The sequence below is a fragment of the Primulina tabacum genome, chromosome 12 (genome assembly GCF_025594145.1).
Source record: "Primulina tabacum isolate GXHZ01 chromosome 12, ASM2559414v2, whole genome shotgun sequence".
Taxonomy (NCBI): Eukaryota; Viridiplantae; Streptophyta; class Magnoliopsida; order Lamiales; family Gesneriaceae; genus Primulina; species Primulina tabacum.
The window spans coordinates 8,042,547-8,114,635 of NC_134561.1; the positions used below are offsets into that span (position 1 = coordinate 8,042,547).

Sequence of the window (72,089 nt, forward strand, 5' to 3'; positions counted from 1 at the left end):
AAACTCCAGTCAAATCTAACTTCGAGTTGTGCAATCCCGCATCAACATCAATTTATACCTTTCGTTTCGTTCTGTCGATCTGACTCTGTCGAAGTCTCGAACTCCCTGCCTATCAAATCAATCTGTCAATAACAATATCGAATACACTGTATCAATGTATAACTCAATTCAAGACCTGTTCTGATCAATACTCAAATCAAACATAATCTTATCCATATCAATGATATCATGATACAATCTCAATCAATACTGAATCTGATCAAAATCAATCTACTGATGTTTCGACGGCATAACAATACAGTCTCGGTAACCCCGCCAATCTCAACATCACAGATATAATACCACAACTCATAATCGATATTAATATGAATCATAATCTTCAATAATCGCAGATAACAATCGCAAATCTGTATAATCTTGATCATATCAACTCTAAAAATCATAACAATTATATAATCAGTCTGTTCTTCGATCTGACTTCAATTATATACTGATCAGTATACCCAGAACACAATATATCAGTCAAATCATAATTCCCCCAATATCCTAATTCCAAACGATATCAGAATTCAATAAAACTTACGTCTTGTTGTAGGTGTCGTCGCTAGGAACTCGGTACTGTACTCGGATTCAAATTCAGACGATCGGATTTCTCACAAGTCGAATTAAACTCTTCGAAGGAATTTGGAAATTCCCTGGCCCTCCGTTTCTTTTCCTCTGGTATATAAGCTTAAGGAAGGGAAGTATATATATATATATATATATATATACACACACACACGTTGCATGTAGGGGCAAGTGGCTTGCTTTTCGTTTTGCATGCCGCGCGCATATGCGCGCCTAAGCCGCGTATATGCGCCGGAAGTTCTATCCGGAACTTAGCTACTGGACTACTCGCGCATATGCGCGCACACAAGCCGCGCATATGCGCGAGACCTTCTGGTCACGCACCATTCTTTCCACCCAACTCGCGCATATGCGCGCCCACTCTTCGCGCATACGGGCGAGGTGTTCTGCCCATCTCGCGCATATGCGCGCATCTGTGTCGCGCATATGCGCGAGGTGTACTATCCTCGCACATTTGTCGTGTCTTTTCTCGTCTTTCCTGGTCCGATCCTTTCCGTCTAAAATCACATCAATTTATCTCCAAATCATTTTAGATTACGATAATCACATTCTCGGGCCTTACACTATACGTACTAGCATGCACTTTGATCCGTTTACCGACTCCATTGAGGGTCATCAGGTGGCGAGGTTGGGTTTAGTTTCGAAATACGTAGGAGCAAATGCATTGTAGTCGGGGATTCACCATTCGCCTACGGGTGAAGATATCCTATGTGATCTGATGAGTTAATAGTGCAAGGAGTCTCTGGCCAGAGCAAGAAATGTGCTTTAGGGAAAGGTGTTTTCCTAGTTGCACATGCCATGCCACTATTAGTACTCAAAGATAAATCACATCGTTATCGAATTCATATGCAACTCTCGATATACCAATGATTGTAAATTCGATCGGGATATATGTGTTGAAGGGACCGTACTGTACGCTAACCATTACTAAAGGTTCTTGCAGGCACTATAAGTGATACCTAGGGGATCATGGGGCGATGCTACTAGAAGCTCTTACCATGATCCGATGGGTGCAATCAGAAATGAGTTCTGACATTCTTGATCAAGGAGTTGATGAAAAGAATGGGGTTAACTAGGGTAAACCCGAATAAGAATAAATGTTATTCTGAATCACATGGAGATGTGAACCCACGGCTAGCTGTATCCCTGAACCATTGAGGGTCACACAAGTATCGGATTCTGTGTTCCCGTTGAGATAGTCAAATTTCAAGGAGTTGGAATTTGGCGACTATAGTTTGATGGAGATCAAACAGGAAGCTTATAAAAGAGTTTATGAGCTGATTTCATAGGATGGAAGAAGTTGAAGTTAGCATGATTGCTAAATAAGGAAGGAGAGTGGAACTGTCTGTTTTGTGAAGGAGTTCACTAAAACTGGCAGCTGCCGAATATGGTAACTGCCATATATAGTAAGTTCTAAATTTGGTAAATGAAAATTTTGATCTTCGAAATTTTCGATTTTCATTATATGAACAAGATTTGTATCCTTGGTACATCGGCGTCCTCGGATCGTCGTTCGGGGTTATAATGAGTTCAGAATCATTTTTTTTAGTGAATTTGAAATTTACTAATTAAATGATTGTGCTAGTAGTGGTGACTACTAACTTGCACAAATTCTCATATATGTTCTAGAGGAGTCTAGAATTAAATTAATCAAGGATTTAATTTATTAATTAAATAATGGTTATTTAATTTAATTAATATACATGTATATATTTTATATGGAGATATAAAATATGTGTTATGATATTATTATATCATGTATTATTAAAGGTTAATAAATACATTATATATTAATAATATGAGAGTTTAAATATAATGAAATTATTAGAGTCCTTGTGGGAGATGGACTCCTAATTAGATTATGAGTCTTACTCTATAAATACACTATTAGGGCTCATTGTTTGCTGATGAAAAATTGCACACAAAAACCACTCCAAACCTCTCCTCCCTTGGTTTCAAACCCACGGCTACCACTTGAGTTTTTGGGAGAAAATTTTGACCAAAAGCAAATTAGATTTGCTTAATTATGGATTGAGAATCTATAATTTTGGTTAATTATTAATTAAGAGTTAATTAGCATAAAAACCATGATTTTGAATCATGGATCTCTCGGCCAATATACCAAGGGTTGGGGAAATTTTAGGTCATGCGATTTTCTTCCACCGCCGTGCCACTTCGTCTCCGGATTTTGGAAATTCGGAGGATACAGTCTCAACACACAAATTGTTTGGTATTACTAGTGCAATCCAAACAAGGAATTCAGTTTCTGATCGTGGACCCAATTAGACGATCCAAGGAGAAGAGCCGTTCGTAGGGATTTACAAGAAGTGTTATATCCACTTAAACATCGGAATAGTTTGGAGTCCAGCGTTAAGAACGCAAAGGTATAATTCTAAACACCCTATGGATGTTTTGAACACACGACGCCCAAGAACAAAATTTTTAAACTTCCGCTGCGTCTTGGGTGCGAAAATTCGATGTCCCAACAAGAGTCGATTGAATCAATTCAGTAAAGTGTCTTATTAAACACCCTATGAATGATTATTTCATTTAAACCATACGAGTGTCCAAAGAAAAATTTGAACGTCAAAATAAAATTTTTTAAACTTCCGTTGCGTTTTGGACACGATAAAACCCTTATCACAACATGTGACGCAAAGAAGCGGGAAAAAATGCCATAAAAGTGCAATTAAACTAGTAATAACAAACATTTGGACAAAGGTTTACTATTCAATAATTCATCAATAAAATAAAAAACAAATTATTTGTGACCGTTTCTACCAATACCCAAATTCTTGTAGCCACATGAGAATTTTTCCACTTGTTAACCACATGATTTCAACACCTCAATGTGAAAAGCACATGAATGTCTAGATATATATATATATGTACATAAATTTTGAATATTTTATCGGTAATGATTGAAAAATTTCATGAAACGTACCTTCTAAAGTTGACCGATTTCCTTGTATGTATAACGCCGTCTTTTGAGAGAGGAAAAACGTCTCCCTGTTAGAGGAGAAAATGAAATATCTAAAGGTGAGTAGAATACATTTTTTTATTTTTCAAAGTTGTACCTGATATTTTAAGGTTTGTACATGAAAATTTTTATAACAATAATTGAAAATCTATAGAAAGTTTAGACATATGAGTGTTTTAAAAAATTAAGTTTGAATATCACATTGTTTTTCATATATTTGCAAATATGTAATAAAAATATCATTAGATTTATATAAAGTTTATAAAAATTTAGAATTAATATCTTTACACTTTCAGAATCCACAAAAATAATTAAATTTCCTAGATTGAATTAATTTACACCAAATAATTGTACATGATATGTTTTTTGGCTAAATATTTTATCTTATAATAACACTTCATACAACATAATCAAATGCATTTAATTAAAAAATAAAAAACCGTCTCACAGATGCAACACAATGTTCATTTACTTGAATTGAAAAAATTAAATTGATCGACTAAATATGTTTTGCTTTTAACTTGCTATGATTTGTGTTCAATTTAAAATGAAAAGATCCCATTTCATCCAACCGAGGAGGAAATCCTACAAAGTAATTCGGAAATAGAATGCATCACCAAGGTATTTCTTGGCCATCCCAGGCGAAGAACTTGCCATTGTCGGAAAGCTTTGCGTCATCGATGATGCTTAATAGCTTCTGCACTGAAAATTCTTTAGTGAAGAGTTTATATTTTGGGACATTTCCCTGAAAAGGTCTAGATAAATCTGTATCTACTGTGCCTGGATGCAACAATATGCATACAATTGGATCTTTCTTACGGGCAAACTCCACGGACACTGTTTTCGTCACTGCATGACATAAGAGACAAAGGTTTAATGAAGTGAAAGACAATCAAAGACAATTTAAAACTAGAGCTCAAGAAAAAACAGATCCATACACTGATTAAGTGCAGCCTTAGAAGATCGATATGAGTGCCAACCACCTAAGCGATTATCTCCAATGGATCCTACCCTGGCACTAATATTGGCAACGATCGCAAAATCTCTATCAGTTCCAGTTCCTCCGCCAGCCTTGAGCAGAGGCCACATTTGCTGTTAGTATAAATCAGACATCAATAAACGAAACATTTGCTTACCAAGGAACACCATGCTCGAACAAGACTATAAAGTGTAAGCCGATGAATCATACCTTAGTAACCAATAGAGGACCAATGGCATTAACCTCGTAGGCAAGAAGTAGTGCTTCTCTCTTAACTTTACTCAATGTTGTTTCTGCATTGAACAAAGAAATTAATGGTTCATTCACTTTACTTAGAATATAACATTAACCAGTTTAGCTTCTACAACCAAAAAACTGATACCTGGTCGCAAAATGTCAGGCATCGAGAGTATTCCAGATGCATTCACGAGAAGGTTTAGATAACCATGTTTGTCTTCTACAGACTTGGCCACTTCCTGAGAATCAAGTGTAGTTTAAATTACCACATAACAATACAGGAACGTGTATCAAATAAAGTCTAACAGTAAGTACTGACAGTGCAATCACTCACCGACCCAGTTTTGAACAAGTTTAAAACAGGGTAAACAACAGTTTGAAAGGCTTTAATACCTCCATCGTGCTATCAACAGTGAGGTCCAACCGATGAATATCAAGACGTTCAGCAAACTTATTCTTCAATTCAAGTAGTCCAGTGGCCTCAATAGGATTGCGGCATGTTGCAACGACATTCCCTTTGTTGCTTTTCTCTAACAATTGTTTGACCTATATTATACAAACTGTTGACATTTAACACGTTTGCAAGAACAACACTTAAGACACCAGTTTCAAAATTACCAACTTTGAATGGAAGATACAGTATGACCGAACTTCACAGCAAAACTCAGAGAAATTAGGTATGAAATGTAAAAGAAAATATATTTCAGTGATCTTGTCTACACTCTGAATATAACCAACATTAACCCGCACATCGAAAGGGAATAAAAAAAATTCCGCTCTGATATGATATACCTCAATGCTGTATACTTATGCATGGCAGATACTTAATATTTCTTAATTTAATTTCCACAAAAGCGAAAAATTTCTTCCTTTTAATCAAGGGTAAAGAAAATGGACTCACAAACTCAAGGCCGATTCCCCTTGAAGCACCTTGAACCATAGAAACGCCACCTTCCCGGAATTTGACTGAGGCAGAAGAAAATATTCGGGTTCTGGCAAACGACAGTAGAATTGGTGTTGCAAAAATCCGTTGACTCGTATTCATCACCGTGGAGCCCTCGACTCCTAATCGTGATGAAGATGCAATTTAGTTAGATTTAATTTCTACATCGATGAACAGGTTAAAACTTCAATTCAACATGAATCCCAAAAAAACGTGATAGTTACAACCATAATATGAATATATCCACGGTTACGATTGAAATAAATATATTACAGATGAATATTGTTGAACATATCCAGAAATACATATGATATACTAGGACAATTACACGAGACTACTAGCTTATCATCCTACTTAGAATATGCAACCTCACATGTGACTTCCTACATACACACTCTATCTTACAAATAATATCTTACAGACGTGGGATGTAAGGAGCCGAATCTTTATTTGAATTCTGGGGTCCTTAACTCTTAATCGTTATTACAATACAATTTGATTAAGTTAATTAATTACAGCGGAAAACGAGTAAATATTTTCTTTACAATAAACCCAAATTGTGTCAACTATAATTATAATTCTATAAATAATATATAATAAAGTCTCGTCTAAACATATCACATCATAAAATAAGCCACACATAACTGACATCAACTACATACAAACAACTCGTATCCCCGGATCATGCCCCGGTATATAGATACATATATATACTGGGATAGACCACTCAACCTCGACTCAGATGTGACTCCCAACAGAAGTACCCTCTCCGGTCTCCTGATAACTTGGAGTACCTGCCATTATCCACACACAAAGACATCAACAGCCCCCTTGGGTGAGCAAACGCTCCGTATGGACAACCATAATATATACAACATGTATCTACACAATGATATGTGATATACAATGCATGCATGTCGCAGAGATATCAGGTCAAATGCCCATCCACTGAGCAAGTATAAGAACCAATCGAATCGCAATCAAATCAATGCTCGAGCTGGCACACCGGCTTCAGTCAAGTATAAGGGAATATCCGTATCATATCGCCGGCAAAGCACCATCAAATCCCAAATCTCAACCAAACCATTATAGGGGCCATGAATGACGTTTTTAAGGGCATGGTGCTCAAAACCCCAGAATCAAAATCCAATGATATAAAAGTACAAGGATCATAGCTCGACGTGCATGTCATGTTTTGATGTTGGCTTTCCAATGAATTTGGTTTCATCTCATTTGAAATAATACTCATATAATTACGGAAACCGTAATGTGTCACTCCTCTATTGCGGTTCAGCACACCTTTCAAACACAATTCAATTACTAATACAATCTTCCATTATCACAACATATTTTCTCACTTTCATTGTCAATTATATGCCTCACAAACTTAATAATATGACAATTTGATGAATTATCGAGAATCAAAAAATTATTTACGATAATAGATACGAGGTCCTTACATGAATAAAGTATAAAACAAGACATTAATTAAATAGTTGTTAATTAAGCATAATTAAGGAATTGATTAATTGAAGATCTGCATTTTAAGATCCACCGGATTTAAAATGGACCACCCAATCAATTCAGATTACATTATCTCGAGAAATCCAACTACACGAATGAGATTATGGCATGTGGCAGATAAAATTGAGTTCAGATCTTCATAAATAATCCGGATGCAGCCTATAAATAGAAGCTGATTTCATTTGTTTCCTACACCACCTTCCCTCGACTTATCTCTCTCGAGTTCTAGCTATATATATTAGGTTTTTAGCCAGTTTCTAGTCGAGTTTAGTGTCGGGAAGTTTCGTAGCTAGTGTCGACTCGAGGAGGAGTCGGTGAACCGGGACACGCAGGTCGAGACGTCATCAGCGGGCTTACGACGGACGCAGGTATAATCCTACAGCCTTGAATAATGATTTAAGGATCACTAGGAAGAACATTGAAGCATGTTTAGTGATTCTGGATCAGGCATGATAGTGATTTTAATATGTTTGTATTGTTCAGGTTCAAATGAGTAGACTTTCTGTTAGATTGTTTTAGTGAGACGTGATGTACTGAATGAAATATCCAAGCGCAAATACACACTTATACGTTGCATATTTATCTGTGGCATGATACATGTTTTACTGCTTTGATATATTATGCATGATATATCACGTAAGGTCTGATATCTTTTGAGATATACATAGTTCATTTGGGCCGCTCAGCCATGTTCTATTTTGTTAACGGTTAAATATCAAGAACTACAGTGTCCGACAGGACCCGGGCTATGATGACCCTGGATATTGTAGGTCCACGTCTTGATGATGAGTATTGTTATGATCCTCCCGAACGCAACTAGGAATAAGATATTTGGATTTCCAACAAATAAAAGAACATTGAGATAACAACCCAGAGTTTTCACTCTGTTACAATCATTGTCCCACATTAGCAGATTGCCAGTGACTCACTCAACAGAAAGTATAACTGAATACCTCTCTCTACCCAACCTCCCTCTCATTTTATATTTCTCTCTCATGTGTTTTCCCCCTCCCTCTCCAAACATACACGTTTACAATCTTGTGCTGGGGGCTGTCCATCTCTTCATCTATTGGGCCTGATAATTTTGGAGTAACTGGGCTCAATAAGTCTGGGGCCATAACATGCCGAGCCTCATCGGGAATCGCTTTGTCCTCAAGGCAAAAATCGTGAAACCATGCTGTGAAATCTTCTTTTTTTTCTCACGTCGCATCCTCATTCGTCTTTCCCTTCCCCCGCACCAGTAATTGTTTGCATGGCTTCTTTTTTACTCGTTTCGTTCTTTTAGCCAAAATCCCTTCAGGTTCAAAGGTGAGAAACAAATCGGTGTCCACTTCACAATGAACTTTAATTTCATATGGGTCTCGACCTATTGCCCTTTTTAGACATGACACGTGAAACACTGGACGTATCTTGGACCCCTCGGTAGCTTCAGACAATACGCCACCGGCCCCATTCTTCAAAACCTGATAGGAGCTTCTGAAACACCCTTGTACAAACTGAATTCTGGCGGTGTGGGCATAGTTTCAAATACACCACATCATCTTCTTGAAAATGGACCTCACTACGGTTTTTGTTAGTGCACTTGGCCATTCGCTGTTGAGCCCGCTCAAGATTATACTTGAGCTGCCTCAGAAGTTCATCCCTGTCCATCAATGCTTGTGAGACTGTGGATACCTTAGTTTCCCCAGGTAGAAACTTAATTAAAGTAGGAGGTCTCCGTCCGTACACAACTTCAAATGAGGTCATTTCAGCTGCGGTTTGATAGGAAGTGTTGTACCAACACTCGGCCCAATGCAACCACTGTGACCAACTCTTGTGTTGTTCGGAGCAGAAACAAAGCAAATACGTCTCCACACATTTGTTCAAGGCTTCACATTGTTCATCCATCTCAGGATGGTAGGCCGTGCTCATTTTAAGATGAGTCCCATGTAGCCTAAACAGTTCGGACCAGAATAAACTCGTGAACACCACATCTCTATCACTGACAATCATCTTTGGGAACCCATGTAATTTGACTGCATTGCGTGGGAAAATTTCAACCATAGAGCTGGCAAAGTACGGGTGTTTAAGTAGTAGAAAGTGTCCATACATAGATAACGTGTCAATCACTACTAAGATCATTTCAAAACCCTTCGATTTCTGCAGCCCAAAATCAATAGCCAAGTCTTCTCAGACTGCTTCTGGAATGGCCAAGGGTTGCAGCATCCCTCCAGGTGTAGCATTTTCGTATTTCTGTCTTTGACACATTCCACACTCGTACAAAAACTTATAGACATCTTTCTTAATCCCTGGCCAAAATAAATTATTTGCGATTCTTTTGTACATCCGAAGGGCTCCCGAATAGAAGCAGCGTGGAATTCAAAAAACCCACAGTGATGTCCAAGGAACTACTAATCTTCGTTTAAATAGCAAGCACCCATTAACCAGAGAGTAATGTTTGCTACTGTCTTGAGCCATTCCCACTTTTTCTACGATCTGTTTAAGTCTTGGGTCATTGTTCACAGCCTCTTGAATCTCTTCTACTCCCATCCATTCTGCTTTTGTTAAAGCATTCAATCCTCCCATTTCCTCTATTCGAGACAACGCATCCGCTGCCCCATTATCTGCCCCAACCCTATGCTTTATTTCAAACTCAAAGCCCAATAATTTGGCCAGCCAGTATTGCTAGACCGGCGTGGTTTGTAATAAGTTCCTTGGGGGCTTGTGGTCAGTTACCACTAGAAACCTTTGTCCCAGCAGATGGTGACGCCAGTGTTGGACTGCCAACACTAATGCCATTAACTCCCTCTCATATGTAGACTTGGTTAATGCTCGATCTGCCAATGCCTTACTATAAAAAGCAATAGGCTTGCCCTCGTGAGCCTGCGCTGTCCCTACTCCCACCCCTGCATTCTACCACAAATTCTTTAGAAAAACCGGGAATTCTCAGCACTGGAGCAGTAATAAGAGCATGTTTTCATGCCACCAAAAATTATTCTTTTTTAATTGCTCAGTGAGTGGTTTATCAATCTACCGTAGTCCATGATGAATTTCCGGTAATATCCCGTCAACCCCAGAAACCCCCCATCCTTTTTGTGTTCTGTAGCTGCGGCCATTGTATCACACTATCACCCTTATTAGGATCCACTTCTACCCCCTTGGCTGTGATCATATGTCCCAGATACTCAACCTGCCTCAACCCGAACTGGCAGTTTTTTTTGTTCAAAACCAGCTTGTGTCGCTGTAATAATTCCAACACGACTTTCACATGTCGCACATGTTCCTCCCAACCCTTACTGTAAATCAAAACATTATCAAAGAAAACCAATACAAATTTTCGCAAATAAGGCGAAATACCTCATTCATGGTCGCTTGGAAAGTGGCCGGAGCATTTTTTAGCCCAAATGGCATGATCAAAAACTCGTAGTGGCCTTCATGCGTCCTGATCGTTGTTTTATGCACATTGGTAGTTTGAACTCGAATCTGGTGGTATCCAAATTTGAGGTCCACTTGGTGAAATGCGTCGCTCCATGCAGCTCATCAAATAACTCCTCAACCACTGGAAGTGGGTACTTATCAGCAATGGTAATGTCGTTCAACGCTCGGTAGTCGATGCAAAAACGCCAACTCCCATATTTTTTTTACTAGTATAACCGGATTCGAGTATGGACTATTGCTGACTTGTATCACTCCCAATTTCAGCATTTCTCCCACCATACCTTCAATTTCATCCTCCTGATGAATGGCCCACAACCATCGACTACTAGGGGGCAATTCACGAGGTTCCTGGAATATCCCCTCATATTTAACAAAAATGTTGTTCATTGCTTCATCACCTTCCCTCCTGTCTGCACCACCCCTCTTCTCTTCACATACATTCCACTTGATTAACACTGCTACACAAAATTCCACCTCACTAACTTTGGCAATTTCCTTGAAGGATATCATGGATCTACTAAGGGATGGATCTCCTATCAAGATCACTTCTTGATCACGCCAGCTATATCGCATCTCCATTTTAGTTCAATTCAGCGACACATCACCCAATGTATGGAGCCAGTCAACTCCAAAAATGATATCTGTAAGGTACAAAATTAAGACGACGTAATTCAACTGCATTCAAATCTAGGAAATATAAAAAATGAGTAATTAATTGAATTTAATTGCTAAATTGATTATGTGACATGTTTACTTGATGTTTTAGTAGTTTTCAACTTACATGCATTAAAATGAATTCTTAAGGGTTATTCAAGTTGCGATCGAGAAACGGAGACCGAGGGCTGAAAAACGTAAAATGTTTTTATTAAACAACTAATTTTAATTATTTAAAATATGAGTGATGCTTTTTCATATTTTTGAAAATAAGGAGTTTTGAGGTGATTTTATACGCCGGGGCATAATTTTTATCGATGTTGGTTTTTCAACAAAAATACGAATTTACGGGCAACCCGGCTAATAAATTCACAAACTTACTTATAAAAAAATATTTTTAATATTTTAATTAAGCACTAATGGGCCTAATTTGAATGCTTAATAGGCCTAAGCCTTGTTAGTAAAATAATTAAGTATATAATATGTTAAATCACCCCAAACCCTCCCATAAACACACGCCACATCCTTGTGCAATCCAAACTCCTACCACTCAAATTCACACGGCACACACATCATATTTTCAAGGAAAATTCGAGAGTTGCTAAGGATTTCAAGCCAAGGTCCCGTCGTCATCGTTCTTCGCAATCGTCAACGTTTATTCTTGCGTTAAATACGCAAAGGCACGAATATTTCTTTCCTTCAAAATATCATCACACCATAATATGTTTTTATGCATGAAAATTATGGAAAAACAAGTATCACTTGAATTATTTTCGGTTTTTGGTATATGTGAAACTTTTGGCTTGTGTTTTCCTTCAAAAAACCATGTTTTTGCATTGTTTAAGGGCTGCCATGATTTAGGAATTGATCAAGCTTGTTTTCACATGAGTTTAGAGTCATAAGAAAGCATCAGAACCGCTGCACCAAACCGAACACGAGTTGGAACCACTTTCTGCACTAGGAGAACATGGTAGCTCGGTTTTGATCATGTTGGCTTGGTTTGGTCTTGGCTTGGGGACAAGGCTAGCCAGGGCCGTGGGGGAGTCCAGGGTAGGGTCCTAGCCATGCTAGGACTCGAGTTAAGTGAGCTGAGAGGAGTCCTAGCCAACAAGGACTCCTACCCGAGAGTCATCAAGCGCACGCAAGGCTGTGCAGGCTTGCAGGAGATATGTGGCTCGGCCTGGGGGCTTAGGGCTAGGCTAGGGTGACGCCTTGGGGTTCTAGGTGGGTGCTTGAGAGGCTGGTTGTAATGCTCGAGAATTAATTTTTGTTAATCTGAAATGATTTGGTACTAATGGATATGATTATATTGACATGATTATTGAAGGCATGAAAGAGACCGGGAAAATCATTGCATGAGATTTGGTTTGGGATTGCATGAACTTGAAATTGTTGGCGTGGTGTGAGACCAGAAGGTCTCGCGCATATGCGCGAAGAGTAGGCGCGCATATGCGCTAGCTATGTGAAAACCAAGATGCGCGGACCGAACATGGCGCGCATATGCGCGACTTGACGGCGCGCATATGCGCGAGGTGGCCAGTAACCCAAGTGCGAAGACGGAGAGTTGGGCGCACATGCGCGACGATGCGCGCGCACATGTGCGAAGGGTCCAGTAGCTAAACTTCGGAAATGAACTTGCGAGCACATGCGTGAAGGAGGAGCAGGGGCCAAAGTTCAGAACAGAACTTTTGGCGCATATGCGCCAAGTGGTGTCGCGCATATGCGCCAGCAGTTACAAAGCAGAGCGCCGAGACCAGTAGGCCTCTCGCATATGCGCCGAAGGAAGTCGCGCATATGCGCGAGACGTGTATTACAAAGAACAAGCCACGTTGGTCAAGACATGCATGGATATATATATATGTATATGTACAACGTGCAATCAGTAGAAAATCGAGAGAATCTGAGGAAGGAAGCTTCAAACTTTCTGTGTCGTGGAAATTTGGATTTACGAGAAATTCGTCTGTCTGATTTTGAATCCGACTTCAGTACTGTGTTCCTATTGACACAGGCTACAACTGGACGTAAGTTTTGTTACGTTTAAATACGATTTGAAATTATGATATTGTCAGAATTGAATATGAATCATATATGGTGTTTCTGATATAGTAGGCATCGTATATTTGAAGTCAGATTGAAGAACAGACTGTGTATGTAATTGTTATGATTTTCAGAACCGATATAATCGAGATTATACAGATTTGAGATTACTGTCTGTTATTGTTGAGATTATGACTTGTACCGATGTTGATTATGAATTCTGGTATTATATCTGTGATGTTGAGATTATGACTTGTACTGATGTTGATTATGAATTCTGGTATTATATCTGTGATGTTGAGACTGATGGGGTTATCATGCGTCCTGATAATTGTGAATGAGTAATCTTGTGACAGTAGTGCCGGATAGTGATGGAATCGTCACCGGCGCATTGCACATTGTCACAGGATAGGATATTGGTGAAAATGCCAAAGTCTATGACGGTTAGGTCAAGACACCGGACGTTTGGCTATATCGGAGTGGATAGAATTGGAGTTTCTTCTATTACTGATGTTCGATATGGAAAGAGCCAAAGTCCGTGAATAAGAACATATCACCACCCCGATCGGGAGTGTAGGTGGGTGTATGTTCTTATTCCGATCGGGATCCCTAGATTAGGACTGAGTCGAGTCTGAGTCTGAGAATCATGGAGAGTGATTCATTGCTTGATATGGAATTATGTTCCTGATGATGATATATGTTTAGAATATAATTTATTCTTGATATTGATTCATGTTTAGGATTATAATACATGTGATGAATATCTGATTCATGTTCTGATTTTGATACATGTTATGAATGTTTATTTCATGCTTTTATATTGTTTATATGAAAGGCATGTATACATGATTTATACTGGGAATATAATTCTCACCGGAGTTATCCGGCTGTTGTCTTGTTTGTATGTGTGCATGACAACAGGTGGGACAGGATCAGGGTCAAGACAAGAAGAGAGAGAGATCATGATTAGAGTGGAGACTACGGACTTGGATTAAAGATAGGGTTGAACACTTGATAATTAGTTGTTAAACCTTAGTTTTTATTGAATGTAGATTGTACAGGACTTGTACTTTAATTATACAAATCTGTATATTAGTTAGATTCCATTACGTTCCGCAAATTAAAGAAATTTTTTTTATGATCCAAATTACTTGAATTAATAAATTGATCTTAATGATGATTAAGAATTGAATTAGCGTCCGGGTCCCCACAACAGGTGGTATCAGAGCAGTAGGTTCCATAACTGTAGGTTACCTTAGACTAAGATAGAGGCTAGTGAGCGGGGTAGAATGAATTTTCTTTCTTTGCATGTGATTTATTATAATGTTGAATTACATTGTGTGTGCTAGCATGATATTATGTATTATTGTTTTTAAATAGATTTTACCGGAATATCTGAGTTGATTTGGTAATATGTCTGATTTGAAAATGAATCAGAACCAATTCTTAATCAGAGGTAAGCTGATCAGAAAGGGACTGAGATTGATAACTCTGGTGATTATCAGATATACCTCCTCGAAGAATTCCGGAAAAGGGTAGTACTTCGACTGATGAGATGGATGAGATAGAAACTCGGATGGAAACACAGTTGAAGAGATTTCAGTCGTTTCAAACGCCGATTCTGAAGGGTATTGAGACACCAGTGGATTGTGAGAATTGGCTAGAGGACATAGAAATGCTTTTTGAATTTCTTGGTTTTACAGATGATTGTAGAGTTAGATTAGTTGGGCATCAGTTACGAGAAGTTGCAAGGAGTTGGTGGCTGGTAACCAAAGAAGCCTTAGAACAGCGTAGTTCAGTGATTCTGTGGAAAATTTTTAAAGTTGAATTTTATCAAAGATTCTTCCCCTTATCATACAGACAGGATAAAAGTGCAGAGTTTGCAGATCTGAGACAGGGTCAGTTAAATATTGATGAGTATTTGGCCTAGTTCTTCACTTTGCTACGTTTTGCCCCTCACGTGGCTAGAAATGATACAACTATGTCTGATCAGTTCATCCAGGGATTGAATCCGGAGATCCGTACGTTGGTAAATGTGAAACAATCGAATAATTTTGCTGATACTCTGAACAGAGCCAAAAGAGCAGAAACAGTTCTGATGAGACAAAAGGAAGCTCCGTATGTTCTTCCAACACCGAGACCACAACAACTACCTCCCAGAATCGAGACTGGTAGTAGTAGTGGTGAAAAGAAAGACTATTTGAAAGCCCGAAAGGAACAGTTTAAGAAGTTAGGGAGCGGTTCATCTAGCTCCAGTGGTTCTAGCCCGAGTTACACCGGAGCGTATTGTAGAGCCTGTGGAGGAAGACATCCCACGGAGCAATGCCAGGGAGTGACTGTTAGATGCAATGTCTGTAAACAGCATGGACATTTTGCTAGAGTATGTCCACAGAGAGGTTCCCGAAGATTCCAGGCAGCAGAGGCGTCTGGTGGTAGTGACCGAGGAACAGATCCAGGATGCACGTGATGATGTAGTGACAGGTATCTGTTCTTTTATGATTTTGTTCCATATGTATTGGGGAGATTCTCGTACATCTTATACATGATTCTGTATGAATTGCATCGACATATGCTTTATTCTATTGGGTCTGTATATACTGTAGTATTGATTTCTTTATCTTTTGGGGGGAAAGATTGATACCAGTGAATTCTGTAAAAATCGTATACTGCAATGAAGTGAGAATGAGATTGAGTTATACTGTGTTGTACTTGTGTTGTCTGAGTTTGACTGCATTATTGATATGAATATATTGAACAAGTACAGAGCTATTGTAGATTCTTACCAGGAGATGATAAGATTCGGACTTGAAATGGCCGAAAAATGAATAATACACGGTAAGGATTTTCGATTTAAAATTCTTTTGATATCTGTATTATTTATGACTCGATGATTATCGAAAGGAATGGAGTAATTCCTTATGCATTCAGCTGATTACTGAAACTGAATATACCATGAGCTGATTTGTCAGTAGCAGGAGAAATGCTAAAGTCTTTCTAGATGAAATTCCGGATTTGCCTTAGATCAGGGAGAGTGATTTCCGCCTTGATTTGATACCAGGTACTGGTTTTATTTTAGAAGTCCGTACAGTTCTGATTATGGACTGATGAATCCGGTATTCAGAGATAGTCTGATGATTTTATGCCGTTTATCTATGATATTTTGTGATATACTCGTGGCATATGACTGACTAAATCGAATATCTTGTATTGAAGGATCTGAGAACTGAAATTATTGTATACAGAAATTGCTCAGATATGAATCTTGATTGAAACAGACTGTATTCCAAGTATGTGATATCCGAATATGGTATACCGATTGATATTAGCACAGCTGAGGCAGTGATCAGTGGCTGAGAATGATACCGATGTCAGAAACTTCTTTATTTTCTTGCCTGAGTTTAACAGATTATTGTATATGTGACTGTTATGAAATTGCTTGAGAATTGTTATTGTTCTAAAACAGTATTAAAGACAGATTATATTGTTTGTGGGACATTACATCCGAAAATGATATAGTAGTTGATTTAAACAACGTCGAGGATGTGATACAGATTATTGGGAACCGTTGAGAGTATATACAGTTCAAGCCGAATCGGAGCTAAACTCGCGAATTAAAGCAGTCCAGAAGTTTAGTCAGAATGTTCAGAACGCGCTTTCGATAATCAGAACAGGGTGTCGATCAGGATATCAGGTAGGTAATACTGTATTATATGTGAATAATCAACTTGTTTGTGCCGAATATTTCGAATCTGAAATGACAGATATAGTCAGAAGCGCACGATAGTCGATTCAGTATTTATTCTGGTGACAGAAAATGTATGATTATTCAAAAAGACAGTTTTGATATAAACAGAGGAGATCTGTTGTAGCAGAGTTTGTACTGAAATGTATGCATCGTCGACAGATGAAGACAGAAAAATAGAAACCAGGAGGTTGGTTATATAGATTATCGATTCTTGAATAGAAATGGGAGTACATTTCTATGGATTGTGTGACGACACTACTGAAATCTGGATAAGATTGTGCTATGATATAATTATGATTAACAGATTGCTTGAATCTGCTTATATGATGTTGTACAGGATGACGTACAGATACGACCAGATGACTGAGATTTATGTCAGAAAAAGGGGTCAGATGGTAATGAATGCCAAAGTTGATTTTATCAGAATGTGATTTTCGTTTGATTTTGTACTTTTGGCAGAGTATACAATAAACTCTTTCACTTATCGTCTATAGATCGACAGACAGTTGGAGCAACTATCCTGGAACTGGAGGATATCCAGGAACTGTAGTGCTAGATGCTAGCACTGGTTGACATGATTTATTGTCACTTGTAAATAATTATATAACGATAGTTATCGAATGAGTATGGAAATAGCATCATTCGAGGCATTGTACAGTGAAAACTGCAGATTGTCTTCGTAGGGGGATTAGATCTCGGTGATACCTGAGATTGAATTTAATAGGATCACAGATATGAAAAAGAAATTGAAACTGATTCAGAAGAGATTAAAGACAGCTCATAATAAATAGATTGAATATATCAACGTCGGATGATGACTGTTGATATTTGAAGCTGGAAGATTGAATATAACCTCGATTGGAATTATCAGAGTTGATAGGTGATGTTAATGTTGATTTATTATGAGCTGTTGATGGGTATATACAGATGATGTATAGCCAATATTGTGAGATTAATTCTGTTAGAGTTATTTCGAGTGGTATTATGAGATTATACTTCTTGAATGATTATTCCAGAGTGAAATCAGAGATTCGTGAAAGAAAGATATTTCAGGATGAATGGAAGTTTTGCATGCCGATGAGTTTGAACTGCAAGATACAATTATTAACAAGGAATTTGCAAAATATAGATATAAGACTGGGTTATTTGGGAAAGCATTGGCTGCAAAAGCATGTGAAAAAAATGATGATACATTTAATCCATGTACATGGTGGAGTACCTACGGTGCTCACACACCCAACTTGCTAAGAGTGGCATTGAGGATTCTTTCATTAACTACAAGTTCATCTGGGTGTGAAAGAAATTGGAGTGCATTTGAAGGAGTAAGTTTAAACTTTAATTAAAATAAATTATTGATTTTTAAATTGTATGTTCATAATCCTAACTATACTAATTACTTTCTCGGTTTTTTTAGATTCATACAAAGAAGAGAAATAGGTTGGATGTCCATTGGTTGAACAATCTAGTATTTGTCCAATTTAATGCTAGATTGTTTAACAAGCAAAAAGAGATAAAGAAAGGAACGTCGACGTCCTTCTTGAAAAAGATGCTTCAAATGCACAATGTTGGATTGTGGATGGTGGGAAGAAAATGAAGTTGAACCAGGTTCGGGGCTCATTTGGCAATTAGTTGATGAAGCAACTGGGGCAGATGAAAATCTACAACTCCGAAGAAGCTCTAGAGTTCGAGAACTTCATGAGGATGATTTTGAATCTGAAGAAGAAGATGATGATCAAAATGATGATATTGATTTTGTGTCCGATAAAGAACAAGTTGTAGAAAATTTCGGAGAAGAAGAAGTGGAGTAAATTTGTGATGACACATTAGACTATTTTTTATTGTGAATTTTGGAAGAAATCTGAATTCTTTCTTATTTTGTTGAGATGACACATTACACTATGTTGGGAATATTTTGAACGTATTTTAAGTTTGATGTTATTGTGTTAAAGTTCTAGTATATGATTTATTATGTCTTGATATCGTAGAATCTGATTAGCGGCACGCTAGGCGCTGTGCTGGCGCCCGACTAACGCCTAGCGAATTTTATAACCTTGATGTTTATATTAAAGATTTTTACGACATTTTATTTATGCTTTGAGAGATTTTTGAGAGGTTTTAGTATGAGCTAGACCTTATAAATTTATTGCTTTTTAGGTTTGTTAAAACGTTTGGCGATTTCATGTTTTGAGACATTTCTTTGGGTTTCAATTATTAGTTGGTTGATTTGTTTTTAAATAGTGTCAAATTATTTTACATAATTTGTTTAAGTGTTGGGCCGAATTATGAGAGGAAAAAAATTCTAGTACTTTTTAAGCAAAACGAATAAACAGACGTTTCAGTTGGTATCAGAGCAAAGGTCCTGTAAACGGTAGTGCCACCATCAGCGCCGGAAATATCAGTCATCAAGCCTCAAATTTGTAAGTTTTACATGCTTTATATGATTTGATATGATGTTACCTGCATGATTACATGAATAATATGTTTACGTTACATGTTTACTAGCTTTTTGAGTATATTTGCTTTGCATGCTTAAATTGCTAAAATGAATAAGGATATGTCACATGATTAGAAAACTTAGATTTAAATGCATACGTTAGAATTTAGAAAACATTCAGATAAAATGCCTCCTAGACGTGCCCCTGTTAATGAGAATCAAGCCGAGAACAGTGTGAACCAACAAGGGAATGCACCCCCACCACCTCCTACAGGGGATGCTGCTACACGTGCACTTGAGTGTATGACCCGTTTCTTCGAGCAGCAGTTACAGCAGGCACCTAGGCCACTTCATGACGTGTATGATCAGTTCCGGAGGCTAGGGCCTAAGGAATTTCCAGGCACCACCGATCTTTTTTCTGCTGAGGCTTGGATTCGTGGACTCGAGGTACACTTTCGTTATCTGAATATGGGGGATGCTGACCGTGTGAGGTGTGCCACTTACATGTTTAGGGATGATGCCTCTTTATGGTGGGAAGGAGCCGAGCACGGTATTGATATTACTACTCTTACTTGGGCTCGATTTAAAGAGATATTCTACGAGAAGTATTTTACTGCTGATGTTAGAGGGCGACTGAAAAGGGAGTTTATTAGCCTCCGTCAAGGAGACTCAACTGTTGTTGAGTTTGTAAAGAAATTTGATAGGGGTTGTCACTTTGTACCCCTTATTGAGAGGGATCCTGCGGAGAAGCTTAGACACTTCATGGATGGACTACGACCTACCATTCGAAATAATGTTATGATGATGCGTCCTTTCGATTATGCTACCGCTACCACTTATGCATTCCAGTCTGAGCAATCCTAGAAGGACATTGAGTTTGAGTTACAGTGCAAGAGGCAGCAACATCAGAATAATAATCAGCCAAATAAGAAGCCATATATGGGTCCTCGTAGACCTCAAGGGCCTCAAAAGCCCCAAGGTCAAGTCAAGAAGCAAAGACAGCAAAAACCACCACAACAAGGAGCACCAAAGCCTGTTGAGAGGCCCCTATGCAAGGAGTGCAATCGCCCACATCTTGGCAATGCATGTGGGGGACATACAAGTGTTTTATATGAAAAGAAGATGGGCATAAAGCTGCTGATTGCCCAAAGAAAAGAGCACCTACTGTTGGAAGAGCATATGTTATGAATGCTGAAGAAGCCGAGGAGGAGGCAGATACTGCACTTATTACCGGTAACCTAGTAATTTAACACTTTTATATTGCTTTTATTCGCATGAAATGTTAAATTGGTTATTAGAATCGAATTGGGATCAAGATTAACCTAGTGGAAATTAGATTGCATGTTCTACCTTAGTTGGAATTTAAGATATGATTTTAGAAACCATAGAAATTGGTATTGAATTTTGTGCCTTAATTTATGTGAAGGATGTAATATTTCAAATAAAAAGTTTTAGGGTCAAAATTAAAGGAAAATCATAATTAAGAGATTTATAAGAGTTTCGAAATTTTATGAGGGGTCAAATGTTCAATATTCGAAAATTTAAGGGACCAATAAGCAATTTCCGAATTCTTAAGGACCAAAATGAAAATTTCGAAAAATATAAGGGTTAAAATTGCAAATATTCGAAAATTTGGGGACTAAAATGCAAATTTCGAAAAATTGAAGGACTAAAACGCAATTTTTCAAGAAATGCTTGAGTTCAACGCGCAATCTTCACATAACTTTGGGAATTAAAGATAGATATTCCTTAAGCTTCAACACGAAAAGATTTAAAAGACATTTTCGCCACATGAAGGATTATCATTCAAAGGGTAGCACCTATGCATTGCTATATTCAGGAGCTAGACATTCATTCATATCTGAAACCTTCATCAAAAGACTGAATATTACTCCCCAAGATATAGGTTTGGGTTTCAAAGTTTCTATTCCTTCCGATGATCAAATGCTCACGTCTAAAATTGTCAAGAATCTGGAGCTTCGATTATTCAAAGATGTGGTTCGGGCAAATCTTATTGTGCTTCCTGTGCCTGAATTTGATATTATACTTGGGATGGAATGGCTATCAGCGAATGGAGCTTCGATTGATTTTCGTCAGAGATCAGTGTCTATTCGACCGCCTAGTGGTAAATCTTTTGTCTTTGAGGCGGCGAGAAACAAGCAAATGCCGCACATTATCTCTTGTCTATGTGCGAGGAAACTTATTAAGCATGGATGCCAAGCTTTTCTAGCATGTGTCACTACCGCACATGCTCCCTTGCAGTCAGAAATTGGAGGATGTTGATATTGTCAGAGATTTTCCTAGCGTCTTTCCTGAGGACGTTTCTGGTATTCTACCCGATCGTGAAGTAGAATTCTCTATTGATCTAATGTCGGGCACTGTTCCTATATCTAAAGCACCTTATCGTCTAGCAACCGCTCAAATGAAAGAATTAAAAGATCAAATCCAAGAATTGCTAGACAAGGGTTTTATTCGCCCTAGTTATTCTCCATGGGGCGCACAGGTATTATTCGTGAAGAAGAAAGATGGTAGTATTCGTATTTGCATTGATTATCGAGAGCTTAATAGGGTCACTATCAAGAATAAGTATTCACTGCCAAGAATTGAAGATTTATTTGATCAGTTGTAAGGAGCATCGATATTTTCTAAAATTGATCTGCGTTCTGGATACCATCAATTGAAAGTAAAGTTGTCTGATGTTCACAAGACAATATTTCGTACTAGATATGGGCATTACGAGTTTATGGTCATGCCATTTGGATTGACCAATGCGCCAGCGATCTTCATGGATCTCATGAATCGCGTTTTTCAGCCGTATTTAGATCAATTTATCATAGTCTTCATTGATGATATTTTGATCTATTCTAAGAGCACAGAAGAGCATAGTCGTCATTTGAGGACAGCAACTGCAAGTACTGCAAGATAGAAAGTTATATGCAAAGTTCAGCAAGTGTGAGTTTTGGCTTGATAGAGTGGCTTTCTTAGGCCACATCATTTCTAGTGATGGCGTTGAAGTTGATCCAAGCAAAGTTGAGGCAGTGAAAGAGTGGCCAGTACCGAAGAATGTTACCGAGATTCGCAGTTTCTCGGGACTAGCTGGCTATTTATCGCAAATTCATCAAGGGATTCTCATCTATTGCAGTACCTTTGACATCATTGACTAAGAAGAATGCAAAGTTTATTTGGGGATCCGAGTGTCAAGACAGTTTTGATAAGTTAAAGTAAGCCTTGATTTCAGCGCCAGTGTTATATATGCCATCGGGGCAAGGAAAGTATGTTTTGTATACCGACGCTTCTAAACTTGGTTTGGGAGCAGTTCTGATGCAAAATGACCGAGTTATAGCCTATGCGTCGAGATAGTTGAAAATTCACGAGAAAAACTACCCTACTCATGATCTTGAGCTTGCAGCAGTAGTTTTTGCATTGAAGATTTGGAGACACTACCTATATGGAGAGAAGTGCAAAATATTCACCGATCATAAAAATCTGAAATACTTCTTCACCCAAAAGGAATTGAATATGAGACAGTGAAGATGGCTTGAATTGGTAAAGGACTACGACTGTGAGATTAGCTATCATCCGGAGAAAGCTAATGTTGTGGCAGACGCATTGAGTAGGAAAGCAGCAGTTATCACTCAATTATCACGTCAAAGACCGTTGCAGTCCGAGATACAGCGATTTGAGCTTACAGTTTATGCTAGGGGCGAGGCCCCTAATCTTGTCACATTATCAGTACAGTCGACTTTGAGAGACAGAATTCGTGATGGGCAGTCTACTGATGAGCAATTACAAAAGTGGAGAGCAATAGATGAAGCCAAGGGCCGGAAGTTATATTCAGAGGTGGATGGTATAGTTCGTTATCGAGATCGTTTATGGGTTCCTACTGATGATTCTTTGAGAGATCTCATTATGAAGGAAGCTCATGACACACCATATTCCATTCATCCGGGAAGCACGAAAATGTACAAGGATTTACAGTCGTTATATTGGTGGCCGGGCATGAAGAGAGACATTCTAAGATTTGTATCCGAGTGTTTGACTTGTCAGCAAGTTAAAGCAGAGCATCAAAGACCAGCGGGAAAGCTTAAGCAACTTCCTATTCCCGAGTGGAAATGAGAAAATATCACTATGGATTTTGTTGTGGGATTGCCAAAGACTATAGGGGATTTTATGCCATATGGGTGATAGTGGATCAACTTACAAAATCAGCGCATTTTCTGCCTATTAAGACGACCTTCACCATGAATCGGTATGTCGAGTTGTATATTCGAGAAATAGTTCGTCTGCATGGGATTCCTGTATCTATTGTTTCTTATAGAGATCCGAGATTTACCTCATCTTTTTGGAAGAGTCTGCACGCAGCGATGGGGACCAAGTTATTATTTAGTACAGCATTCCATCCTCAAACCGATGGTCAGTCCGAAAGAGTTATTCAAATTTTGGAAAATCTACTGCGATGATGTGTTATTGATTTCCAAGGCAGTTGGGAACCAAAATTACCTCTAGTGAAGTTCACATATAATAATAGCTATCAATCATCAATCGGGATGGCTCTTTTTGAGGCACTTTATGGAAGAAAATGTAGATCTCCTATTCATTGGGACGAGGTTGGTAAAAGAAGAGAAATTGGTCCGGATGTGATTGAAGACACTGCCCAGCTAGTAGTCAAAATTCGTGAGAGAATGAAGACTGCACAAAGCCGACAAAAGAGTTGTGGGGACAAGAGACGAAGAGACTTAGAGTTTGTAGTGGGAGATCATGTATTTTTGAAAATAGCACCTATGAAAGGTGTTATGCGATTTGGTAAGAAGGGCAAGCTTAGTCCAAGATTTATTGGTTCGTTTGAGATTTTGGAGAGGATTGGGACACTAGCTTATAGAGTGACATTGCCACCAATGCTTTCTGGAGTTCACAATGTGTTCCATATTTCGATGCTGCGGAAGTACATGTCGAATCCATCACATGTGTAAATTATGAACCTCTACAATTGACTCCAAATATGACATATGAAGAAAGATGTAATGCCCGAGATGTGAGTTGGTAATCAGCAATTATTAATGCATGATTTGATGTATTTATCGAAGGCCGAAGAAGCGATGTTGCGATTCGATTCTAGTTGCAAAATATATTGTTGGGACAGCAGAGACAGTGCACCCGCAGTTTAAAAGACAGTGCACCCGCAGTTTAAAAGACAGTGCTCCCGCGGTGGTTCTTCTGAAATTTGGAAGAGATACAGTATGCTCACGCACCGCACCTGCGGTCGAGTCTTCCGAATTGGTGGAAGTGATCCAGTACGCTCAACGCACCCGCGTTAAAGAACGAGCGCACCCGCGGTGAGACGTGCTAAATGGAAAATACGACACTTGCCCTTAGCCATGCAATATATATACATGAATTGTCTTCATTCCTTCATTCAGCTGCAGGGAACCGAGAGCAAGTTCAGAAAGCTTCAAGTTTCTTCATAGCTTAGAAATTAGCTTGTACAAAATCCAACCGCCCGATTTTCGATCCGAGTTTAGATTCTTGCTTCTCTCATCACCGGCTACGAAAGGATGTAAGTTTTATTCCGTTTCAGCATGTTTTGAACTTGATGTATGGGAGGAAGTATGATTTGAACTCTAAAATATGTTCTTGAGATTACGAAATACGTATATTCGAAACCGGGTCGAAGAAATGTTACTGTATATGATTATTACGATTTTTCAGCATGTGTTGAATTGAGAATATGCAGATTTTGAGGTTTTGATGTATAGATTGTGAGGATTATGAGTTAGTGTTATTGATTTCTGATGTTTGAGATGATCGGTATCGCGAGATTACGCCGTTATGCCGTCGAAGTGTACCGAGATTGAATATTGATACGTATATGTATTGGTTTGAGTTGAATGTTGATCTTGTATCTATTCAACATGTCATTTCAGATTGATCTTGACAAGCTTCGACATCAAAACCTCGACATCGACAAAGACTGAACAACGAAAGGTATAATTCAATGTTTGATTGGGGAGATATAACTCGAATCAGATCCGGTTTGAGTTTCCCACAAATCACATACTAGATTTCTATACCTTGTTATGTTGTGCTTTATATTGATTATATACATGCATTGAGATAGGAGAGTCATTGGTAGATATGCCAAGTTTCTAGACGTTCGGTGGTATCGAGGCATAGGAGAAGATAGACTCCGATTGTAGATATTCGATACAGACAGGGCCGAAGTCTAGGAATAAGACGTACCGCCACCACGATTGGGGGAGTAGGTGGGAGACTTGTTACGTCTTATTCACACCGGGATCCCTATATTTAGATATGAGTCGAGTTAAAGAGTAAGAGTCGAATTGTTTTATCTGTATTCACTAATGTGTCATAATTACTGAATTATGTGTTATGATTTTGTATGAAATTGCATGACATGCATGTATACATGTTTTATACTGGGATTTATTCTCACCGGAGTTTCCGGCTGTTGTTGTGCCTGTATGTGTGCATGACAACAGGTGAGACAATATCAGGGTTGAGACAAAGATGAGAGATCGAGATAGCGTGGTGATTACGGGCGTAGAAGATGGACTAGTAGTTTTTACATTTGATATGTAATGTGCTTCAAATACTAGTTTGTTTAAGAATGAAATGGAACAAGACATGTATTTATGTTGGTTGAAATAAAATAGAGTTATCATGTGTGTATGATTTATATACACTGGTTTATGTTAAAAGAATTTTTTTTTATGACCCACATTTTCTAGCAAATATCTAATTAATCCCAAAGACAATTGAGTTAGAGCCCGGGTCCCCACAACAGGTGGTATCAGAGCAGTAGGTTCTGTAGACTGGAATAGAAGTGAATGAGCGGGGTAGATCGAGTCGTCTTCCTTGCTTTTATTGTGCTAGCATGATTTATTGCTTTCCCTATTACATGTTGTATTGTTATCTGAGTTGATTACAGCATGTATTTGCAAAGACTGAATCAGAACTGATTCTGGATCAGAGGTATATGATCAGAGGAGGACTGAGACAGGTTGTATAGATTGTGTACTAATCCGTTTGATAATCAGATATGCCTCCTCGACGAGTACCGCAACCAGTAGCAGGTCGGGCACCAAAACAGGGCAGTACATCCAATGATCCGATGGATGTGACCGCTACACCGATGGAGATTTTGCTAAAGAGGTTTCAGTCGTTTCGACCACCAACACTGAAGGGCACAGAAAATTCAGTTGAGTGTGAAAGTTGGCTCGATGACATCGAGATGCTATTTGAGTCTCTTGACTACACTGACGAGCGACGAGTTAAACTTATTGGGCATCAACTGCAAGAAGTTGCAAAGAACTGGTGGCTTACCACGAAGAAAGCATTGGAGCATCGTGGCACAGAGATCACTTGGAAAGTTTTTAAAGCAGAGTTTTATCAACGCTTCTTTCCCGTGTCCTACCGAAAGGATAAAGGTGCTGAGTTTGCCAATTCGAAACAGGGACAGTTAAACATCGAAGAATATGTGGCAAAGTTTTCGACATTGCTTCAATTTGCTCCTCACGTGGCAGAAAATGACGAGGCCATTGCAGATCAGTTTATCAATGGCTTGAATCCTGATATCTTTACCTTGGTGAATACCTGTAGACCCAATAACTTTGCAGATGCCTTGAACCGTGCCAAGGGGGCAGAAGCTGGATTGCTTAGGCAACGAAGCACTTCCTATGTCGCTCCGACTCCTAGACCGCCACAATCCTCAATTCAACCCCCTCCCAGATTTTAGAGCGGTGGTAGTAGCAGCGGGAAGAAAGACCAATTGAAAGTGAAAGGCAAACAGTTCAAGAGATCAGGGAGCAGTTCGTCAAGCTCCAGTGGATCCAGACAGAGAGGTCCTGGCCAGAGTACAGAATATACAGGTGTGTATTGCAGTTCTTGTGGAGGCAGACATGCCACCGAGCAGTGTCAGGGTGTGATGGGTCGCTGCAATATCTGTAGACAACAGGGACACTTCGCCAGAGTCTGTCCACAGAAAGGGGTACAACAAGCTCAGAGTGTAGGAGCATCTGATTCAGTAACCCAGCCTGAGAGGCAAGCTTCATCTGTTCATTCCTTTCAGCCAACCCCTACACAGATCCAGCCCAGAGCCAGAGGTAGCCAGACAGTGAGCCAACCTCCCAGACAGCAGGCTCGAGTATTTGCACTGACAGAAGAGCAAGCCCAAGATGCACCAGACGATGTAATCGCAGGTAACTGTTTTCTTTGCGGTTATCCTGCTTATGTATTGATAGATACAGGTGCATCTTATACATTCATTTCTGAGCGCTTTGCATTGATGCATGCTTTACCTGTCGAGTCATTATCTGCTGTAATATCGATTTCTTCTCCTTTGGGGAGTGGTTTGATATCAGTGACATCGGTTAGACATTGCATGCTACAGTTCGAGGGTCATGATATTGATCTAGATTGCATTGTGCTTGGGTTACTGATTTTGATTGTATTGTTGGCATCGATATGTTAACCAAGTACAGAGCCACTGTAGATTGTTTCCAGAAGATTGTCAGATTCAGACCAGAGATGGCTGATGAGTGGAAATTCTACAGTAAGGGTTCCAGAGCTTGGATTCCCTTAGTATCTGTGTTGTCTATGAGCCGATTGTTGCAGAAAGGAGCAGAGGGGTTCCTTGTATATTCAGTAGATCTACTGAAATCGAGCCCAGCATTGGCAGATCTGCCAGTGGTATGCGAGTTTGCGGATGTATTCCCAGATGAGATCCCAGGGTTACCTCCAGTCCGAGAGGTAGATTTCAGTATTGATCTCCTACCAGGTACCGTTCCTATATCTCGAGCTCCCTATAGAATGGCACCTATTAAATTGAAAGAATTGAAAGAACAGCTCGAAGATTTATTGGCCAAGGGTTACATTAGACCGAGTGTATCTCCTTGGGGTACTCCGGTACTTTTTGTCCGGAAGAAAGACGGTTCAATGAGATTGTGTATTGATTATCGACAATTGAATAAGGCGACAGTAAAGAACAAATATCCCTTGCCTCGTATCGACGATTTATTTGATCAGTTGCAGGGATCCTTTGTCTATTCCAAGATCGATCTGAGATCTGGATATCACCAGCTGAGAGTTCGAGATGTTGATATACCGAAGACAGCATTCCGAACCAGGTATGGACATTATGAGTTTATCGTCATGCCTTTCGGTTTAACGAATGCTCCAGCGGTGTTTATGGGACTGATGAATCGTGTTTTTCAGAAATATCTGGATGAGTTTGTGATTATTTTTATTGATGATATTATTGTTTATTCCAAGAATATGATTGAGCATGCCGGACATTTAAGAACTGTGTTGCAAACCTTGAGAAATGAGAAATTATATGCTAAACTGTCAAAGTGTGAGTTCTGGCTGAGACAGGTTGTCTTTTTGGGGCATATCATATCTGGGGACGGTATTTCTGTCGATCCAAGTAAAGTTGAAACTGTGATTAGTTGGCCTAGACCGACATCAGTACCAGAAATACGCAGTTTCATGGGTTTGGCAGGGTACTATCGACGATTTATTAAAGATTTTTCCAGTATTGCGAAGCCGATTACCCAGTTAACACAGAAAAATGCGCCATTTGTATGGTCTGAAGCCTGTGAGTCTAGCTTCTTGGAGTTAAAGAAACGATTGACCAGTGCTCCTGTATTGACTATCCCTTCAGGTACTAGTGATTTCGTTGTATATTGTGATGCATCTCACAGAGGGCTAGGATGTATTCTTATGCAGCGAGGACATGTGATTGCATATGCCTCGAGACAGTTGAAGCCACACGAGACTCGTTATCCAATTCATGATCTTGAATTGGCAGCCATTGTATTTGCACTGAAGATATGGCGACACTATCTCTACGGCGAAAAGTTTGAAATTTATTCTGATCACAAGAGCTTGAAATACCTGTTTTCACAGTCAGAGTTGAATATGAGACAGCGTAGATGGCTCGATTTGTTGAAGGATTTCGATTGTGAGATCAAGTACTATCCAGGGAAGTCTAATGCAGCAGCGGATGCCTTGAGTCGAAAGGTATGTTCTTTATCCTTATCGACAATAGGTGTTTCAAATTTGATTGAAGATTGCTGTTTGTCTGGGTTAGCATTTGATACAGATAGTAGACCATTGAGAATTGCTACGATTCAAGTGGAACCAGATTTGATTGTTCGCATTAAAGAAGCACAGAAAAATGATCAGAATGTTCAGAAGTCGATTGAGATGGTCAGAACCGAACATCAGTCAGAGCATCTCGTACATGATCATGTTTTGTATGTGAATAACCGTCTTGTAGTGCCAGATATTTCAGATTTGAGACAACAGATTTTATCATAAGCGCACTGTAGTCGGTTTAGTATTCATCCTGGTGGCAGAAAGATGTACAACGATCTAAAGATACAGTTTTGGTGGAAAAAGATGAAATCAGACATTGCAGAGTTTGTATCTAAGTGCCTGAATTGCCAACAGGTGAAGGCCGAGAGGAAGAAGCCCGGAGGGTTACTTCAGAGTCTATCTATCCCTGAATGGAAATGGGATCACATTTCAATGGATTTTGTTACGAAGTTACCCCGATCATCCCGGGGTTGCGATGCGATTTGGGTCGTGATTGACAGATTGACCAAATCAGCATGCTTTATTCCGTACCGAATGACGTATCGACATGATCAGATGGCAGAAATATATGTCAGAGAGGTGGTCAGATTGCATGGTGTGCCGAAATCTATTGTATCAGATCGTGATCCCCGATTCACTTCACATTTCTGGCACAGCTTGCAGCAGGCTCTAGGTACGACATTACACCTGAGTACTACATATCATCCTCAGACTGACGGACAGTCAGAGCGGACTATTCAGACATTGGAGGATATGCTGAGAGTTGTAGTGCTAGATTTTGCCACTAGTTGGCAAGATTCACTACCTCTTTGTGAATTTTCGTACAACAACAGCTATCAGACGAGCATTGAGATTGCACCGTTTGAAGCATTATATGGCAAGAAGTGCAGATCTCCGCTGTATTGGGATGACATCTCAGAGGTACCAGAACTGGGGCCTGATATGATTCGTGAGATGACAGAGAAAGTAAAATTGATCCAGAAAAGAATGAAGACAGCGCAGGATAGGCAAGCCAAGTATGCGAATGTACGTCGTAGACCGTTAGTATTTGAACAAGGAGACAGAGTGTTTTTGAAGATTTCTCCATTCAAAGGCGTTGTCAGATTTGGCAAACGTGGCAAGTTGTCTCCTAGATACATCGGTCCATACGAGATTCTTGAAAAGATTGGCGATCGTGCTTATCGACTCGCCATTCCTCCTTCTCTATCGGGGATACATGATGTCTTTCATGTATCGATGCTGCGTAGATATATGCCTGATGTTTCTCATGTCATTCAGCCTGATGAAGCCGAGCTTGACGACACACTGAGTTATATTGAACATCCAATTCAGATTCTGGATCGGAAAGAAAAACAGCTCAGAACGAAGATCATTCCGCTAGTAAAAGTCCAGTGGAGTCGTCATGGCACTGAAGAAACAACTTGGGAGACAGAATCAGAGATGAGGCAGAGATATCCAGAGTTATTTCCATGATGTGAGTATTTATTCCGTTTTTAATTATATTGCTTCTTTTACACGCTTTGATTGATTGCTTGCGAGCTCGAGGACGAACTCATATCTAAGAGGGGGAGAAATGTAATGCCCGAGATGTGAGTTGGTAATCAGCAATTATTAATGCATGATTTGATGTATTTATCGAAGGCCGAAGAAGCGATGTTGCGATTCGATTCTAGTTGCAAAATATATTGTAGGGACAGCAGAGACAGTGCACCCGCAGTTTAAAAGACAGTGCTCCCGCGGTGGTTCTTCTGAAATTTGGAAGAGATACAGTATGCTCACCGCACCCGCACCATAAAATCTACCGCACCCGCGGTGTTGGTACAGTAGAGGCACCGCACCTGCGATCGAGTCTTCCGAATTGGTGGAAGTAATCCGGTACGCTCAACGCACCCGCGGTAAAGAACGAGCGCACCCGCGGTGAGACGTGCTAAATGGAAAATACGACACTTGCCCTTAGCCATGCAATATATATACATGAATTGTCTTAATTCCTTCATTCAGCAGCAGGGAACCGAGAGCAAGTTCAGAAAGCTTCAAGTTTCTTCATAGCTTAGAAATTAGCTTGTACAAAATCCAACCGCCCGATTTTCGATCCGAGTTTAGATTCTTGCTTCTCTCATCACCGACTACGAAAGGATGTAAGTTTTATTCCGTTTCAGCATGTTTTGAACTTGATGTATGGGAGGAAGTATGATTTGAACTCTAAATATGTTCTTGAGATTACGAAATACGTATATTCGAAACCGGGTCGAAGAAATGTTACTGTATATGATTATTACGATTTTTCAGCCATGTGTTGAATTGAGAATATGCAAATTTTGAGGTTTTGATGTATAGATTGTGAGGATTATGAGTTAGTGTTATTGATTTCTGATGTTTGAAATGACCGGTATCGCGAGATTACGCTGTTATGCCGTCGAAGTGTACCGAGATTGAATATTGATACGTATATGTATTGGTTTGAGTTGAATGTTGATCTTGTATCTATTCAACATGTCATTTCAGATTGATCTTGACAAGCTTCGACATCAAAACCTCGACATCGACAAAGACTGAACAACGAAAGGTATAATTCAATGTTTGATTGGGGAGATATAACTCGAATCAGATCCGGTTTGAGTTTCCCATAAATCACATACTAGATTTCTATACCTTGTTATGTTGTGCTTTATATTGATTATATACAAGCATTGAGATAGGAGAGTCATTGGTAGATATGCCAAGTTTCTAGACGTTCGGTGGTATCGAGGCATAGAAGAAGATAGACTCCGATTGTAGATATTCGATACAGACAGGGCCGAAGTCTAGGAATAAGACGTACCGCCACCACGATTGGGGGAGTAGGTGGGAGACTTGTTACGTCTTATTCACACCGTGATCCCTAGATTTAGATATGAGTCGAGTTAAAGAGTAAGAATCGAATTGTTTTATCTGTATTCACTAATGTGTCATAATTACTGAATTATGTGTTATGATTTTGTATGAAATTGCATGACATGCATGTATACATTTTTTATACTGGGATTTATTCTCACCGGAGTTTTCGGCTGTTGTTGTGTCTGTATGTGTGCATGACAACAGGTGAGACAGGATCAGGGTCGAGACAAAGATGAGAGACCGAGATAGCGTGGTGATTACGGGCGTAGAAGATGGACTAGTAGTTTTTACATTTGATATGTAATGTGCTTCAAATACTAGTTTGTTTAAGAATGAAATGGAACAAGACATGTATTTATGTTGGTTGAAATAAAATAGAGTTATCATGTGTGTTTGATTTATATACACTGGTTTATGTTGTTAAAAGAATTTTTTTTTATGACCCACATTTTCTAGCAAATATCCAATTAATCCCAAAGACAATTGAGTTAGAGCCCGGGTCCCCACAAAAGACCTGTTCAAATCTTGGAAAGGCAAGAAAGGAGACTGCGAAACAAAGTCATTCCAATGGTCAAGGTCAAGTGGTTGAATCACTCGGAAGAGGAAGCTACTTGAGAAACTGAGAGGGACTTGAAGAGTCGCTCTAATTTCAAGGACGAAATTTTATTTAAGGGGGGAGGAATTGTAAGGTCCAAAATTAAAAAGACGTAATTCAACTGCATGCAAATCTAGGAAATATGAAAAATGAGTAATTAATTGAATTTAATTACTAAATTGATTATGTGACATGTTTACTTGATGTTTTAGTAGTTTTCTACTTACATGCATTAAAATGAATTCTTAAGGGTTATTCAAGTTGCGATCGAGAAACGGAGACCGAGGGCTGAAAAACGTAAAATGTTTTTATTAAACAACTAATTTTAATTATTTAAAATATGAGTGATGTTTTTTCATATTTTTGAAAATAAGAAGTTTTGAGGTGATTTTATACACCGGGACATAATTTTTATCGGTATTGGTTTTTCAACAAAAATAAGAAATTACGCGCAACCCGGCTAATAAATTCACAAACATGCTTATACAAAACTATTTTTAATATTTTAATTAAGCACTAATGGGCCTAATTTGAATGCTTAATAGGCCTAAGCCTTGTTAGTAAAATAATTAAGTATATAATATGTTAAATCACCCCAAACCCTCCCATAAACACACGCCACATCCTTGTGCAATCCAAACTCCTTCCACTCAAATTCACACGGCACACACATCATATTTTCAAGGGAAATTCGAGAGTTGCTAAGGATTTCAAGCCAAGGTCCCGTCGTCATCGTTCTTCGCAATCGTCAACGTTTATTCGTGCGTTAAATACGCAAAGGCATGCATATTTCTTTCCTTCAAAACATCATCACACCATAATATGTTTTTATGCATGAAAAGTATGGAAAAACAAGTATCACTTGAATTATTTTCGGTTTTTGGTATATGTCAAACTTTTGGATTGTGTTTTCCTTCAAAAAACCATGTTTTTGCGTTGTTTAAGGGCTGCCATGATGTAGGAATTGATCAAGCTTGTTTTCACATGAGTTTAGAGCCATAAGAAAGCATTAGAACCGCTGCACTAAACCGAACACGAGTTGGAACCACTTTCTGCACTAGGAGAACATGGGGGCTTGGTTTGGTCTTGGCTTGGGGCCAGGGCCGTGGGGCAGTCCATGGTAGGGTCCTAGCCATGCTAGGACTCGAGTTAAGTGGGCTGAGAGGAGTCCTAGCCAACAAAGACTCCTACCCAAGAGTCATCAAGCGCGCGCAGGGCTGTGCAGGCTTGCAGGGGATATGTGGCTCGGCCTGGGGGTGAAGTAATTGTGACTATATGATGCTATGATGGTATGATTGGGAATAACGTAAGGTGAAGTAATTGTGACTATATGATGCTATGTATGATGGCATTTCTTTGGATTTTCAAGTATTAGTTGGTTGATTTATTTTTAAATGGTGTCAAATTATTTTTCATAATTTGTTTAAGTGTTGGGCCGAATTATGAGAGAAAAAACAATTCTTGTATTTTTTAAGCAAAACGAATAAACAGACGTTTCAATATCAATACCTCTCAACTAAAACAAGTACCCATCAATTTGAATTTGGCATTGCCCCACATCTACCTCCAACTCTCTGCACACCCCCTGACACGATACGTGAAACCCATCCCCAAGACACACCCCAAAAAACACGCTCTCGTCAATTACGAGCCCCAACTCCGCTATTAATTTTTTGAAAGAAGTTGTGGCTTGCACCACTGGCCACAATTGCTACTACCTCACGACCAGCCACATTCGCCCTCATCTTCAAGGTTTGTGGATGATTTATGCCATTAACAAAATATAACGGTAGCTCTAGAGTATTGTATTCAGCGTTGGGTTCCACCGTCTCTTCTGCTTCCCAAACCCTCTCTTCCATTTTTTCCTTTATCTCGAGTTGCTACCACTCACCGTCTTCTCCTTCCTCTTCCGCTAAAATGGTCACTCTTAGACTTTTGTTGGCACATCGGTACATCGGGTTGTAAGGTTCCCCACATTTAGAACACAAACCCTTCTCTCGCTTGTGTAAGAACTCCTGATGAAACACAATCTTGCCATCTCGATTTTTTTGATATGGCATCCACGTCGTCCCTCTACCTCGATCTCCTCCATATCATCCTCCTGAGTCACCCCGAGACCCACCACCGTAAGATTGCGGTGTAAGTGGATTTCGTATCCATTGCTCTTCTGGACTCACTGTCCTTGCACTGATATTGGACTATGGGTAATTTTTGTTACGGTCCCTATCATGCAGTTGGGCATGATTGGCCCAGCCCACATTAGTTACCGATTTTTGTTCATACACCAGGCCCGATCCCAATTTATTTTCTCGCCGATCCACTGTCGTCCCATACAATTCCCTCTCCAGCCCCCTTGCCAACAACATCGCCCGATCCACTGTTCGGGGCGCGTCCACAATCATCTTCCGCCGTATCTCCTCCCTCAACCTGCTCATGAAGTAGCCCAAGCATTGATCCTCATGGACATCACCAATCTGTGCGACCAACATCTCAAAACGATCGATGTAAGCGTTTATCGATTGTTGGCCTTGGTTTAGCGATGCCATTAGCTCGAAAGGATTGGCATCATGTACACAGTATCGCTTGATCAGTTCATCCGCAAATCTGTTCCAATTCATGTTTGGGATCCTCACCTTCATCCATCGGAAGCAATGCACGGTAGTACGATGCATACAAATGTAAGCCGATTTGAGCCAACATTCCAAAAGCGTATCATGGACTTCAAAGTACTGATCCATCCTCCCCAGCCATCCCAAAGGATCCTCACCTTCAAACCCAGAGAATTCAATTTTTTTTAATGTTATTCTCACTTCCACGGAAAATTCTTCTCACCTAACTGGCACGCTACGCTCTCATCTCTCCCATGCATCTCGCTTTCTACACCATGCTGGCCTCCACTTTCGTTGCTAATAACAGCCACTCCCCCTTGTCCCCTGATCAAATTTTCCATCATTTCTCTCAAACTCAGTAAACCCTCTACAGCTTTATCGATCATATCCAATCTACCCTGCACCTGTGACATGTCGTCTTGCACCCCCCATCAACGGCTTTTCCATGCTCTCCATCTAGGCTTCTGAACGAGTGCTGGCCATTGTATTCCGCCGCTCCCTCGAATCCGGCAGGTCGGACCTATGTTATGATCCTCCAGAATGCAACTAGGATTAAGATATTTGGATTTCCAACAAATAAAAGAAAATATACTATTTTATTCCACTGAGATAACAATCCAAAGTTCATTCAGCTACAATCACTCTCCCACACTAGCAGATTGCCAATGACTCACTCAACAGAAAGTATAACTAAATACCTCTCTCTACCCAACCTCCCTCTCATTTTATATTTCTCTTTCACGTGTTTTCCCACTCCTCCTAACATACACGTTTACAATCTTGGGTTGGGGCTTGTCCATCTCTTCATCTATTGGGTCTGATAATTTTGTAGTAACTGGGCTCAATAAGTCTCGGAGCCAAAACATGCTGGCAGATCAGAGACTACAAACTCAGGAGCCTCTAGACTGAGCATGAGATTCTTGACTTGATCCTTGATATCCGAGCATATTGCATTTCACATGCATCATATTGGTTTGTATACTTGTACATTCCCAAATTAGGGGATTGTCTCTCACGTCCTTGTTTTCATCTTGGACACCCATTCCACGGGGTTTGTCTTAGGTTGGATGGTTCGGCCGGCTAGGGTAGTGGCTAGCGCAGTTGGGTTTTCAGTGGTGATCTAGTTGAGGTTTTATTTGTTTTCTCATATTCTCGTGCAAGAATATGAATTCGATATTGTTGTATTAACGATTAAGACTGAGATTTTTGTTTTGTTTTTGTTTGGGTTGTAAAATAACTAAGTTATTTGGGTTTTTCCTTTTTAATTGTTGTTATCATGTTTTAATCATGCAAGCTTATTCGTTTGTTTAGTAGTGGCTACGGGTAAAGGCGCTACATCAGAACATGTCCAATATGAAACGACCAATATAAAACCGAATAAGAACTTTATTGAATTCAATGCATGATGTGAAGATGCAACATTAGATGAACATTTAAGGAATATCGGAAGCCAATAATGGTAACTATGCTCGAATATAACACAGTGATGTATGATGTGGGGCTGCTCGGTTTAGTTTCTACCTCCCCATCTGATCACTCCCAGATACCACGAGCTTTGACATTTGGACTAAGACATACTGTGGGCTGAAATATGACATACTCTTGGCTTTCGGCCAATGTTAACATCACAAGCCAGTCACAGTCCCACGCCATTCAAAACTCGTCCAAATCCAAATAAACATAATATGGCTCAACAAAAATCAAGGTTCGATGCCTACAATGTGAAATGAATCAATGTAATAATATAAAAATTGTGTATTTACAAAACATGATTTATTTTATGCACCGATATAACAATGAACGAAACAAATATATTTTAATTTAAAACATGTTCATCACGTAGGAATAATGAAAATATATAACATTCAACACAAAATACATGTCATATGTTATCCGGTGATAACATACCTGATTTTATGGTTTGACGACTCGAATGAAACAAGCACAATGTTCACAGTCACTTCAATACAGTTACACAAACGAATCTTCATCAACTAGTAGTTACGTCAGCTGACGAGAAATAACAGCACTATAAAAAACCTTTATTATTTATTTGAGATAAGGTTCAATCTCTGAAATATCCCAGTCCATTTAATACTCCCATCAGAATGCATGCTGTTACAATCATTAGAGCTAGATTACATCATTGGAACTGTGAATAACTAAGAACAAGGGACATTTCAATGATAATTACCTATTCATTTTAGTATTTTAGGTTCCAAATGAAAATCCAGTCATGTACTATTTTAAAGATTATAGTATCTACCACAGGAGTGTTTGAAACTGTATTCACAATGTTCACGATTGAACTAAGAAAACCAGAGATTATGTACATCTAATGGTAACCATCACCCCAAGAGATAATAATCTATAGTTGGTTTTGCAGATTCAACCATTTAAAATAATAAGGTCTGCAATACAACCAACAATATTGCACAATTGCTACATGAACTTAAAGAAACATTTACAGTTAATTTAAGAAGTCACTCGAGTTTTAGAGTTTGACATTAGGTAGAAATTATGAGGAATGAGGCCTTCTTCTATCTTTATTTATCTCCGTATATTACATCAACTAGAGTTATTAGGAGCATCTCAAATTTTCCTTCAGAAGTTAAAATTCGGATTATGATTCACTGATTATGTCAAAATATGTAATACTCTAGCAATGTTATACACTAATTTGATGCTTTGCTGGAGTAGCAAAATTTGCACAATTTATGCTATCTATTCTCTTACGAATCCTGTTTTTGTAAGATTTCGTTAACCGAAATTGCACATAATGACTCAAGGTTTCCAATACCAATCTGGAATATCATCCAAAACATTGAATGAATTTGAACATAGGAATTCTTAAGTTATTCCAGAAATTTTCAGGTCGATTCTACACGCACTATAACACAAAACGCAACCATCATCACTTGCAGAATTGAAGATCCTAGATCGAAATGTGTTGTGTGCCAATTTGTAGCAAGGTGTATCTATTCATTTCTTGGTGAAAATTAAGACAAAGCACAATCTTACCAGTTACAAAATCATATTCACAGATACAAAGAATTTGAGCCAAGGAACCAAGAGAATTTTACAACAAAAGAAAGCTGCCAACTCAAGGGGCACATATTTGCATCTGTTTCATGAATCAAACACCATTCCGGCAGCGAAATCTTGGAAGAAACACTACTAGGCAGCAAGTATCTCGACTGAGATATTCATAAAAGTCCTTCATCAAGTGATGGTTATTTACAGTAGGAACTTTCTCATAAAATTCTCAAAAGTATCTCAACTGGGTTGTTCTCTAATCCTCAAGTACAAAAATTACAGAATAAATTTGTTTAAAATTCTGAAAAGCTGCCCCCGGAACAGACCAACACAGAGATTTGTACTTACATAACCACGCTCAATTTCAATAAATTTGTATATTCGAATTTCCCATCGAAATTTGGAAGAAATTAGAAGAAATCTGGGAAACATACATTAATTGACACCGAATTTCGTCGGCAGTCGAGGATTTTTCCGGATTGAGACTTTGAGTTGCCTGCCGTGTTTTTTCCTCTGCTCTAGAAAGCAGAAAGGAACAGGATAATCAGCATGTTTTCCATTTTTAATCTAATTTGAATATATTGTTATTTATCCATTTAAATTATGGGTAAATTTGTGAAAATTTCTTGGCCAATCTTTGAATTAAGATTTATTGTGTGATCATAATTTTTTGATAATCATAATGTTATAATTTTAGTTTTAACTCTCTACAAACTCAAATTTATATTTTTGTCTTTAATTATTAAAATAAATGTATAATTTCCCCACCTAAATAATTGTATCTTCTCCATCTACCAAATTATTACTTATTATAGGGTTTCAAATTCTTGATTTTGCTTTTTGAATACTTCAAATGTATAAGGAAATAATATATTTTCGAGTAATCACCACAAAGTCAGTCATTACTGGTCTTTTCATTTAAAATACATTATGATGACTTATTCATGACATTTTTTAAATAAAGAACATAATTCATCACTCATCATTAAATAAAATTAAATATTTATTTTGACCTGCAAATTACATAATTTGAAGTTTTAGATGCTTGATTTAGTTCTTTGAATACTCCAAATGTGAAGATACTGGATTTTCGAGCGATCACCATAAATTCAGTTATTGTTAGTCTTTTCATTGAAAATGCGTTAAGATGACTTATTAATGTCATCTAATTCTTGAAAAAAACACAGTTTTTCACTAATATGAAATTAAAAATGTACTTATTTTGACTCGTTACCATGCATATATTTGTTCTAAACTCTTGCTTTTTGGTTCCAAAAATATGTTTCTAAGTGTTAGAAGGGGCTGTCATGATTAGGACATTATCAAGGATGATTTTACACGAAATATAGAGTCTTAAAACTCAACCAAAAACGTTGCATAACAGGAAGAACAAACCTGGAATCACCTTGTTGTCATGGTGTGGTAGAGTTCGGTTTATGGGGAGTAAAGACTGGGTTTGGGTTCGGTTGGGATGTTGCGCAGGGTTCAGCAACTGGGCAGGAAGAGATGGCTTGCCCTGGGGTCCTAAGAAGGTGCCTGAGGGGCTGGTCCAAGGGCTGGCTCGTTGGTTATGTGGGGGCCCGTGCTCCTGATTAACGTTTAATGACCAAACAACCAGGATTCGTTAGTGTAAACAGCGAAAGCGATTAAAAATTTTCCTTTTGGGCCAATAGAAATTTCGGCATGACCTCCCCGTAAGTAGGACATCCCAAAAATTTCCAAGAAACACAAACAGCATTTATATACTCGAAAAAAAGTCATAACAGCAATTCACAAACCTATAGCCGCACTGGCCAGGACTAATGCATACATAGCCGACAAGGCTCAATCAGACAACTAGTAATCCAAAACATCATAAAATAACAGTACAGCTACATAGGGCATTCCCTGGAAAAAGTATGACTCAATGATATAATATCTGGGAACTCGCAACAACAATGCAACTACTGGGCACCGCAACCTGACGCTCCACCAGACGCGTCAAATCCTCCTGGATAATCTGCTATGGCATCAAAAACAACCACAGCATAAATAGAAAAGAGGGGTCAGGCCCCAGTACGACGAACCAGTAAAATTATGACAATTATAACTGACGTGAAATAAAATCAAGTAAAATGCAATGCAATGCGTGTCGGTAACAATGAAATAACGGATACCAAAACGGAGTCCAATAAAACGCATCAGCAACAGGAACAGTGGCCACCCTTGCCAGGAATGCAGCAACGTAATATCATGCCGCCGCTCATCCATGCACGTAGCATCGAGGGTCCGGTAGCGACCCGTCAGTCCTCGAGCAGTCATCAGGAGTGTGCTAATCCTTTAACTCATTCCATCAATGAGATTTCAGGAATGATCTAATCCTATTACTCGCTCCATAGATGACGCAATAGCTCAACAGATCAGTAACGCTAGCAATCAACGGAGTCAAGGCTCGAAATGCTATGTATCAACTCAAATAAATACATGAATGCAATCACGTATTCACAGAAGCACATAAAACACGCCACAACTCATTACAAAGTACTTAACGTCATTCCACATCACTATAGACGTCATAATAAAACAGTTCATACGTACCTCAACTGAATCCTTAATTTACCACAAAATATCTTAAATATTTCTCGCAAAATCCGATCATGTGGCAAATAATACATTCCATGTCAAGTTCCATTTATTTTTCCAATATTCACTAATTTAGCATAAATTTCTAAAATCCATAATTTAGGCTTTAATATTTCTCAAACTCATCGCAAAGTCAAATATAATGATTTATTTAACTTAAATCTCTCAATACCGGACAACTTGAAATTTCGAAAATTCAAGCATATCGAATCTGAAATTTTCGATATTTACTAGGAATTTCCAAAATTTTCATTTTCTATTTCTAATGGTATAAACACATCCCAATAACGATTTAACATTTCAAAAATCATAAATTCCCAAATTAATATGCTAAATTCGAATTATTATCTAATTAAATTTCGAAAATTAGCTTAATACCTTCAATCGGCTCCGATATAGTACCTACAATCAATAATCTAATATATATTAATTATTTGAACTCAATTGAATTAAAATCCCCAAAATTCGAAATCCTAAAATAATAATTATACCTCTGAAAGTTTTGAATCTTGTTCTACGGCTCGAATTCGAGCTTTAAACAACAGAATATGATGTTTCCTCCAGATTTTCCGGCGAAAATAGGCGGCGGTCTCCGACGGGTTTCTGGGAGTCACGATTTTTCCTAGCAAAAAGGGTATCAATGAATAGCTCTCATCGAGAGGATTCCAAAACTATGCTTACTTTTGAAAATCGTTGACCGACAGTGGAGTTATGGGCGGTCAAAGGCGGAAGAAAATAGTTGAAGAAAATAAGCAACTTTCGGGAACAGAAGATACGGATGAGGGAGATGAAAAGAGCTTCACGTTTTGTTTGTTATCATTTATTTATTATTATGATTAGTTAAAAAAAAAACAGAACACTATGCAAATGCTAAATGGGCTGGGCTTACAAATGGGTTGGGCTCTCACATTCTCCCATACTAATAAAAGATTTCGTCCTCGAAATCTAGCATACACAACATGTAAAGCCCGAGATTTTATCATGTTAATCCAAGATTATTTAATTTATGAATTTTGGAATGTTGAGTCAAATTCCATGATTTTACAATTCCATAGGATTGAAATTGAATTAAAAAGAGTTGTGAGGACCAAATTGCAAATAGTGAAGATTTCAGGGGCTAAAGTGCTATTATGACTTGAGTGGGACACTTGTCATGCATTTGATATAAATAAAGTTTCATTTCCTTCACCATTTACGGGAAGAACCGAGAGCTCCATAGAATTTCTCCAAGATTTCCTTCCAAAGCCTAGAATTCGATTCTACAAGATCCGGTTATCAGAACTTCGATCCGAACACAGTTCTGTGATCCTCTCGTCAAGGACTTCAAAGAGATGTAAGTTTTATTATGTTCCTTCATGATTTGAAATTATGATATTGGAGGAATTATTATTTGATCATTATTATCTGTTCTGGGAATACTAGACATCGTAGAATCGAAGTCAGATCGAAGAACAAGTTGATTTTGGAATTGTTATGAATTTCTGATTTTATCGATTGAAATTGAACTGCTTTGGATTATTGATTGATTACAGATTGTAGCGGATATGGGTTATGACTTGTAATTGATATCTGTTGATATTGTATTGAAGGGGATATCGGGATTGTGCCGTTATGCCGTTATTTTGAATTAGATTCAAATTGATCAGATTCAGTATTGAATTGGGAATGGAATGTTGATATTATTATTCTCGATATGTCATTTCAGATTAACAAAGATAGTCTTGAATTCAGAACTTCCAATTTTTCAGACCGAGAATACGAAAGAAAGGTATAAGACAGTGTTAAACGGGAGATCGACTTGAGTGAGATCGGACTTAAGTTTCCCAAAAATCACATACTTTATTTTATTGCATTGATGTTTGCAATGTTGTATGCTGAGTCTATTGATTTATAGAAAAAGCAGAGTATAGCAGATAGCTATTGAGCAAGAGTCACTGACAGAGGTGCCTAATGGTGATCGAGTGGTCACGGGCACATTGCACATTGTCATAATAAGAAAGGCGGATGTGCCAAGTCTGTGGCGGATATGCCAGGGCACTGGATTATTGACTTATATCGATGTTGCTTAAGAGTGGATTTACTCTTATCGCTGAAAGTCGATATAGGTGCCAATATCCAAGAACCGGGATCCCTAAATTAGAGATGAGTCGAGTCGGAGATGACGAGTCACTAGTTGAGTTACAGTTTTATATCGATTCATGTTTTCAGATTACATTACATGTTATTGATATTTGTTTCATGCTTTTATATGTTTGATATGATTGCATGTATACATTGCTTATACTGGGATGTATTTCTCACCGGAGTTATCCGGATGTTGTCGTGTTTGTATGTGTGCATGGCAACAGGTGGGACAGGATCAGGGTCAAGGAGATGAGGAGAGATTGACATAGAGTGGAGACTACGGACTGTGACATAGATTTGGGTTTCAGCACTTGATGTATAATAGTTGAACCCTAGTTTGATTTTGATGTATGTTGTACAAGACTTGTACTTTTATACTGATATGTATATGAGTTTGACTCCATTACGTTCCGCATGTAAAAAAAAATAATTTTAGACTCAGATTAATTAAATTGATCCAATTATCCCAATGACGATTAAGAAGATGATTAGCGTCCGGGTCCCCACACAACATTTATACAAAAGTGGTTTACAAACATTTACCACTGATAGTACATAGGAAAATCAGAATACATGGAATAATTTATTAAATTTTCAAACAAATGAGGTCATTCCTGACGCATCTTAGCCTCTAATTCCCATGTAGCTTCTTCTCTCCCATTTCTACTCCACTGCACCATAACCAATGGAATCGTCTTATTCCTAAGTTGCTTTTATTTACGATCAAGAATTTGCACTGGATGCTCAACATAGCTAAGGGAACTATCCAACTCTACCTCATCAGTCCTCAAGACATGAGAAGGATCCGGCTCGTACTTTCGTAACATAGGTACATGAAACACATCATGTATCGCAGACAAACTCGGCGGCAAGTCCAAACGATAAGCCAACGTGCCAATCCTCTCAACAATCGCATATGGACCAATATAACGCGGAGCTAGCTTCCTTTTGCGCCCAAATCTCATAGTACCACGAAACGGTGATACTTTCAAGAAACCTGATCGCCAACCTGAAATTCTAAAGGCCTACGCCTTTTATTAGCATAACTGGCTTGACGATCCTGAGCTGCTTTCATTCTTTTCCTGATCATTTCAACCTTCTCTTTCATTTCTTGTATAAATTCTGACATTGACATCTGTCTTTCTCCTACATCTTCCCAGCATATCGGAGATCTACACTTTCTACCGTACAAGGCTTCAAATGGTGCCATTCCGATGGTTGCTTGGAAGCTATTATTGTAAGAGAATTCAACAAGTGACAATGATTCCTGCCAACCACCACTAAAATCCATCACGACTACTCGCAACATATCCTCGAGTTTCTGAATGGTCCTCTCTGACTGACCATCTGTCTGTGGGTGATATGCAGTGCTCATTGCCAACTTTGAACCCAATGCTGATTGCAAACTACCCCAAAACTTCGAAGCAAACCTGGGATCACGATCCGATACTATGGTTACAGGCACACCAGGCAATCTCACTACATGATCAATGTACATTTTTGCCATTTTCTTATAAGTACAAGTACGATCATAAGGAATAAAATGGGCTGATTTAGACAATCTATCCACAATCACCCAAATCGCATCACAACCACGATTAGAACGAGGTAGGTGTGTCACAAAATCCATAGCAATGTGCTCCCAATTCCACTGTGGCACTTCAAGACTATGTAACATACCACCAGGTATCATTCTCTCAGCTTTAACCTGTTGACACGTCAAACTTCTAGCCACAAAGTCAGAAATCTCTTTCTTCATACCTTCCCACCAGTAATGAGATTTCAAGACATGATACATCTTTCTGATTCCAGGATGAACACTGTGTCGACTACAATGAGCTTCTCGAAGTATAGCTTCTTTTAAGTCTATCAAATTCGGAACCACAAGTCTACCATTATAGCGCAGACATCCATCTGAAGCAACACTGAACTTGTCTGATTGACCTGTCTGAGTCAATTCTTTCAATCTATGAACATGCAGATCAGTTCTCTGTGCTGCTTTGATTTTAGAAACAATCTGTGTTCAACTTGAATGGATGAAACTATAAAGTAGTCGACCTTAGACTGATAAGTCCATCCTGAAGTTCCCAAATGCTCATGAACCTTTGAAATAGTCAAAGATGCCAACATTTTAGGATGAACCTTTCTGCTCAAAGCATCTGCAACTTGATTCATTCGCACTGGCTGGTACTGAATCTCACAATCAAAGTTCTTAAGCAATTCCAACCATCGACGCTGTCTCATATTCAAGTCAGACTGTGTGAAAAGATACTTCAGACTCTTGTGATCAGAAAAAATCACAAATTGTTCTCCGTACAGATAATGACGCCATATCTTCAATGCAAACACAATGGCAGCTAACTCCAAATCATGAACTGGATATCGAGTCTCATGTGGCTTCAACTGACGAGATGCATATGCAATCACTCGCCCATTTTGCATCAAAACACAACCTAGTCCATTTAGAGAAGCATCTGTACAGACAACCAATCCACCTGAGCCTGAAGGCAAGGCTAGCACTGGAGCTGTGGTCAACTTTTCTTTCAAAGTCCGGAAACTAGACTCACATTCTGCAGTTCACACAAAACGTCGATCTTTCTGCTTTAACTGGGTCATAGGCCTAGCTATTTTAGAAAATCCCTCAATAAAACGCCTATAATACCCAGCTAATCCCAAAAAGCTTCGAATTTCAGATACATTTGTTGGTTTAGGCCAATTGATAACAGCTTCAACTTTACCAGGATCAACAGATACTCCTTGTGCAGATATAACATGGCCTAAAAATAAAATTCTATCCAACCAGAACTCACACTTAGAAAATTTGGCATACAATTGCGCTTCTGAGTGTTTGGAGAACTAATTCCAAATGTTTTTCGTGCTCTTTCTTTGACTTGGAATAAATCAAGATGTCATCAATAAAAACAATAACGAATTTATCTATGAATTCCCGGAATACACGATTCATTAAATCCATAAACACCGCTGGAGCATTAGTCAAACCAAACGGCACAACTAGGAATTCATAGTGTCCATAACGTGTCCGAAACGCTGTCTTAGGAACATCTTCCTCTCGGACTCTGAGCTGATGATAGCCGGAACGAAGATCAATCTTGAAATACATAGAAGTACCCTGCAACTGATCAAACAAGTCGTCAATACGCGGCAAAGGATACTTATTCTTCACAGTAGCCCGGTTCAGCTGCCGATAATCGACGCACATTCTCATCGTTCCGTCTTTCTTCTTTACAAACAATACTGGAGCTCCCCAGGGCGACATACTTGGTCTGATATTGCCTTTCTCCAGTAAATACTGAAGCTGTTCTTTGAGTTCTTTCAACTTTGTCGGAGCTAAACGATATGGTGCTCTAGAAATAGGATTTGTCCCTGGCATCAATTCAATGCTAAGATCTATTTCCCTTTGAGGCGGAAAACCCGGAATCTCATCAGGAAATACATCAGGAAAATCTTTAACAATAGGAATATCAGAAACTTTCAATCGTTCTTCTTGTGTTGCATCAAGAGCATAAATCATAAATCCTTCATTACCAATTGACAACAATCTGAACATTTCCATTGCTGATACTAACGGAATGCGAGACTGTGAATCATAACCGTAAAAGTTCCATTTGCTGCCATAATACGGTCTAAATCTGACAATTCCATGGAAACTGTAAAGCCCGAGAATTTGACTATTGTAATCTGAGATGATTTATTGATTATGAACTGAGGTGATTATAGCCGGGCCATTCCGAGACCAGACTGGGCAAAACATATGAAAAGTACAATGTTTGGACAGAACTGTTGGCGCCCGAGCGGTAGGAAATGATCGCCCGAGCGCCAGGGTTCAATAAGAATACCATTCGGACAGAACCTGTGGCGCCCGAGCGGTAGAAAATTACCGCCCGAGCGCCAATGGATAACAAGCCGAGTACCAGGCAGAGTGTTCGGCGCCCGAGCGGTAGTTTATAACCGCCCGAGCGCCGACTGAAAATCATGGAGAATGGGACACATATCTTTACATGCACTTGGGATATATATATATACATATAGTCACGTAATTCTCAGAAGAAATCAAGGGAGAAGCTCGAGGAAAGAGAAAGGGTTCTGTGATTGTATTAAAAATCCTTACGCCTTTTGTGAGAAATCCGCCCGTCCGATTTTGAATCCGACTTCGGTATTGAGTTCCTATCGACGTAGGCTACAACTGGACGTAAGTTTTTCTACGTTTTGATATGATTTGAAATTATGGTATTGTCAAAATCTGATATGATTCATATATGATGTTCTTGTCATGTTAAACATCGTATAATCGAAACCGGACTGGAGAACAGATATCATATGAAATTGTTATGATTTTCGGAGTATTTTTGGAGTCGATTTGATATCAGAATTGAATTGTTATCGATTATGAGGTGTTGGAATTGATATCTGACTGATATGGTAATGCCCGAGATTTTATACCGTGTTAAATTATGATTATTGATTTTAATAGAGATAATTATGAAAGCGCTAACCGAGACACGAAATGAGATCGCGTGTGAAAATTGATGTGCGAGGACAGTAGCATCGGCGTACATGCGCGACCGGATGCGCGCACATGCGCCAAACAGGCAGAAGACCTCGCGCATATGCGCGGAAGATGTCGCGCATTTGCGCGAAGCCTATGCGAGGAACTCCAGAGAGTCTCGCGCATATGCGCGGAGATGAGTCGCCCATATGCGCGAGGCGATGTGCAGGATACGCGCGGAGACCGAGTGTCTAGTGCATATGCGCCGATTGGGGTCGCGCATATGCGCGAGACCTGTGCTACAAAGTTTAAGCCACTTGCCTTATTGCATGAATGTGCATATATATATATATATACACACAAACGTTATAATCCTTCAGAAACGGGAAATCGAGAGAAACGCTATCAAAATTTTCCTGGAAGCTTAGAATCGCGATTGTGTAAAATCCGTCCGTTAGATTTTAAATTCGAATTCGGTACTGTGTTCCTATCGACGCAGGCTATAACTGGAAGTAAGTTTTACTACGTTTTGACATGTTTTGAAATTATGATATTGTTGGAATTGAATACATGTCATATATGTTGTTCTTGACATGTTAGACAGTGTAGTATCGAAGTCAGATTAAGAAACGGACTGAATATGGAATTGTTATGAATTTCAGAGTTAAATTGACTGAGATGTGATGTCAGATTCGTATGGTGGTTGATTATAAGTTATTGGAATTACTACATACTGATGTGGTATCACCGGTATCGCAAGATTGTACTATTGTACCGTCAGAATTTGATAAGACGGGGATGTTTTGATTTGAATAGAATATTGATACAGTATATTGATATTGTCATTGCCAGATTGAACATTGACAGTCTTTGAGTCGAGACTTCGATTTTATCAGAGCGACAGAAAGAAAGGTATAAATAAATGTTGATTCGGGATTGCACAACTCGAGTTAGGTTTGACTTGAGTTTCCCAAAATCACATACTTTATTTTATTGCATTGATATTTGCAGATTATATGTTTAGTCTATTGAATTATAGCAGAGCTAGAGTTTGAGTCTAGGGCAGATCAGCCTAGCTAGGGCAGAACCGCCGAGTCTTTGTCAGAACCGCGTAGACTCTAGACTTACGGTGTATCGATGAGCTTAGATGTAGATCGACGTCTATTGTAGACACTCGATACAGCATACCAAAGTCTAAATTAGATCGGGATCCCTAGGTTAGAAATAAGTTGAGATAAGATAATAAGTCATTGACTTAAATACAGATTCGTATTGGTTCATGTAGTCAGATTGGATACATGTTTTAATGATTGTTTATGCTTTTATATATGTTTTATATGATTGCATTGATACATTGTTTATACTGGGATATTTATATCTCACCGGAGTTATCCGGCTGTTGTCTTGTCTGTATGTGTGCATGGCAACAGGTGGGACAGGTTCAGGGTCACAGAGGTGAAGAAAGATCGAGTTAGAGTGGAGACTACGGACTTGGACTAGAGTTAGGGTTTAAACACTTGTTATATAGTTGTTAAACCTTAGTTGAGACTGATTGTATATAGTGCAAGATTTGTACTTTTAATACTGACGTGTATGTTAAGATGTATGCCATTACGTTCCGCATTTAAAAAAAAAATTAGACCCTGTTTATTATAATTAATTAAATTAGTCCCACTGACGATTAATAAGATGATTAGCGTCCGAGTCCCCACAACAGGTGGTATCGGAGCGATAGATCCTTTAGATTGAGATAGAAGAGGCTAGTGAGCGGGGTAGATTGAGGTTTTCTTTCCTGCTTTTGAATTCTAGCATGTCTTACTACTTTAATACATGTTACTTGCTTATCTGATTTGATATAGTAATATGTTTTATTGAGAATGGATCAGCACCGATTCTTGATCAGCAGTAAGATGATCAGAGAAAGATTGGAACAGATTTGTAGTATTTGGGTACTAATGTTTTGATAAGCAGATATACCTCCTAGAAGAATTCCAGAACGGGGCAGTACGTCAGTTGAACATATAGATACATCAGAGACTCAGATGGAAATACAGTTGAAAGAGTTTCAGTTATTTCAGCCGCCGATCCTGAGTGGTACCGAGACGTCTGAAGATTGTGAGAACTGGTTTGATGACATAGAAATACTGTTTGATTTATTTGATTATTCAGATGAGCAGAAAATTAAACTGATATTCCACCAGTTACGAGAGACTGCCAGGAGTTGGTGGATTACAAGTAAAAGAATGCTAGAACAGAGAGGTACAGTGATTTCGTGGGAAATATTCAGAACTGAATTTTATCGAAGATTTTTCTGAGTTTCGTACCGGGAGGACAAGAAAGCAGAGTTTGAGAATTTGAGACAAGGCCAACTGAATATTGAAGAATATGTTGCGAAATTCTCTACTTTACTGCATTTTGCTCCTAATGTAATTGAAAATGATGAAGCTGTAGCGGATCAGTTCATCAGAGGATTGAACTCGGAGATTGTTGCATTGATGAATATGCAGCGACCTTATCATTTTGCTGATGCCTTGAGTAAAGCGAAGAGAGCGGAGGCGAGTCTGATTAGACAACTAAAAAGGGTGTGTGCGATGCAACCCCAGACACAGCAATCCCCTCTCCGATTTGATCGCGGCAGCACGAGTGGAAAGCAAGATTTGCTGAAAGCTCGAAAGAAACCATTCAAGAAGTTAAGGAGCGGACTGAGCTGTTCAACTAGCTCCAGTGGTTCCAGCCCAAGTTATACTGGAGTGTATTGCAGAACTTGTGGAGGAAGACATCCCACAGAACAATGCCAGGGAGTTACTGGTAGTTGTCGTATCTGCCGACAGCCGGGACACTTTGCTAGAGTTTGTCCCCAGAGAGATTCCCGCAGATTTCAGGGAGCTGGACCATCTGGTGGTAGTGACCGAGGAACAGACCCAAGAGGCACTTGATGATATAGTGGCAGGTACTGTTCTTTTATGATTATATTGCATATGTATTGATATATATTAATGCATTTCTTACGATTGTCTTTGACTGAGTTGCATTGATATATACGGTACCTGTTGGGTCTGTATTGCTGTTGTATTAATTTTTGTACCTTCTGGGAAAGAAAGATTGATATAAGAGATTTCTGTGATATATTGTATACTACAGTAAGATGAGAATGAGATCGAGTTAAATTATGATGTAATTGTGTTTTCTGATTTGATTGCATTATTGACATTAATATGCTGAACAAGTACAGAACTATTATAGATTCCTTCTAGGAGAATATAAGATTCAAACCAGATATGGCTGATGAGTAGAGATTTCACGGTAAGGATTCTAGACTCAGAATTCCTTTGATATTTGTGTTGTCTAGGGACTCGATTGTTACAGAAAGGAGCAGATAGCATCCTTATGTATTCAGTAGCCATACTGAAATCGAGTCTAGCATTGGCAGATTTGCCAATGATGTACGAGTTGGCTGATGTTTGCCCAGATAAGATTTCAGATTTGCTTTATATCAGCAAGATAGATTTCAGAATTGAATTGAGACCAGGTACTGTTTATTGTTTTAGAATTCAGTACAGAATGATATTGAATGTCCAGAATGACACTGAATGAATTGAAAGAATTGAAAGATCAGTAGAAGAGTACCGATCAGGAGTTACATCTGATTTAGTGTTTCTCTTTGGCATATTACAGTAGGTTCAGAGATATTCTGATGATTTTATGCTCGTTGTATCTATGATGTTTTGATATATTTGCAGCATCTGATTGATTGAATCGAGTATCTAAAGATTGTATTGAATACTCTGAGAACTATGATTATTGTATACAAAAATTTTCAGATATGAATCCTGTTTGAAACATATTGTATTCCGAGTATATGATATCTGAAGTTAGTATACTGATTGAATTTGACACAGTTGAGATTATGATCAGTGGCTGAGAATGATACCGATATCAGAAAGATCAGAAATTTCAGAAATGTCAGAAATGTTAGAAATTTATTTTTGGTCTGAATTGATAGATTATCGTATACGATTGTTATTTTGTATCTGCTTGAGTATTGTTATTGTTCTAAAACAGTATTTGAGATAGCTTATATTGTTTGGGGGCATATTATATTTACAGATGATATATAGCAGTTGATCAGCACGACATGAAGACGTGATGGATTAGTCAGAATTGACAGTATTGCCAGAAATTGCAATTTTATGAGTTACTGAACTCACTAGATCAGTATAGACTATTGATATTGGGAATCTGATTTGATAGTACCGTTATTTTGAGTCAGTGTTTGATACAGATTATTCAAACCGAATCAGAACTGAATTCAAGAATTACGGCAGTTCAGAGATTTAACTAGAATGTCCAGAACTTAATTTCGATAATCAGAACAGAGCATCGATCAGGGTGACAGATATGCGATTTTTACTATATGAAAATGATTATCTTGTAATATCAAATGTTTCAGAATTGTACAACAGAATTTGATATCGATAATCAGAACCGAATACCAGGTAGGTATTTTTCTTTAATTTATACTATTAACTGATTGTTTATACCAAATAGTTCGAATCTGAAATTGACAGATAGTGTCAGAAGCGCACAGAAATGGATTCAGTAGTCGTTCAGGTAACAGAAAGTATATGATAATTCGAACAGATAATTTTGATATAGACAGATTAAATCAGTTGTGACAGAATTGGTACTGAAATGTTGGCAGAACTTGTACTGAAATGTCTGAATTGCCAATAAATGAAGACAGAAAGATAGAAATCAGAAGAGTTATTACAGAATTTGTATACTTCTGACTAGACATGGGAAGTATATTTCGATGAATTTCGTAATGAGATTACTGTAATACTTTCCAAATTGTGATGTAATATGATTGTGATTGACAGATTGTTCAATCTCTATTTATTAGTTTGTACCAGATAACGTACAAACATGACCAAATGGCACAGATCGATGTCAGAAAAGTGGTCAGAATAACTAGAATGCCGAAGTAGAGTATATCAGATTGTGATTTTGCTTGATTTTGTGCTTTTGGCAGAATGTATAGCATGATTTTATCTATGGTTTATAGATTGACGGATAGTTGGAGTGAACTATCTAGATACTGGAGGATATCCAGGAACTGTAGTGCTGGATTTTAGCACTAGTGACCTGATGTCTAGTCACTTTATGAATTACTGTATGATGATAGCTATCAAACGAGTATTGAAATAGTCATAGATAAGACATTGTACAGTGAGTACTGCAAATTTTCCGCTGAATGGGAATGATATTACGGTGACATTTGAGATTGAATTTGATAACAGCTGATGATATTGATTTGGTATGAGCTGTTGATTGGTATATACGGATGTTGTATAGCCAGTATTTGCAAGTAATTTTATCAGAATGAATTTTCTGAATTAACCTCTATTATACATTCCTTCCTTATCTGATTTGATTGTCTGTGATTTCGAGGACGAAATCATATCTTAGAGGGAGAGAAATGTAATGCCCAAGATTTTATACCGTGTTAAATTACGATTATTGATTTTAATCGAGATAATTATGAAAGGGCTAACCGAGACACGAAATGAGATCGCATGTGAAAATTGATGTGCGAGGACAGTAGCATCGGCGCACATGCGCGACCGGATGCGCGCACATGCGCCAAACAGGCAGAAGACCTCGCGCATATGCGCGGAAGATGTCGCGCATATGCGTGAAGCCTATGCGAGGAACTCCAGAGAGTCTCGCGCATATGCGCGGAGATTAGTTGCGTATATGCGCGAGGCGATGTGCAGGATACGCGCGGAGACCGAGTGTCTCGCGCATATGCGCCGATTGGGGTCGCGCATATGCGCGAGACGTGTGCTACAAAGTTTAAGCAACTTGGCTTATTGCATGAATGTGCATATATATATATATATATATATATATACAAACGTTATAATCCTTCAGAAACGGGAAATCGAGAGAAACGCTATCAAAATTTTCCTGGAAGCTTAGAATCGCGATTGTGTAAAATCCGTCCGTTAGATTTTAAATTCGAATTCGGTACTGTGTTCCTATCGACGCAGGCTATAACTGGAAGTAAGTTTTACTACGTTTTGACATGTTGTTTTGAAATTATGATATTGTTCGAATTGAATACATGTCATATATGTTGTTCTTGACATGTTAGACAGTGTAGAATCGAAGTCAAATTAAGAAACGGACTGAATATGGAATTGTTATGAATTTCAGAGTTAAATTGACTGAGATGTGATGTCAGATTCATATGGTGGTTGATTATAAGTTATTGGAATTAGTACATACTGATGTGGTATCACCGGTATCGCAAGATTGTACTGTTGTACCGTCAGAATTTGATAAGACGGGGATGTTTTGATTTGAATAGAATATTGATACAGTATATTGATATTGTCATTTCCAGATTGAACATTGACAGGCTTTGAGTCGAGACTTCGATTGTATCAGAGCGACAGAAAGAAAGGTATAAATAAATGTTGATTCGGGATTGCAAAACTCGAGTTAGGTTTGACTTGAGTTTCCCAAAATCACATACTTTATTTTATTGCATTGATATTTGCAGATTATCAGATTGATATGTTTAGTCTATTGAATTATAGCAGAGCCAATGTTTGAGTCTAGGGCAGATCAGCCTAGGTAGGGCAGAACCGCCGAGTCTTTGTCAGAACCGCGTAGACTCTAGACTTACGGTGTATCGATGAGCTTAGATGTAGATCGACGTCTATTGTAGACACTCGATACAGCATACCGAAGTCTAAATTAGATCGGGATCCCTAGGTTAGAAATAAGTTGAGATAAGATAATAAGTCATTGACTTAAATACAGATTCGTACTGGTTCATGTAGTCAGATTGGATACATGTTTTAATGATTGTTTATGCTTTTATATATGTTTTATATGATTGCATTGATACATTGTTTATACTGGGATATTTATCTCACCGGAGTTATCCGGCTGTTGTCTTGTCTGTATGTGTGCATGGCAACAGGTGGGACAGGTTCAGGGTCACAGAGGTGAAGAAAGATCGAGTTAGAGTGGAGACTACGGACTTGGACTAGAGTTAGGGTTTAAACACTTGTTATATAGTTGTTAAACCTTAGTTGAGACTGATTGTATATAGTGTAAGATTTGTACTTTTAATACTGACGTGTATGTTAAGATGTATGCCATTACGTTCCGCATTTAAAAAAAAAAATTTAGACCCTGTTTATTATAATTAATTAAATTAGTCCCAATGACGATTAATAAGATGATTAGCGTCCGGGTCCCCACAGATACTATAGTGCTGGATATATTGAAATTATGACATCATATTATTGAAACAGAATTTGATTGAATTCTGATTATATCCAGTATTGATTGAGTGGTGTATTGATGCCGTACCCTCAATATTGTATTGTCAGATTGAGTATTGACAGGCTTTGAGTTCGAGACTTCGACAGAGTCAGAGTATCAGAAAGAAAGGTATAAACGAATGTTGAGTTGGGATTGCACAACTCGAGTGGGGTTTGACTCAAGTTTCCCTAAATCACATACTTAGTTTATTGCATTGATATTTGTAATTGATGAGATTGATGTTTGTAGTCTATTGATTTATAGCCATTGCATGTATTGACTACTGATTCGCTAGTCATCGGCTGATTCGCCTAGTTACTGTATGCATGTATTGACTGCTGATTCGCTAGTCATTGGATGATTCGCCAAGTTACCGGCGGATTCGTCTGGCTATCGGCTGATTCGCCTAGTCCCTGACTGATTCGTCTAATTATTGGCTGATTTGCTTAATCTGTGACTGATTCGTCAATTCTGTGGCTGTTTCGCCAGACACTGGATATAGGAATTATATCGATGCCGTTTAGGGTTGAGTCATTCCTATCGACTGAGATTCGATATAATTCTCAATATTCAAAACCGGGATCCCTAGATTAGGAGTGAGTCGAGTCTGAGACGACGCGTTGTTTGAGTCAAGTCTGATACGACTAGTTGATTTACAGTTTTGATATCATACATGTTTTTTGATTGGCTGCATGTAAATTATATTTGTTATATGCTTTTGTATATGTTTTTATATGATTGCATGTTTACAATGTCTATACTGGGATTTATTCTCACCGGAGTTATCCGGCTGTTGTCTTGTTTGTATGTGTACATGACAACAGGTGGGACAGGATCAGGGTCCAGGAGATGAGGAGAGATCGTGATAGAGTGGAGACTTCGGACTTTGATGTATATAGGGTTTTGGCACTTGATAATTAGAGGTTGAACCTTAGTTTTTACTGATTTGTAGACGGTACAGGACTTGTACTTTATTTTATACTGGGTTGTATATTAATTTGATTTCACTACATTCCGTTTTAAAAAAAAGAAAAAATTTCATGACCCTAATTACTTGATTAGTAAATTGATCCTGATGACGATTAAGAACTGATTAGCGTCCGGGTCCCCACAGAAACAGTCCACAGTAGCTCGATAATTCGTCAATATATCCATACCGAGGATACAATCGAAATCAGACATGGCTAACTTGATTAGATTAGTTATCATAATATTATCCTCAAATCTAATCACACAATTTATGACTATCTCACGAGACATCAAGTATACACCGGCAGGAGTAGCCACAGACACAGTATCCAACAACGGAATAGTAGTAATCTCATGCTCATCAACAAATGCAGCAGATAAAAATGAATGAGATGCTCCAGTGTCTATCAATATACGCGCAGGATAATCAAAAACATAGCAAATACCTGCAATCACTCCGCCTGGTGCATCCTGAGCCTGATCCTGAGTCAATGCATGTACTCGAGCCTGCTGCGGCACTGGAAAGTGTTGCTGAGGAGGACCTCTAGGTGGTGGATAGCCGGACTGCTGAAATGACTGTGCAGGAGCATACGGCCTGAAAGCTGGTCCTCGGGGAACCTGTCCAGACTGTTGTGGCTGAAATTGCTGTCTTTGGGCATTGGGGCACACTTTAGCAAAATGCCCAACTTGACCACATATATAGCAAGACCCCTGAACTCCTATACACTGTGAACTAAAATGTCTTCCACCACAGCGATCACAGTACACAATATTCGATGACCCAGATGTACCGCCCCCTCGAGTACTGCCTGAACTGGAGGAGCTGGATTGAGATTTCTTCTTAAATTGTTTTCCTCTTGCCCTGAATCGTTGTTGCTTCGGTTGCTGGGATGACTGTTGAAGCTGATAAGGAGTTAAACCCGCTGGCATCGGCATATGACTTCCAGATCCTTGAGAAGTAGAAGCTGGAACTGGAACTGGCCGTGATTCTCCTCTGAGCAGACTAGCCTCTATCTTCTTCGCCATTTTCAGTGCCAAAGAAGTTGGGAGGACGTAATTCTTGAAATTGAGAAATTATTAATTGCATCCCACCAACTTTCTGAGTCAACTGCTTGACTTCTTGATTCACTTCTTCCTCCACGTTTCTAGCAACCTGGGCTGCAGGACGACCACGTCTACCCCTGACAATATCTTCAAGTCCTCGGACATTCTGGGCTTCTGACTCCATGACAACTTCTTTTCCCTTTTTTCCTCTTCCTCCAGGTGCCATTCTATAAGACACAAGGATTTAAGACCAAGGCAAAATAACTTAATAAGCACAAAAGAACCAAAGGAAAGCTGAAACTTAGTCTCGTAGCTAGTTATTAAACTAAGTTCAAAAACTAATCAACAGTGCTAACTCAGGCTAATTCAAATAAATCATAGCGCATAGTTCAAACAAGAGCAAATAGTCAAACAAATACGCAATCATTTTATTTGTGTCTAGACTCAAGTGCTCTAGACTCTAATTCGAGCATATCCCAGTTACGCTCTGATACCAACTATGGGGGCCCGTGCTCCTGATTAACGTTTAATGACCAAACAACCAGGATTCGTTAATGTAAACAGCAAAAGCGATTAAAAATTTTCCTTTTGGGCCAATAGAAATTTCGGCATGACCTCCCCGTAAGTAGGACATCCCAAAAATTTCCAAGAAACACAAACAGCATTTATATACTCGAAAGAAAGTCATAACAGCAATTCACAAACCTATAGCCGCACTGGCCAGGACTAATGCATACATAGCCGACAAGGCTCAATCAGACAACTAGTAATCCAAAACATCATAAAATAACAGTACAGCTACACAGGGCATTCCCTGGCAAAAGTATGACTCAATGATATAATATCTGGGAACTCGCAACAACAATCCAACTACTGGGCACCGCTACCTGACGCTCCACCAGACGCGTCAAATCCTCCTGGATAATCTGCTATGGCATCAAAAACAACCACAGCATAAACAGAAAAGAGGGTCAGGCCCCAGTACGACGAACAAGTAAAATTATGACAATTATAACTGACGTGAAATAAAATCAAATAAAATGCAATGAAATGCGTGTCGGTAACAATGAAATAACGGATACCAAAACGGAGTCCAATAAAACGCATCAGCAACAAGAACAGTGGCCACCCGTGCCAGGAATGCAGCAACGTAATATCATGCCGCCGCTCATCCATGCACGTAGCATCGAGGGCCCGGTAGCGACCTGGTCAGTCCTCGAGCAGTCATCAGGAGTGTGCTAATCCTTTCACTCATTCCATCGATGAGATTTCAGGAGTGATCTAATCCTATCACTCGCTCCATAGATGACGCAACAGCTCAACAGATCAGTAATGCTAGCAATCAACGGAGTCAAGGTTCGAAATGCTATGTATCAACTCAAATAAATACATGAACGAAATCACGTATTCACAGAAGCACATAAAACACGCCACAACTCATTACAAAGTACTTAACGTCATTCCATATCACTATAGACGTCATAATAAAACAGTTCATACGTACCTCAACTGAATCCTTAATTTACCACAAAATATCTTAAATATTTCTCGCAAAATCCGATCCTGTGGCAAATAATACATTCCATATCTAGTTCCATTTATTTTTCCAATATTCACTAATTTAGCATAAATTTCTAAAATCCATAATTTAGGCTTTAATATTTCTAAAACTCATCACAAAGTCAAATATAATGAATTATTTAACTTAAATCTCTCAATACCGGACAACTTGAAATTTCGAAAATTGAAGCATATCGAATCTGAAATTTTCTGTGGGGACCCGGACGCTAACCATTTCCTTAATCGTTTCTAATATCAAATGAAACAATTAGGTAATGTGGGATATAATTTTTTTTTTTAAATACACAGCGGAAACGTAATGTAAATCAATCTAATTTACATATTAAAGTCAAAGTACAAGTCTAGTACTTAATACATTCCTATTAAACTAGATTTCAATTACTATAGATCAAGTACTGAATCCTAGTCCATTTCTGAGCCCGGATCTCCACGCTATCTAGTCCAGCCTCGTTCTCTTCTTGACCCTTATCCTGTCCCACCTGCTGTCATGCACACATACAAACAAGACAACAGCCGGATAACTCCGGTGAGAATTACATTCTCAGTATAAATCATGTATACATGCAATCATAAAAACAATATAAAAGCATATAACAGATATTCCTAACATGTATCAAAATCAGAAACATGAATCAAATATTTATCACATGTATTATAATCCTAAACATGAATCAATATCAAGAATAAATCATATTCTAAACATGTACCATCATCAGGAACATAATTCAATATCAAGCAATGAATCACTCTCCGTGATTCTCAGACTCAGACTCGACTCAGTCCTAATCTAGGGATCCCGTTCGGAATAAGAACATACACCCACCTACACTCCCGATCGGGGTGGTGGTATGTTCTTATTCACAGACTTTGGCTCTTTCCATATCGAACACCAGTAATAGAAAAGACTCCAGTTCTATCCACTCCGATATAGCCAAACGTCTAGTGTCCTGACCTAACCGTCATGGACTATGGCCATATCGCCAATATCCTATCCAGCAACAAAGTGCAATGGGCCAGTGATGAGTCCTCACTATCCGGTCCTTCGGTCACAAGATCAAATGTCTACGACTAGGCACATTCGCCTATGACTCAAGACATACATTGTCTATACATCCGTAGACCAGAGATATCAATCGTATTTAATTGCAAATAACAATGCAATAAAATAAAGTATGTGATTTAGGGAAACTCGAGTCAAACCTCACTCGAGTTGTGCAATCCCAACTCAACATTAATTTATACCTTTATCTTCTCGGTCTGACGAAGACGAAGTCCCGAACTCAACTCTGTCCATACCAAATCTGATAATGACCATCGGATAGAAACAATATCAGTATATAACTCAGTTCAAAACCTGTTTTGATTAATACTCAATCAAAACATAATCTGATCAATGCCAATCGACATATGATACCACAATACAATCTCAACCAATACCGAATCTGATCAATATCAATTTACGGATGTTTCGACGGCATAACAATACAGTCTCGATAACCCCGTCAATTTCAACACCACAGATATAATACCAGAACTCATAATCAATATCGGTGCAACTCATAATTTCAATAACAATACAAATCTGATATCGAATCTCAATTAATCCATTCCAAAAATCATAACAATTACATAAACAATCTGTTCCTCATTCTGACTTCAAATATACGATGTCTACTGTATCAGAAACACCATACATGATTCCTATTCTGTGAGGCCCGGGGCCGAAGAGGGCGGGGGTAATCGCCGGTGCCATGAGGTGGCACGGACAATGAGCGGCTCCTGGCAGGCTTCTAGGTGGAGGTAACATGAATGAACCGTTCTTACACCGAAAGGAGAGGGATTCTGAGACTGTTCAATGTAATGGACTGTACAGTTGAAGAGGGCTTAAAAAATTTGATTTGTACTACTCATATCACGAAGGTGCATCTTCTTTTCGGTAGCTCATCACATAAGAACTCCAAAGTTAAGCGTGCTTGACTTGGGGCAATTTTGGGATGGGTGACCTCCTGGGAAGTTTCCCAGGGTGTGTGTGAGTGAGGACATAAGCACGCTGGAAAGACCCGTCTTGATACAGTGAGGACAGTCGTCGAATCTAGGACGTTGCAGTTGGTATCAGTGCAATGGTTCTGTAAAGGGTTGTGCCACCATCAGTGCCGGGAAGCTCAGTCGTCAAGCCTCAAACTTGTAAGTTTACATGCTTTTTATGGTTTAATATGATGTTATCCGCACGATGACATGAATAATATGTTTAGTTACATGTTTACTAGCTTTTTGGGTATATGATTTATATGCTTTTGAATTTTTATACGTGATACATTATGAAATAAGAAATTATTTGATTTCAAAGCATGTTGGCTTTGTGGTGGAATTAGACTATATTGTTTTTGGGTTATTAAGGTTAAGCGAATTTCGAGGACGAAATTCAATATAAGGGGGGAAGATTGTAATGCCCCGAAAATTTAAAAGTCCACGCGAACCACATGCACGAATTATTAAATTCTTTTGTATTTCAATTGAATGTTTTAATTGCATAAATTAAAAATGTTGTGCATATTTACATGTTTAAAATATATCTTTATACATAATTGCATTAAAATGTATTTTAAAAGGTTATTCGAGTTGCGATCGAGGAACGGAGGCCGAGGGCTGAAAAATAGAAAATTTTTATTGGTTATTCGTTTTTAATTATTTAAATTAAGGGTGATGCTTTTTCTTATTTTTTAAAAAAATATGGGATTTTGAGGTGATTTTATACGTCGGGACGTAATTTTTATCGGTGTTGGTTTTTCAACTAAAATGCAAACGTTTTAGCAACCTGGCTAATAAATTCACAAATTTATTTTAACAAAATTATTTTTATTATTTAATTAAAGACTAATGGGCCTAATTAAAACTCTTAATGTGCTTGAGCCTAATTAGTAGTTAATTAAACTATAAAATATGTTAAACCCCTCCCCAAACCCTGGATGACTCACGCCACTCTCAATTTGCACACACCAAAACTCTTGATATCACATGGCACACACATATTCTTCAAGGAAAAGCATCAAGTTTTGCTTAGAATTTCAAGCCAAGGTCTCGTCGTCAATGTTCTTCGAATCGTCAACGTTTTTTTCGTGCGTTTAAAACGCAAAGGCACGCCATATTCTCCTTTTTCTCATCATTCACACCATAGTATTTTATTTAATTGAATTTTGCATGAAAAACAAGTGACTTGTTATTTATTTTCGTTTTTACATGATCATGGATTTTTAAAGCTTGGTAATTGTTTCAAAATCATGTTTGTATGATGGAAAAGGGGCTGCCATGATTAGGAATTGCTAGGGGATGGTTTTACACAAGTTTAAAGGCCTAGAACACACACACAATCGCAGCAAACAAAGGAACATACAAGCTGGAAACGTGGGTATAATTAATTAGTAGGGCCGATGTGCTTGTTTGGTCTTCATGAATTCGGTTTGTGGCTTGGCTTGGCTGGGGCTGGACCAGACTGGGCTAGAGTCACGTGAGAGGTCAGGGGAAGAGTCCTAGCCACGCTAGGACTCGAGACCAGGGGCTGGGGAGGAGTCCTAGCAAGCTAGAACTCCACCCGAGAGGTGATCAAGGTAGCAGCGTTTGTGTGCAGCAACTGGTGCAGGGGCTGTGGCTCGGCCAGGAGCTGTGGGGCTGGGCTAGGTTAGGTCCTTAGGGTCCTGAGAGGGTGCATGAGGGGCTGGTTCAAGAGCTGGGTCGTGGGTTAGGTGGCTAAGCAAGGAAACAAGGGTCTTTTTCAAGTGGGTCTTCTCGGCTGTGTTGCTGCAGCTTATGTTGTGTCTTCGGTTTCAGGGGCTGGGGTCGAGTCCATAGGTTCTAAGGGTTCAGTAGGGTCCATAGGAGGTCTGATTTGAGGTTGGCTCAAGAGGGTTCGCTGCTGGCTCAGCTGGAGGTGGAAAACGTGAGGGAGAAGCTCTTGGCAGCAAGTTAGGCGTGAAGTTGCTGTCATGTAGTCCAGTGGTTCGCAGCTTGAGTTCTAAGGGCTGGACTGGTCTAGGCTTGGGCTGGACGTGGTCTAGGGGAGGTTAGGGTCATGAGGGGTCAAGTGGTTAGGGGCTGGAAGTGTCCTAGTTGGGCCAGGAGTCCTAAATATCCTAGGAGACTCACACACAAAACATGCAGTATTTTGAGTCAAGTTCCAGCAGGGATTGTGCGACTTACGGGTGGTTTTTTTGGGCTGGGCTTGTACAGTAGGGTCCCTAGATGGGTTGGCTAGGTTTTGGCGCAAGGTGGCTCGGGCGTAGCTCGAGTAAATTGGGAGATGGCTCAGGTGGTTCGATAAGGTGTCTAAAACGAAAATTAAAGAAGTAAATTTGAATCCATGGGTCCAAGGGAGTGGCTCATGAGTTAGAAGGGTAGAATAAATCTTAAAAATGTTATGTTAAAAATTTGGGATCAAAATAACGAGTTTTGGGATTTATTCGGGATTTAATCATCGCACGAAACGCTAATTAACGAGTTAATTGAAACACCTAGTTTTAAGCTTTATATAAAATTATGAAAAATTAGGTTTAAGCTTAAATAATTATTATAAGTCTAATTTTTTAATTTGGGAATTTTCTATTAAGGTTTGGTTTAATTCGAGATTAAAACGCATTAATACGTCACATTTAAAGATTAAATTAAAAGTCATCGATTTAAGCCAAATAAAAATATAAAAATATTCGTGTAGGCTTAAATAATTATTTGGGACATGTTATAGTCAATGAAATTAAGAAAATGTCAAAAACGGGAAATTTTATGTCCAGGGGTAAAACGGTCTTTTTACACCTAGAAATTAGTAAACGTCATGGCAGTGTCCTGAATGCTGTTTTATATGCTAATATGATTATTTGGAATGTTTATGAATTTTCATATGTTAAAATGTTATTTTTAAATGTTCATGTATATGTATATGTTAAAATGTTATTTTTAAAACGTTTATGGATTTTATGGTTTTAAATTGGACATTTAAAAGATATGTTGCATGCTTGGTTTCAAAATAAAATGATATTATACGCATATTTTTATAAGTGATCGAAATACGATATGTTGAAGGATTTGAAGGGATTGTGACTACTGAATATGTTGGAAATATCGTGAGGGTTATGGTCCCAGTGGGAGCCCGACGATCGTGTTTCCTTGGATACGGATACGAATACGAATACGTGATACGAATACGAATATGTTAATGCATAGGCCAAGGCCCAGTTGACCGGTGAGAGTGTTGCTGGTGTCCCCGCCGCCCAGTACTGTGGTTTCTTTAGATGGATCCATCGCCCAATACGATCAAGAATACGAGTCACAATCACGATCTGAATTCAACAAATACGAACATGAACATGAATACGATTATGAATATGGATACGAATATGGATATGCATATGAATATGAATACAAATATGAATATGAGTATGTTTATGTTTTTATGAAAATATTTTTATGCATCATGAAAATGTTTACGAAAATGTTTATGTTTAAGTTTATGCATCTTCATGAAAACGATATTTTAAGTACAAGTATTTTTCATTGTTATATGTTAACTGTATTACGTATTACTTGTTATCAATGATATGATGTGTTGAGTCTTTAGACTCACTAGGTGTGATTGATGCAGGTGATTATGATAATGTAAATGGAGGTCTTGATGGTTGATCTGACTGGACTGAAGGTGCACATAATCCGAGGACCGCCGCTAGTTTTCCGCACTAGTTATGATTTATGATTTCAAGATATGTTAAAAATATTTTTACGTCTTTTATTTTTGTTATGAGAGATTTTTGAGAGGTTATAGTATGGGCTATACTTTTCGAATAATGTTTTTAGGTTGGTAAAATGTTTGACGATTTATGCTTTAAAATATTTTCCTTTGGATTTTTAAATGGCAGTTGGATGTTTATTTTTAAAATAATGTCAAAAATATTTTATGGTTCGGCCGATGCTAAGTGAGGTTTTAAAAAAAAATTTCAAGTACTTTTTAAGAAAACGAATAAGCAGACGTTTCATATTCAATTCTGACAATATCATATTTTTAAATCATGTTCAAACGTAACAAAACTTACGTCCAGTTGAAGCTGTCGTCGCTAGAAGCACGGTGCTGTACTCAGATTTAAAATCAGACGGACGGAATTTGCGTGACGTTCAATTTTCGCACATCAGGAACTTGGAGCTTCGGTTTCTCTCTTATTTCATTTCTGAATATGATGGCAAGTGGCATCCTTTCGCTTTGCATGATTCGCGCATATGCGCGCCCAAGTGCCACGCATATGCGCCGAGAGCTCTGTCCGCATATTTATCAGCTCGCGCATATGCGCGTCCTCTACTCGCGCATATGCGTGAGACCTACTGTCTCGGCATGTAATGTCCTCGGCCACTCGCGCATATGCGCGCCTTCTGCCACGCATGTGCGCCGAACTCTCTGGAGTTCTTACTTGTGCTACCTATCACCTCGCGCATATGCGCGATCTCACTCCGCGCATATGCGCCGGGTCTTCTGGCCAAATTGCGCATGGCTCGCGCATTAAGTCGCGCATGTGCGCGAATGACACTTCCCTTGCCCATATTTTGCGGCTTTCCCGGTCTAATTCATTCCGTCCATTTTTACCTTAATTAACCCTGAAATCATCTCAGATTAATCTCAGATTACAGTACTTAAAATCTCGGGCCTTACATTTCTCCTACCCTAAGATACGATTTCGTCCCCGAAATCACAGGTAATCAGATAAAGGAGAAATTTATAATAGAGGTTAATTCAGAAAACTCATTCTATAAACCATTCTGAAATCTCAATCTCATATCAGATTCTGTTTCTTAGGTAGCTTCTTTCAATGCCCTGCCAAATTTACTGTATTTCCAACAGTAGAATAGTCTTTATTCTGAATTTTCATTCTTTCACGCATCCCTGATTTCAATCTAAAGAAGAATTCAAAAAGTATAATATCATCATACTATTTAAGATCATTCTGATAAAATCAATTGTCAATACTGGCTATACAACATCCGTATATACCCATCAATAGCTCCTAACAACTCAATCTCGGCCTCAAATACCAAGAGTCATCGCCCTACGTTGGCATATTTCATATCAATTCCCGAGCCATCTTCATTTGCTTCTAAATCAGTTTCATTTTCTTTATCAGCTCGCTGATCCTATCGAATCCAATCTCAAGTATCACCGCAGTATCATCCCCATACGAAGGAAATCCGCAGTTCTTACTGTACAATACCTCGACTAAAGCTATTTCGATATTCATCTAATAGCTATTATTGTACAATAATTCATAAGGTGACAAGATCTCAGGTCACTAGTGCTAAAATCCAGCACTACAGTTCCTGGATATCCTCCAGTATCTAGATAGTTCGCTCCGACTATTCGTCAATATATAAACCATAGATGAAAAATCATGCTATACATTCTGCCAAAAGTATAATATCAACCAAAATCACGGTATGATATAATTAACTCTGGTATTCAATACAATCTGACCCCTTTTCTAACATATCTCTCAGTCGTCTTGTCATATCTGTACGTCATCCTGTACAATATACATATGCAGATTTGAACAATCGTTCCATCATAACCACATCCTGGTACATTCTTGGCACGATTTCGGTAAGTCTATCACCAGATCCATAGAATTATACTCCTATTTCTATTCAGGAATCGATAATCTGTATATTCAATCTCCTGGTTTCTATCTTCCTGTCCTCATCTGTCAGCGATTTAGACATTTCAATACAAATTCTGACATAACTGATTTCGTTTATTTACATCAAAACAGTCCGTTCGAATTATCACACATTTCCTGTTACCAGAATAATACTGAATCTACTACTGTGTGCCTCTGACAATACCTGTTATTTCAAATTCGAAATATCTGGCACAAACAAATCAGCTAATTATATAAAATAAAGCATTACCTACCTGGTATTCTGATTGACACACTGTTCTGACTATCGAAATCATGTTCTGAACAATCTGATCAAACTTCGGAACTATTGTAATCTTCAACATCAACTCTGGGCCGGCTTGAACGTTCTGAAGTTCTGCCATTATCAATGTCGTTTTCAGCCACTGATCACTGTCTCTACTGTGCTACAATCAATCAGTATACTATCTTCAGATATCACAGACTCTGAATACAATCTGTTGCAATCTGGATTCGTAGCCGAACAATTCTGTATACAACAATCTCAGTTCCCAGAATATTCAATACAAATTTCAACTGTTCGATTCAATCAATCATACGCTGCGAATATATCAAAATATCATAGATAAAACGAGCATAAGGTCATCAGAACACTTCGGAACACAGGATTTATCAACCCATACACAGAACTGAAGTATTTCCCAGAAAAACACATAATCAGATGTAACTCTAACTCTCAGGCAGGAAATCTTCTCACTGACATTTCAATTCTTTCCATTCAATCAATATCATTCTGTACAGAAGTCTAAAATGAAATCCATACCTGATATCAAATCAAGGCTGAAGTCGTTTTCCCTGATATAAGACAACCCGGAATTTCATCTGGAACGACTATAACAACTCTCCTGCTACTGACAAATCATTCCCAGATAGGCTCAACTTTAGTAATCAACTGAATACATAAGGAATTATTCCATTCTTTTCGATAATCATCGAATCATACATAATACGGATATCAAGGAATTCAAAATCGAGAATCCTTACCGTATATCATTCATTCTTCAGTCATTTCAGGTCCGAATCTTACCATCTCCTGGCAAGAATCTATAGTAGTTCTGTACTTGTTAGCATATCAATATCAATAATGTAGTCAGGATCAGACAACACAAGTACAACCTAATTCAATCTCATTCCCTTTTTACTGTAGTATACAATATATCACAGAATTCACTGATATCAATTCCTCTCCTCAAAAGGTACAAAGATCAATACTATAGTAACACAGACTCAACAGGTACAACATATATCAATGCAACTCAGTCAAAGATAATCGTAGGAAATGCATTAGTATATATCAATACATATGCAACAAAATCATAAAAGATTATTACTTGCCACTATATCATCACGTGTGTCCTGGGTCTGTTCCTCGAACACTACCACCAGATGATTCTGCTCCCTGAAATCTTAGGGAACCTCTCTGTGGACAGACTTTACCAAAGTGTCCTGGTTGTCGACAAACATGACAACTACCAAGTACAACTCGGCATTGTTCTGTGGGATGCCTTCCCCCACAAGTTCTACAATAAACTCCGGTGTAACTCGGGCTAGAACCACTGGAGCTAGTTGAACCGCTCACTAACTTCTTGAACTGATTTTTTCGAGCTTTCAGCAAATCTTGTTTCCCACTCGTACTGCCACTATCCAATCGGAGAGGGGATTGTTGTGTCTGGGGTTGCATTGCACACAACCTTTCTTGTTGTCTAATCAGACTCGCCTCAGCCCTTTTTGCTTTATTCAAAGCATCCACAAACTGATGAGGTCGTTCTACCTTTATCAAGGAAATTATCTCAGAATTTAATCCATTGATGAACTGATCAGCTACAGCTTCATCATTCCTAGCTATCTGAGGAACAAAACGTAGTAAAGTAGAGAATTTAGCAACATATTCTTCAATATTCAATTGGCCCCGTTTCAAATTCTCAAACTCTGCTCTCTTGTCCTCTCGGTACGATCCTGATAAGAATCTTCGATAAAATTCAGCTTTAAAGACTTCCCACGTAATCACCGTACCCCGCTGTTCTAATACTCTTTTGGTTGTAATCCACCAACTCCTAGCGACCTCGTGTAACTGATTGGGCACCAGTTTAATTCTCTGTTCATTTGGATAATCAAGTGAATCAAACAGTATCTCTATATCATCTAACCAATTCTCACACTCCACTGACGTCTCATTACCCTTCAGAATTGGCGGTTGAAACGATTGAAACCTCTTCATCTGTGTTTCCATCAAAGTTTCTGTCTCATCCATCTGATCAATCGAAGTACTACCTCTTTCAGGAATTCCTCGAGGAGGTATATCTGCTTACCACAAGAGTTAGATATCACATGAGATAAATCAATCTCAGTCCCTTTCTGATCAGCTTACCTCTGATCGAGAATTGGTTCTGATTTATTTTCAAATCAGACATATTACCAAATCAACTCGGATATTCAGGTAACATGTATTTAAAAGCAGTAAACATAATAGCATGCTAGCATACACAATGTAATTCCACATTATAACTAAATCACATGCTAGCAATCACATGCAGGAAAGAAAACTCAATCTACACCGCTCACTCTCTTCTATCTCAATCTCAAGAACCTACAGTTCTAGAACCTAATGCTCTGATACCACCTGTTGCGGGGACCCGGACGCTAACCATATACTTAATCGTTTCTAATATCAAATGAAACAATTAGGTAATGTGGGACATAAATTTTTTTTTTAAATACACAGCGGAAACATAATGTAAATCAATCTAATTTACATATTAAAGTTAAAGTACAAGTCTAGTACTTAATACATTCCTATTAAACTAGATTTCAATTACTATAGATCAAGTACTTAATCCTAGTCCATTTCTGAGCCCGGATCTCCACGCTATCTAGTCCAGCCTCGTTCTCTTCTTGACCCTTATCCTGTCACACCTGCTGTCATGCACACATACAAACAAGACAACAGCCGGATAACTCCGGTGAGAATTACATTCTCAGTATAAATCATGTATACATGCAATCATAAAAACAATATAAAAGCATATAACAGATATTCCTAACATGTATCAAAATCAGAAACATGAATCAAATATTTATCACATGTATTATAATCCTAAACATGAATCAATATCAAGAATAAATCATATTCTAAACATGTACCATCATCAGGAACATAATTCAATATCAAGCAATGAATCACTCTCCGTGATTCTCAGACTCAGACTCGACTCAGTCCTAATCTAGGGATCCCGTTCGGAATAAGAACATACACCCACCTACACTCCCGATCGGGGTGGTGGTATGTTCTTATTCACAGACTTTGGCTCTTTCCATATCGAACACCAGTAATAGAAAAGACTCCAGTTCTATCCACTCCGATATAGCCAAACGTCTAGTGTCCTGACCTAACCGTCATGGACTATGGCCATATCGCCAATATCCTATCCAGCAACAAAGTGCAATGGGCCAGTGATGAGTCCTCACTATCCGGTCCTTCGGTCACAAGATCAAATGTCTACGACTAGGCACATTCGCCTATGACTCAAGACATACATTGTCTATACATCCGTAGACCAGAGATATCAATCGTATTTAATTGCAAATAACAATGCAATAAAATAAAGTATGTGATTTAGGGAAACTCGAGTCAAACCTCACTCGAGTTGTGCAATCCCAACTCAACATTAATTTATACCTTTATCTTCTCGGTCTGACGAAGACGAAGTCCCGAACTCAACTCTGTCCATACCAAATCTGATAATGACCATCGGATAGAAACAATATCAGTATATAACTCAGTTCAAAACCTATTCTGATTAATACTCAATCAAAACATAATCTGATCAATGCCAATCGACATATGATACCACAATACAATCTCAACCAATACCGAATCTGATCAATATCAATTTACGGATGTTTCGACGGCATAACAATACAGTCTCGATAACCCCGTCAATTTCAACACCACAGATATAATACCAGAACTCATAATCAATATCGGTGCAACTCATAATTTCAATAACAATACAAATGTGATATCGAATCTCAATTAATCCATTCCAAAAATCATAACAATTACATAAACAATCTGTTCCTCATTCTGACTTCAAATATACGATGTCTACTGTATCAGAAACACCATACATGATTCCTATTCAATTCTGACAATATCATATTTTTAAATCATGTTCAAACGTAACAAAACTTACGTCCAGTTGAAGCTGTCATCGCTAGAAGCACAGTGCTGTACTCAGATTTAAAATCAGACGGACGGAATTTGCGTGACGTTCAATTTTCGCACATCAGGAACTTGGAGCTTTGGTTTCTCTCTTCTTTCATTTCCGAATGATTGATGTTGCTTATATATATTTATATATATATACACGTTGCACGGTGATGGCAAGTGGCATCCTTTCGCTTTGCATGATTCGCGCATATGCGCGCCCAAGTGCCGCGCATATGCGCCGAGAGCTCTGTCCGCATATTTATCAGCTCGTGCATATGCGCGTCCTCTACTCGCGCATATGCGCGAGACCTACTGTCTTGGCATGTAATGTCCTCGGCCACTCGCGCATATGCGCGTCTTCTACCGCACATGTGCGCCGGACTCTCTGGAGTTCTTACTTGTGCTACCTATCACCTCGCGCATATGCGCGATCTCACTCCGCGCATATGCGCCGGGTCTTCTGGCCAAATTGCGCATGGCTCGCGCATTGAGTCGCGCATGTGCGCGAATGACACTTCCCTTGCCCATATTTTGCGGCTTTCCCGGTCTAATTCATTCCGTCCATTTTTACCTTAATTAACCCAGAAATCATCTCAGATTAATCTCAGATTACAGTACTTAAAATCTCGGGCCTTACATTTTCGATATTTACTAGGAATTTCCAAAATTTTCATTTTCTATTTCAAATGGTATAAACACATTCCAATAACGATTTAACATTTCAAAAATCATAAATTCCCAAATTAATATGCTAAATTCGAATTATTATCTAATTAAATTTCGAAAATTAGCTTAATACCTTCAATCGGCTCCGATATAGTACCTACAATCAATAATCTAATATATATTAATTATTGGAACTCAATTGAATTAAAATCCCCAAAATTCGAAACCCTAAAATAATAATTATACCTCTGAAAGTTTTGAATCTTGTTCTACGCCTCGAATTCGAGCTTTAAACAACAGAATCTAATGTTTCCTCCCGATTTTCCGGCGTAAATAGGCGGCGGTCTCCGACGGGTTTCTGGGAGTCACGATTTTTCCTAGCAAAAAGGGTATCAATGAATAGCTCTCGTCGAGAGGATTCCAAAACTATGCTTACTTTTGACAATCGTTGACCGACAGTGGAGTTACGGGCGGTCAAAGGCGGAAGAAAATAG

General features: G+C 38.7%; 2 protein-coding genes across 8 annotated transcripts; both read right to left on the reverse strand.

Moving 5' to 3' along the window:
- Positions 1-4,007: 4,007 nt before the first annotated feature.
- Positions 4,008-39,367, reverse strand: LOC142520840 (uncharacterized). 6 transcript variants are annotated; one of them, XM_075623994.1, is made up of 10 exons: positions 39,245-39,367; positions 37,683-37,889; positions 6,499-6,560; positions 5,725-5,888; positions 5,217-5,369; positions 4,969-5,062; positions 4,797-4,879; positions 4,546-4,699; positions 4,410-4,456; positions 4,008-4,304 (listed from the first exon to the last, which is right to left on the reverse strand). In XM_075623994.1, exons 2-10 carry the CDS (start codon positions 37,763-37,765, stop codon positions 4,221-4,223), a joined length of 924 nt encoding a protein of 307 aa, XP_075480109.1. In that variant the 5' UTR covers positions 37,766-37,889; positions 39,245-39,367; the 3' UTR covers positions 4,008-4,220. The 6 variants fall into 6 exon arrangements, with proteins under 6 accessions (XP_075480109.1, XP_075480107.1, XP_075480108.1 ...); XM_075623992.1 differs by having other exon boundaries at positions 4,008-4,456; XM_075623993.1 differs by having other exon boundaries at positions 4,008-4,456; positions 37,683-37,784; positions 39,245-39,356.
- Positions 39,368-40,534: 1,167 nt separating this feature from the next.
- Positions 40,535-58,901, reverse strand: LOC142521428 (uncharacterized). Of its 2 annotated transcripts, none has more exons than XM_075624631.1 (2): positions 56,820-58,901; positions 40,535-40,809 (listed from the first exon to the last, which is right to left on the reverse strand). In XM_075624631.1, the coding sequence occupies exons 1-2, from the start codon at positions 57,397-57,399 to the stop codon at positions 40,754-40,756; spliced, it is 636 nt and encodes a 211-aa protein (XP_075480746.1). In that variant the 5' UTR covers positions 57,400-58,901; the 3' UTR covers positions 40,535-40,753. The 2 variants fall into 2 exon arrangements, with proteins under 2 accessions (XP_075480746.1, XP_075480745.1); XM_075624630.1 differs by having other exon boundaries at positions 40,535-40,812.
- Between the last annotated feature and the right edge of the window lie 13,188 nt (positions 58,902-72,089).

Bases quoted from the DNA above. Each gene is read 5' to 3' on its own strand.
- LOC142520840 (XM_075623992.1), bottom strand. From the start codon at position 37,765: ATGAAGATTCGTTTGTGTAACTGTATTGAAGTGACTGTGAACATTGTG. The intron at 6,561-37,682 runs GTATGTTATCAC...GGATAATGGCAG, and splicing joins TCGTCAAACCATAAAATCAG to GTACTCCAAGTTATCAGGAG. The intron at 5,370-5,724 runs GTGAGTCCATTT...TGTATAATATAG, and splicing joins GGGGAATCGGCCTTGAGTTT to GTCAAACAATTGTTAGAGAA.
- LOC142521428 (XM_075624630.1), bottom strand. From the start codon at position 57,399: ATGGCGAAGAAGATAGAGGCTAGTCTGCTCAGAGGAGAATCACGGCCA. The intron at 40,813-56,819 runs GTATTTGCTATG...TTGATGCCATAG, and splicing joins ACCAGGCGGAGTGATTGCAG to CAGATTATCCAGGAGGATTT.